The sequence below is a fragment of the Mchenga conophoros genome, linkage group LG17, assembly GCF_057382185.1.
Source record: "Mchenga conophoros isolate Kocher_MC1m ecotype Shallow Benthic linkage group LG17, M_conophoros_male_GT1.1, whole genome shotgun sequence".
NCBI classification, from domain to species: domain Eukaryota; kingdom Metazoa; phylum Chordata; class Actinopteri; order Cichliformes; family Cichlidae; genus Mchenga; species Mchenga conophoros.
In genome coordinates this window covers 14,186,647-14,258,735 of record NC_140542.1, presented here as the reverse complement: position 1 = coordinate 14,258,735, position 72,089 = coordinate 14,186,647, and the positions used below count along the sequence as shown (strand labels likewise).

The 72,089-nt window shown below is 39.6% G+C and overlaps 3 protein-coding genes across 6 annotated transcripts; 1 reads left to right on the top strand and 2 right to left on the bottom strand.

The window, feature by feature from the left end:
• The first annotated feature begins 26,249 nt into the window (after positions 1 to 26,249).
• On the top strand, positions 26,250 to 30,929 carry atpaf1 (ATP synthase mitochondrial F1 complex assembly factor 1). Its single transcript, XM_085251313.1, has 9 exons — positions 26,250 to 26,481; positions 27,102 to 27,210; positions 27,410 to 27,472; positions 27,838 to 27,900; positions 27,995 to 28,045; positions 29,313 to 29,360; positions 29,708 to 29,803; positions 30,120 to 30,227; positions 30,371 to 30,929. Exons 1-9 carry the CDS (start codon positions 26,267 to 26,269, stop codon positions 30,551 to 30,553), a joined length of 936 nt encoding a protein of 311 aa, XP_085107439.1. The 5' UTR covers positions 26,250 to 26,266; the 3' UTR covers positions 30,554 to 30,929.
• Positions 30,930 to 31,554: 625 nt separating this feature from the next.
• On the bottom strand, positions 31,555 to 52,227 carry rhpn1 (rhophilin, Rho GTPase binding protein 1). Of its 3 annotated transcripts, none has more exons than XM_085251312.1 (16): positions 52,163 to 52,227; positions 51,641 to 51,740; positions 48,794 to 48,909; positions 44,093 to 44,221; positions 43,452 to 43,527; positions 43,000 to 43,077; positions 42,703 to 42,827; positions 42,075 to 42,241; positions 39,277 to 39,464; positions 39,038 to 39,194; positions 38,367 to 38,492; positions 38,022 to 38,216; positions 37,862 to 37,938; positions 37,623 to 37,769; positions 37,003 to 37,155; positions 31,555 to 36,525 (listed from the first exon to the last, which is right to left on the bottom strand). In XM_085251312.1, exons 2-16 carry the CDS (start codon positions 51,728 to 51,730, stop codon positions 36,313 to 36,315), a joined length of 2,037 nt encoding a protein of 678 aa, XP_085107438.1. In that variant the 5' UTR covers positions 51,731 to 51,740; positions 52,163 to 52,227; the 3' UTR covers positions 31,555 to 36,312. The 3 variants fall into 3 exon arrangements, with proteins under 3 accessions (XP_085107438.1, XP_085107436.1, XP_085107437.1); XM_085251310.1 differs by lacking the exon at positions 52,163 to 52,227 and adding an exon at positions 51,931 to 52,125; XM_085251311.1 differs by lacking the exon at positions 52,163 to 52,227 and adding an exon at positions 51,931 to 52,125 and having other exon boundaries at positions 31,555 to 36,522.
• Positions 52,228 to 59,035: 6,808 nt separating this feature from the next.
• LOC146555183 (uncharacterized) lies at positions 59,036 to 68,060 on the bottom strand. 2 transcript variants are annotated; one of them, XM_085251847.1, is made up of 4 exons: positions 67,512 to 68,060; positions 64,495 to 64,548; positions 60,265 to 60,425; positions 59,036 to 60,080 (listed from the first exon to the last, which is right to left on the bottom strand). In XM_085251847.1, exons 1-4 carry the CDS (start codon positions 67,924 to 67,926, stop codon positions 60,069 to 60,071), a joined length of 642 nt encoding a protein of 213 aa, XP_085107973.1. In that variant the 5' UTR covers positions 67,927 to 68,060; the 3' UTR covers positions 59,036 to 60,068. The 2 variants fall into 2 exon arrangements, with proteins under 2 accessions (XP_085107973.1, XP_085107972.1); XM_085251846.1 differs by having other exon boundaries at positions 59,036 to 60,425.
• Positions 68,061 to 72,089: the final 4,029 nt, after the last annotated feature.

Genomic DNA, 72,089 nt, shown 5'->3' with positions numbered 1-72,089 from the left:
TTAAACATCATTTAAAAAAGTATTTTGTTCAGTGCTTATTAACTATGTGAAGGTTAGCAACCTAAAAAGGTGGTAAATCTTTTCCAACATCCATAGCTTATCTTTATATGCAAGTTAGCATGCAAACATTATAGCATAGCATTTCATATTTTTCATTTTGTCTTAGAGTGCCTATGATATTTTTTGCCTTATATCAACCAAGAACTACACTCCCAGTCAAAAGACACACCTTCTCATTTAGTCATTTCCCTTTATTTTTACTACTTTCTACATTGTAGATAAATACTAAAGGAAAGGAAGAAAAGGAAGACCAAGAGTCACCTCTGCTGCTGAGGACAAAAGTCATCTGCCTCAGAAATCGCAAGTTAACAGCACCTCAGATTAGAGATATGCCACACAAAGTTCCAGTAGCAGACACATTTCTACATTAACTGTTCAGAGGAGACTGTGCAAATAAGGTCAAATAGCTGCTAAGAAACCACTACTAAGGAAAAGGAACAAGCAGAAAAGATTTTTGGGTGCCAAGAAACACAAGGAATGAACATTAGACCAGTGGAAATCTGTGCTTTGGTCTGATGAGGCCAAATTTGAGATCTTTGGTTCCACTCATCATGTCTTTTTGCGAAGCAAAAAAGGTGAACGGATGGTCTCTACATACATGAAGCATGGAGGAGGAGGTGTGATAGTGTGGGGGTGCTTTGCTGGCAACACTGTTGCAGATTTATTCAAAATTAAAGTCACACTGAACCGGCATGGCTACCACAGCATCCAGCAGCGACATGCAATCCCATCCGGTTTGTGTTTAGTTGGACCATCATTTATTTTTCAACAGGACAATGACCCCAAACACACCTCCAGGCTGTGTAAGGTTTATTTGACCAAGAAGGAGAGTGATGGAGTGCTGCACCAGATGGTCTGGCCTCCACAGTCACCTGACCTAAGCCCAATCGAGATGGTTTGGGATGAGATGGACCGCAGAGTGAAGTCAAAAGGGCCAACAAGTGCTCAGCATCTCTGGGAACTGCTTCAACACTGTATAAAAATAAAACATGTTTTGAGTTATTTCACGCTCTTTTCTTTACTACATAATTCAATATGTGTTCATTCATAGTTTTGTTGCCTTCAGTGAGAATCTACATCATAAACAGTCATGAAAATAAAGAAAAACCATTAAATGAGAAGCTGTCTCCAAACATATGACAGTGGGAAGGAAAGTCGATACTCCTATTGATTAAAACTTGCATAATGAATTTGAGGTCTTCAGAGGTCTGAGAGAGTTCAGCGGTCTTGATTTTGAATTTCATGTAACTGTACTTTCATTTAGTTCCGATTGTATCTGCTTTACATTTATCTTCATTTTTTCTGCACTAGAACGCCCGAGTGTGTCCAGGGTATGCATGATTCCCATAAGAGGGCAATGCGAATGCTGACATGTCTGTTTTTTTATGATCTGAGAGCAATTTGAGCAAAATCCAATTTCTTTGCGTCCAGATATAGTTCATTGTATGAATCCTTATATGACAGAATTTGCACTGAGACAGAGGCTTTAACTGGAACTCAAGAGTATATTGTACGCAAACGTGTATTTGCAACAGAAGCACAGAAACACACATACACACACATACACACACACGTAGATGATACGCTACAGATATTGATGCACTATTCAAACATTTTTAACACCATTAGAATTTTGTGGGGTTTTTTTAAATAAGTTTTACTTATACACACTTACTTAACCAGATGTCTTTTTCTTGATTAGCTAAGAATTTCTACCATTTGTTGTATTGGGACTGAACTACCAGGGCAGTTGCCTCCCTCCTCCTCACCCTGCCTCTCTGGCTGTCTGTCACCTCTGAGCTTTAATACAAAGGGACGTACACGATTGACCTGGTTCCAGAGCAGTAACAGAGTGTCTGGACACTTTACAGCCGGTAAAGAGAGATGCACTATTAACCTCCATCAACCCCGCCTCCCTCACTTTCTCTCTCCTGTCATTCTCCACTCCGCCCCCCTTTCGCCCCCCCATCACTACCTGGAATTGGCTGGGGGTGAGGTGTTGGTGAGAGGGACATCAGAGGGGCAAAAGAGTGGGGTTAAGAGCGGGGTCAGTGGCTTTGTGTGATATGTCACCCTGTTGGTGTTAAAGGCATATCCAACTGTGGTGATGATGATGTTCTGGGAAAACTGACTGCATCAAAACATGGTTTAGTACAGCGTAGTTCAGACATCAGTTGCCTCAAGGAGCTTCATATATTAACGTCGACCCTACAATAATACATACAGAGGAAAACCCAACAATCAGGACAAGAGACATGCTGTGAAGGAGAGAGAGTCAGAGATTAATAACAAGTAATGATTCAATGCAGAGAGGTCTATTAACACATAGTGAGTGAGAAAGCTCAATACATCACATTTTATCACGACTGGTCCTCGGGAGAAAGTCAGGGGATGTTCACATTTTCTTGCTATCACTATTCAATAAGGTTTGGTGACAAAAACTGTTGTATATTGTTAGGGTGAAGGAAAAAAATAGCTGTTTGAGTTTAAATTATAGTCTGTATATAAAACATGGAAGAAGTCACTCATAGATCTCCCACTGGGTTACAGGCTTCTGTGTTTGAAGCCTTGATCTAGATTTGATTGCAAAACCAAATCAATTGCATGCTCGTATCGTAGTGACTTGTCATTCAAGTCAGTGCATAAACGCTTTATCAATCTGGACTGTAATAGGGGAAGTAATTTACAAAATCAAAGACTGAAGCCCAAAAAGGCACCAGGAAAATGTTCTGTACCGTACAGGCTATAGTGAATATATTCTTCTACAACATTAAACTAATTACAAAGCTCTATTCAAGATTTCCAGGGTATAGAGGCTTGCATTTTACATACGAGACTGTGGAGGTTGCTTAAATGTGAAATTTAACGTTTGGTAAGAAAAACAGCTTGCACAACGAAATCTATTGGGTGAACCTATGCGGGTGTTTTCAGAGGAATGACAGGCTGTAAAAATGTGAAACCATCATTAAAAATGTTGTACAACTGCATTTTTTTTTAGTTTGTTGTTTTAATAGCAGTCGAAGTTACATCAGTATCTACTCTCTTAAATTGCTTTGCTCCCATTTCCATGACAAAGTGAGACAAACCTTATCAGCTACAGTCATCTAGTTGTTTAGTTTGACAGACAACTTTCACATCAGCATAACTTAATCAACACAAATGTGGCATCCCTGTGAGGGAATGACCAAATTAATATTATTTGGTGTAAAACTGGTGTTATGGGACAGTTTTCCTTACTATATGTACTCCTTTTCAGTTACTTTAAAAGAATAGAAACCCATAAAAAGGGAGTCATTTTATGTTAGAAAGCAGTGAGGGCGGAACGTTGGTGGTTGCTCCAGGGTTTCAGGGTGCAGTAAGTGGAGCCCACCTTCCGCTGCTTCCTCAGACACGTTCTAGAGGAAAACAAAGATGCATCGTGTCTTCCTTACTCTGCTCTTCACCTGCTTTTACAGGTAACATATTTGTCATCGTGGTCTTCATCCTTGGGACCCGTAACACAAACAAACAGCAAAATTTCCAACAGATAGTTGTCAGACACGGTGGTTTCCTGTATGTTTTCAGACAGGATGAAAAATTGTATTGATTTTCACTAACGTATTTATTTTTTCATTATCATGTGTCAGCTGTTTGTGTGGTGGGAGTAGTGAAGGAAAGGCACAAATCTTGTTTTTGAGACAACCGATGGAAAAATTTTTTTCCCAATTTGCAAATTTATGATCGCGGTCACATTTGTGCCTCATTGTCTCATGTTAAACGTATATTTGAGACTCTCTCTCTGTTTAACTAACTGCTTCCAGTTGAGGGGAGACAAATCACTGCTCATTTGGAGGCAATTCTCAGAATGCATCATTTGCCCTGTTCATGGGACGTTTGCCGGGAGAAACCCTTCACATGCACGCACAGGAAGACAGAAAGAACGTGATCGAGAGGAAAGAGGCAAAGAGGCAAACGGGGATCTCAGACAGCAGTGGAGAGTGGCACAGGAGTCCCCATAAAGCCAAGGTTAATTCCTCAGTCTCTCCATCCATCACTGAGCAGCTGAGAACGGGGGGTGGGTGGTATGGGGGTGACATACCACTTTCAGCCATATATATGTGTGATGAAAGGAAAGAGGGGTGGTAGGGGTGACAAGAGAAATACAGTTCAGAGAGACTGGGGGGGTGAGGGGGAGTCTGTATCGCCCCATTGTCTCCCCAAGCACCCATAAAGGGCGTAGGAGGCAAGGGATCATAAGGCTCGTTTGGCAGGAGTTATGGCTGCCACCAGAAGGCGAGTCAGAGCAGGCAGGCAGACCGGACCAATGACAAGCTCGGGATGTAATTGTCACGGTAACTGGTGGGCACTGATGCCGTCGGGGTCAGGAACAGTCCTGGGTGGACAGCAGCCAGGACATCACAGTGAGTGCGGTAGAGACATCACTGTCACTAATGATCAATGGTCAGCTGAGGCAGAGAGGGCGGTAGCAGTGGTTAGCCACCCAATGAGAGAAACATGGAGAGTGGCAGGTAGATTGTTTTAACTGAGGTAGCAGTGATACAGTCCAGAAAGAAAAAGTGGAAAAAAAAAACCAAATGTGGGAAAGCCAGATTGTTTTAGGACTAGAAGTCTAAAAGATGTCAAAGCAGCTGCTGAGAATAAAACTCTGGGTAATGCATTCATAAACTCCTTTCTAGTGATGCACACAAATACCCTAACACTGCTATCTAGTTACCAATACTTTTAGTTTATGTGGTTAGAGAAATATAGTTGTTCTCAGGGGGGTATTACTGATGCTTCAAACAATTGTAGAGGTAATGTTTAGGTTAAGGTCAGATTTTTGGTTAGGGTTTCTGTAAGTACGCCTAGATGTTGCCATTTTTGTCAATGTGTAGCTACAGAAGTGTGACTGGACACGTTTAGTGTTGATCATATGGCAGCAGAGTCTGAGTTCAGGCAGACCGAGCACAGGGAAGGCAGAAGAGCTCATCTTAATGCCAGCCGCATTATCTGGCGTGCTAATGGTAAATAGACTGGATCTTATATGCCGCATTTCTACTCAATTTGAGCACTAAAATCACTTTACACAATATATCTCATCCACCCATTCAAGTACTTTTTTTATGTCCAAGTAATTTCTTTTTAACATTGAAACAAGCCACTCATGGTTCACTATCTTGCCAAGGATAATTTGGGCATGTAGACTGGAGCAGCCAGGGATCAAACCACCAACCTTCTGATTAGTAGATGACCCGTTTTACTTTCTTAGCCACAGATACCATGGGTATGCTGGTGCTTGCTTGGCACAAACTGATAAAGTTCATATATAGTACCCTATTTAAGCATCTTTAATAATAATAATAATAATAATAATACATTTTATTTAAATAGCGCCTTTCAAAGCACCCAAGGACACTGTACAACAGATAAAATAAAAAGTCCTGAGATTTGTGTCTCTTTTTTTGTTTTTTGAAGGGCTTCTCTGAAGAATAAGAAAATCACCATCATCGAAAATAGTACCCTATTTAAGCATCTTTAGCCTACCCACTGTTGCTGTGTGTTTGCAAGCCACTATACAGCCCACCTCCACATCAGCTCCTCCCGATAATGTATCTGACTTATTAATGGCATATCTGCTGTCACTGATGACCCCAGGTTTATCCTTCAAATCATAGTTCAAACATTTTAAATTTAAATATTGCTTTAATTAAAGAAATATTTGCAATTTTTTCACAAATCCGTACTTTCTTCGAGAGGGACAGACACACTCCCCTCTTAGTTATGTTCCATGTCTTTTTATCCTTCCGACCTGGCTTCTGTCAGGAAGGTGGGTGTTATTTAAACCGGGCTACACTCCAAAAACTAAAACTGACATTTACTTAAAATTTTTGAGGCAACACTTTTACACTTAAAAATATTGAGTAGATTGGAAACCAGTCAAATCTGTTCAATATACTTGATCAATTGAATAACTTAAGCTTAAACATATTAAGTTGAAATTAATAATTGTAGTTGTTACACAAACATGAAAAAATTGAGTAAATAACACTGACATGCTTGGTCAATGTAACTGAATTATAGATGGTCAGTTAATCCAAAATTTTGTTCCATTTACTTAATATTGTAAACTGAATGTAATCAAAATTGTACTTAATATTAAATATGATAAATGGCCTGTATTTGTATAGCGCTTTACTTAGTCCCTATGGACCCCAAAGTGCTTTACACTACATTCAATCATCCTGAATGTGTGTGTGAATCATTCAGTCATTCACACACACATTGGTGATGGCATGCTACATTGCCACAGTGATCAATTGAATAACATTGCCTGGCAGCGTGGCGCACAGACAGAGGCGAGGCTGCCGGACACTGGCGCTACCAGGCCCTCTGACCACCAGTAGGTGGGCAGTAGGCAACCAGTAGGCGACCAAGACTGTCGGAGCTCAAACCAGCAACCTTCCGATTACAAGACAAGCTGCCAACTCTTGAGCCACGATCGCCCCCTAGAATTCAGATATGAATGTTATTGTATTTCACTGGTAGTCTAAGTCTGAAAAACCAAACAAACTAATATGTAGTTGTGTGTTTCATAATACATGTATGAAAAATGACCACATGTTAAACATGAGCAAACACAAAAGCTCAGAGTATTTAAAAAACAAAATGAACAAAACAATGGAAAAGGCTCACGGTAGTCAATTACTCTACGTTATCGTGTTTTACTTACACTTTTCAGTTGTAGTTGCTGACAATAAATAATATTGATGTGGATAATTAATGATAGTACAAGATACTGATGAGTATAGATACCTATTTCTCAAATATTTTGATTCAATTTTAAACAAAAAATATTAAGTACATGCAAAGAAGGTATTCTGTGAACCACATACTGAATTTTTTTTGTCTGAGATAAATGTAAATAAATACCTTAATTTAACACGAACACATACGTTAACATTTTAGACATTTATTTCAACTTATCAAACTCAAATAATTACTAAAAGCATATCCATAGATTTTATCAGGCTCATCTAACTTATATTTATTGTGATATTTACTAAGCCTCTGAATTACTTTTTAGAGTGTATGCTTATATTTTGCTCATTCTCTCTCTCTTACCCTCACACTCTCTTCTTGCCTCTCTCTTGCTCTGTATGTCTCAGAGGGTCATTTGCCTGTTCAGATGAGATTATGAGCTATAATGGAGGAGGTGTGGAGTGCTGAGACAAGGAAAAATGGCCTACCGTGCAGATAGGAGATTTGATGGTTAGTCAATAGCTTTTTTTCTGTCATCAGAGAGAGAGGGGAGGAGAGCATGGAGACGAGCATGCATGGACCTTGATTCTGTATAGGAAATGCATTATTTTCTTGAAGACTACCTGAAACGGTCTCAGAAAATCATTTTAGCATGAACTAACCTTGAACATTCCCATACTTATGTAAATGATCATTGTCAGTGGTAATCAATGAATGGAATAGCCTTGAGGTTCTTAAATGTTATTGAGAACATTTTCAATCTAAACAGCATTTCTTTGTCAGGTTGGTTATAAAAGCCTTGTAGACAAGATGAGAGGTCACATTGTTACTCCATCTTTACCCTCTGTAAAGCTGTCTTGCAGTTTCACAGTCTATGTGCCAGACTGCTAGTTGGCCACACACTTTCATGAAGTCTCTGCTGGCTGTCTAATATTGTCTCAGTGACCATAAAGGTCAAATAACTGGTGGTGACACAACGAGGGTGTGAGCTGAGATTAGCTTCCAGCTTCCAGGAGAGCAATTGAAAATCTACCTGGATCAAAGTCCATTTAAAATGAACATCAGCTCTCAAAAAAGAAAAACAAGTCATGACTTTCTAATGCATTTTTCTGGTATCATTCTTTGAAATATTTATCTGTTAAAAAGGTGTCTAAGACCAGGACTGTGGTAGCGAACTCTTTCTGTCCTCTGGAATATGGACAGGGCATTTTTTAATCAGTCATACTGAGGACACTTGATAATATTGGTGACTGGTTACCTTGGAGGCCTGATCAACTCCTTGGACTTTTTTTCATATTCTTTCAGCATTTGCTGATTTTTTTTTCCTGTCCTGTGGCCACAGGATGCTGCCTTTATGTGTGCCATTGCCATGGACAGGACCATCTGTGGTGTTTAATAATCGATCAAACTTCTAAAGTCAACAATGGAAGTGAAACAAGGACTCTTTCCAACTGTAAAGGCAACAAACTGGAAATGAATTATTGAATTTTTGAATTATTGTCAAACTTTTACAAAAGGCATTTTCTTTGCTGTTCAGTTTAATTATATTCATTCTGATTTATATAGCACCAAATCACAACAACTTTATATTGTAGAATAAAGATCCTACAATAATACCAACAACAAATGAGCATATAAGCAAAGTGAGTTGATGCAACACTCTGCAGACTTTTAAGAGGACTAAGTTGGAAGTTTGGTCCTATTTTAGATGCTAAGAGTGCTGATGAAGAGTAGAATGATAGAAAAGAGTAGCCTCTGTGCCTGCAGAACACGCTGAAAGTAAATCACATCACAACAAACTACCCACTATTCAATATCAAATGAAAGGTAAGTTTGCTTTTAGCTCAGTACATGGTATGAGAACACAAGAGCAGGAAAAATACACTAGGAAGCATTGCTTGCCTGTGAGGTGTCAGTCCACATCTGGACTGGACTGTGTTGTGAGCTTTACCTTATGACTGTCCTGATGACGCTCGTGTCTGAGTGGAAATGGGAGAGTGACATGAAGCACTTGAAGGACGAAGTCCTCAGTCAGTGACAAAAAGCATGAATGACACCTGACACACGGCTGACCTCAGAGTGCTGTCTGCTTCTAACAGCTGCTCAGAAAAAGACGTGTGATTAACCGGACCTGACACAAACACAAGTGAACACACACCCACACACTCGCACCCAGAGCCATGATAATACAGCTGAGGGATAAATGTGGCTCAATCACACGAATTTCTTTCTGATAACCATGATACCACTGCTGCTGCAACTGACTCTTATAGTCACATTGATTTATGATACCTTTATACTTTCAGTTCACTACATGAGTGTATCAAAAGAAACAAACTATATAAATCTGAGGCAGGGCCAAAATGACACATGACACACCTCTTTTGATTCACTAAGCATTAATGCAGTTTTGTATTTAATCTTTATTATTATTAAGCTCTTGCTTCTTAACATGCTTTTTAATGCATGAGTCTAAAATACCCAAATCTGCTCATATTAGAGGAACAGCAACCGCATTGGCTTCATTTCTCAGGAGACTGCTCCTTTAAATATAACTTGCGTGTTTTTTTTTGCTTGTTTGGTTTTTGTTCTTCTTGCATATGTGTTTGACGTGCTTTCTTAACAAACTTGCCTGATGTTTGCAGGCAAACGTATTCTCGCAGCTCTGACATGTACAAAAACTTTTGAGCCGACCTCTAATTTGCCCGGCGACCGCTCTCTCCTGCCCGCTGTGTAGTGCATGCAGAGTTGTTTGTAAAGTCCTGTGTGAGAATGTGTCTAAAATGCATGTGAATGTGTGCAGTGAGCCAAGTGAATATGCATGGCCGCACCCACTTTAATGCATGAAGCCTATCTGCGGCTCATTCATATTTATCTGCGGCACATGCATGCATGCTGGCCCGCAGCTGTTCCACTGCAGGTAATCATACACTCACCGTTTCTAATGTGAAGCAGCACGGGAAGTGCCACCGCATGTTGTGTTTGCAAACAGCTTGCATTCTTACTGTTGACGTTCACTGTGAAGCCACGAGTGTGTGGTGGTTCAGCTGAAAAGTCGAGAGGGAGAAGCAGTAAGACCCTGCCAAAGCTTTCAGAGGTTGCAAACACACACACAGACACACTCAGCTCCTGTCATTGAAGATATTGACTGGGCAATCAAGTGTTATCAAGGATTATCTTAACCTTCGCCCTGCTCCTCCTCTTGACTCCACAAACATACAGGATACTCCATCACAGGGAGAACTATGGGAGATCAAAGCTGGCACTGACATTCTCACACTGTAATATGTAATATTATCTAATCTGAGCTTCATTCCTCAGCTATAAAGACATGGCAGGAGTGGATAAAGTACATCTGCTTATCCATTTATCAGCTTACCCCCCACCCTCCTTATGTCTTACATCCCCCCACCATCTCTTTCTCTCTCACCATGTCTCCCCCGTCCCCCCCTCTATCTCTCTCTGTCTCACTCCGCCTCTGACACCCTGATCAATTCCCCATCAAATCCTAATGCCACGGTTTAACTCAAGTGTGGCATCTTAATTAGAACGATAACTGCACACTGTCAGGGTCATCGACTGGGCCGGCTGCAAACCAATGCTTCTCATCGACAGGCTGCCAGCGCTCAGAGAGGCTCTAAAAGCAGGGGACAGGGGACGTAGAGGGATGGATGGACAGAGAAGACGTACAGGTGGAGATTGGGGGTGAGTAAAAAAGATATAAGAGTCAGTAAGGTATACCTGAGAGCACTCAATGAATGTGAGACTAGAAAAACCTAAAGAACATGTGACTAGAGTTTGGTAACAGTTCAGGAGAGATTAATAATGTTTTAGAAAACATGTTTTTGTAGGAGATAAAAGGACCAGGAACACTTCTATACGGAGCAATGACAAATTGGATTGGCATCTCAGGTGGTTTCTCTCAAAATGTTGTTGTCATATTAATGCAACTATGGGCAGAAGAGGGAAGGAAGAGGTTTGAACCCTTCTCACTGTCAAAACATTGTTTTCTTTTAATGCATTGCTGTACCAATTTGTGCTAATTATACACTCACCTGCCACTTTGATAGGTGCACTGGTTAACTGCTTGTTAACACAAATATGTGATCAGCCAATCACAGAGAGTCTGTGTACTTAGGCATATGGGAATGGTTGAAGTTCAAACCGAGTAGAAAAGAGATAGCGAGATTTTAACTGACTTTGGTTGTTGGTGTCAGAGGGGCTGTTTTGGGTATTTCAAAAACTTGTTGATCTTCTGTGATTTTACTGCACAATCATCTTGGGGGTATACAAAAATGGTTTAAGGAAGAGAAAATGTTCAGTGAGTTCTCTTGACAAAAATGTCTTGTTGATGGCAGAGGATAGAGGAGACTGTTTTAAGCTCAAAGACAGGCAAAAGTAACTTAAATCACACAAACAGCACAACACATCAAGCCTTTAAGCAGACGGGTTACAGCAGGAGACAACCACATCTGGAACCAATTCTGTCAGTGGAGAACTGAGGCCACGATTCACATGGCCTTACCAAACCTGGACACTAGACGGCTGTGAAGTTGTTGTCAGGTAGATGAGTCTCAGTTTCTGCTATGTCTTTTGGATGGTCGAGTTTAGAAATTAGTACAAACTACATAAAAGGATGTATCCATTATGCCTCATAGTGACAGTTTGTGTGAAGGATATGTTTTTACACACTTTGGTCTTAAGCACCTATGCAGACTGCTTCTGCAAACATTTTTGGACGAATGGGTCAACCTCAGGAAGTCAGTGATAGGCCATGTAAAATCACAGATCAGGGTCAGCAGATGCTGAGGTGCACAGTGCACAGAGCTTTCTGAGAATCAATTGCTACAACCCTCCAAACTTCATGTGGCCTTCAGATTAGCTAAAGAACAGTGTGCAGAGAGCTTCATGGAATGGGTTTCCATGGCTGAGCAGCTGCATTCAAGCCTCCAACTGCAATGCAAAGCTTTGCAGTTGGAGATGCGGTGGTGTAAAGCAAGTAGCCACTGAATCTAGAGTAGTGGAGACATGTTCTCTGGAGTGACAAATTATGATTCTCTGACTTGGGCTCTGATGGATGAGTCTGCATTTGGTGGTTGCCAGGAGAACGGTTCTTATCTGACTGCCTTGTGCCAAATTTAAAGTTTGGGGATTATGGTGTGGGCTTGTTTGAGTTACAGTGAGATCAGTTTGGAGATGGTCCCTTCCTCTTCTAATATGACTGCACACCAAGGTTCATAAAGACATGGATTAGTGAGTTTGGTGTGGAAGTTTTATGACCTCCACAGACTCCTAAAATCAAACAGATGACTTTGGGGATGAATTAGAGAGGAGACGGTGAGCCAGAACTTCGTGTCCAACATCAGTGTCTGACCTCACAAAAGCACTTCTGGAAGAATTGTGGAAAATTCCCATAAACACACTCCTAAACCTTGTGGAAAGTCTTCCCAGAAGATTTGAAGCTGTTACAGTTGCAAAGGGTGGGCCAACATCATATTTAACACTATGGATTAAGAATGGAATGTCACTCAAGTTTATATTATGCCTGTGAAGGCAGACGAGTGAATACCTTTGGTAACATAATGGTTACAAAATAAGTTTAAAGTAATTTGATTGAAAAGACTAACTGACGGTATTCAGGAATGTGAGAGAGCTGTGCAAACTGTGAAAAACATAAAATACAAACTGTGTTGATGAGTTATGAGGTTCAGATGAGAAATGCATCAACACAGTAATAAATATCTTCAGTAGAAAAATATGTGTCGAAACTACATTGAAAGTTTACACAAACACAATGAGAAACACCTATGAGGCGGGAATGCACTGGTTATTTGAGAACTTTGTGGTGAGAATGATGTAAAATTATGTCAAAGTGATTGTTAACAGCAGTCACATCAGTAAAATCATTAGAAGTAAATTAAGTGTCTTGAGGTAACTGTTGTAATTTGGAGTTATATAAATACGACTGACTTGAATTTTCAACTATTTTTGATTTGGTTTGGAGAAAATGGAATGAAAGAAAGCAAAAAAAAAGGAAAAAGAAAGAAAAGGACTGAATGAAGGAAGACAAGCTAAAGGAAATTGTTGGATGGAAAGGAAAAACAGGCAGAGAAAAGGAAGCGTGGAAATAAGAGGAAGAGAAAGGAATCCTTGGAAAGAAACTAAAAGGAAACAAAAGGAAAGGAAATTTCAACCAAGGGTCTCATTAAAAACTTCTTTATCAAGTAGGGGAAATGGAGCTACAGGAAGAAGGCATCAAGAAAAAGAAAATAATTAAAAATGAAAGGAAAGAAAGAATAGCACTGAAAAATCAGATCAGGGAAAGGAAAAAGGAGAAGATGAGAAAAGGTTAGAAGACTGAAAAAAGAGGCATGAATGAAGAGCTGTAGAAAAATAAGAACAATTAGAAAAATGGAAAGAAGGCTAAAGCAAGAAAGAAAAAACAGAGGTTGCTGGCAGAAATAAAAAGCAAAAATGAGGGATTGGAAACAGAAAATGTGGGCAAGAAAGAAAGGACATTTAAAGAATGAAAATTAAAGATGACACAGGCATCTCAAGGAAGACAACAACAATTAGGAAAGGAGGGTAAAGGAAGAAAGAATCAAGAAAGGAAATTACAAAGGAAGAAATAGGTAGAGAGGAAAAGAGTGTAAGGAATAAAAGGAAGAAGAATGGAAAGACAAAAGAAAAAAGGCTCGTCTGTATATTTGCTGTCAAGCAGAGAACTGAAGATCCTTGACTACAGACACTGAACTCGCTTTCACATGGCAATTTGCCCTCTCTGTTTGCTTTTCAGACCAGAAATAAGGAAAGAAAAAGAAGAGAGGGGAAAAAGAGAAGGACAAAACACAGAGATGCTAAGTTTGTCATTGTATGTGACAAATGTAGAAATCAATAAATCATTGTGGGCTGTTGACAGGTTGTGGCAAGGAGGGGCCGCTCATTCCTCATCGACTATTTATGAAACTGTCGCTGCTGTCTGTCTCTCCTTCTCTCAGAGCATGTGTTGCCTGGCTGACTGGTTGGCTGCCAAGCGAAAGTACTGTCTGAAATATTTAAATGTTTGCGTGCATTTCACACCGGACCTGTGACGCCCACAGAGGGAGCGTTACGTGCCCATATGAGAGGAGGAGGACTGAGACACAGGTTCTGTGTGTCTATCACAGATTCGACCACCAAAACTCATCCTGGCACAAATAAAACCACCTCTCTGTTGTTCCTTGAACTGTTCAAGTCCATGCATGTCTTACAGTGGATAGGACTGTTGCCTCACAATTCCTGGTTCAAACCCTGGCTGCTGCCTTCCTGTGTGGAGTTTGCTTGTTATCACTGTCCCTGTGTGTCCCTGTGTGGACAGTGATAACATGCCAAACTCCTACAGAGGTCTGGAAGTCACTCGAAAAGGGACTAAACTCAGAAAAACAAAAGTAAATATCTACATTCCATAAACAGCAATGTAAAAAGAGAATATAACAACTCAGGCATTGTACTAATTTAATTCACTGCAGTTTTATTTATATAGCGTTAAATCATCACAAGTCACTTTATACTGTCAGGTAAAGTCTCTATAGTAATACAAAGAAAACCTCAACAATCAGATGACCCCATATGACAGTGGGAAGAAAAAACTCCCTCTTAACTGGATGAAGCCTCCAGCAGAACCATGGTCAGCGAGGGGCAGATGACTGGCCCTGGTTGGGGAGGGTGAGGATGGGGCTAAGGGAATGAGACAGGTCAAACAACACAGTGTGGAAGACAAGAGTGAAGAAGAAACACACAATACATCTGTACACAGCCTAGACCTATTGCAACATCACTAAGGGGAAATTCAGAGTTACCTGATCAAGCCTTAACTCTATTGTTTATCATAAAAGAAAGTTTTAAGCCTAATCTTTAAAGTAGAGAGGGTGTATATCTCCCAAACCCAAATTGGGAGCTTCCACAGAAGAGGGGCCTGGAAACTGAAGGCTCTCCCTTCTATTCTACTTTTAAATACCCTACAAAACATGAGCAGGTAGAACATGTCTACCTGTTTGGTAGGTTTTGTACAGAAGATGTCCTTCCTGCTGTAACCTCAAATGGTTTTGTGTCTTCTCACAAGCTTTCACTTGTAAGGTGGATGTGTAATGTGCAAAAGGAATCGTGCAAATTGTGATAATCTTCAGAGATAAAGAAACCTAATAAATTTATTGCTCGCGTGGCTAGTCATACCATCCTTTCTGTTTCTGGAGACGACTCATTAGAGTCGGCATACATACTTAGCATACATGGTACTGATATAGAGATAGATAGATATTTCTTCTCAGTTAAGCACACAAAGGCCTTTCTAATGCAAGTCTAACTGACCCAATCACACAAACAAAACTTTTATCTATGCCTAACCACTGTCTAACATTCCCCCCCAACCCTCACCCAATTGTGGTTAAGGGAGGGAGACAGACTGTGATTGACAAAAACAATCAAATTCATGAATTTTTCCACATGACTTGATGTTGAGTCCATGTATACTTGAATGGAACTAAATGGCCTACAACTCCTCACATACTTTATGTCCTGCTGGACCAAATACTCCAGAGTAACAAATGTAGATTGATCCTCATATCCTGTGTAAGTAAAATTTGCTAAACAAAACTAGAGAGTAGGAAGGCCAGAAAGCAATGAAAGGTGGGCTAATATTCTTCGATTTTAGTCTAAGAAAATTAAAAGTATAGAGCACCAGCTTTACCATCTGAAATTAACTTCTGGGGATAATAATTATAGAGGGCTGAAGCATCAGTTCTCAGAGCTCTGCTGTGACTGTCTCTAAGCAGGCCATGAATGGGCATTAGTTGATTAATGAATTAGACTTTATATCCAAAGGGGTGCTCTCCCAAAGAGTCCAAACTCCCTAACCTACTGTAATCCACCTATTACAGACAGATTATCCTGACTATTACACCAGTGTAGATTTAACAGACCATGAGCTCAAATTACCCAGAGGGGTTGGATGAAAAATTTGTCAGTTTTTACTTCAGGATTATCCGTATTTGAGAGTGATTGCCCTAAACCTTTACTGTGGATGTGTTAAATACCAAGTTCCTTTTACATGCAGTGCCATCCTTATTTTTTAAGCTGTAGTTGCTTTTATATGATCATCATTTATATCATTTATAAATGATACTAATAAAGGTTTGTTGATTAAATTATTTTCATGTTAGAGCATGCGGATATTTTGCACTTTTTTTTACAATACTTTTTACTTTGTCACCAAATATTCCAACTAAGCCAAAGCTGTCAATCATGCGAGCGATGTGCCATAACCTGGTCGGTAAAGGTTCGAAACCGGTCCGCCGTATGCCTTTGCAGTGTGTGAAAACTGAGGTGAAATCAGGCGCAGTTTTTGAATCTGTTACTGTGTTTTGCACCAAGGAAGCATTGTGTTGGAGATTGTTAAGAATAGATGTGTTATGAGAGGGGCTGTCCAAATTGGTTATTTCACCTGAGTGTGAGGTGTGAAAGTGTTCCAGCATTCCTACTGACAAAGACATTGTCCACAGCCTGTCATACCACGCTGAAGCAAGACGGTTGAGCCAAAGAGCTTTGCCAGCTTTTATTTTGATTTCCAACCATACAGTAATGACAGTAGACTGGCGGAGAAAAAAAATCATTCTGCTGAAATTTCACTGCACATTTTTAAACTAAAAGAAAAAACAATTTTTGTATAGGGCATCATGCAATAGTTTTGCTTGTCTTGCCCACTTGGGAATCAAACTAGCTGAGCTTGACACCCTTGGACTAAACAACCAGATTTTTCTCATTGTCTCAAAAAAAAAAAATACAGTGTCCCAAAGTAAAATTATTCCTTTTTATTTTAGATTTTAATTATTTAAATGGTAAATGGCCTGCATTTGTATAGCGCTTTTCTAGTCCATAGGACCCCAAAGCGCTTTACACTACATTCAGTCATTCACCCATTCACACACACGATAGCAAGCTACATTGTAGCCACAGCTGCCCTGGGGCGCACTGACAGCCTCTAAAGCCTGCTTAATTTTGAACCCAACTATAGGCCATAGTTAAAACGGTAGTTCGGGGACTGTGACTTTTTTCAACAGTTGGTGCATGTCCCATCTAAGATTAACCAGTTTTCTTTGGCCTATAAAACTGCATGCAGCCTTAGCGTGGTCCAGACGCTGAACATAAAGCTCCAAATTGCCTGAAATTATCAATAACCCTTAATAACGTGTGAATAGGAGCAGACGAAAGGCTATATTACTGAAAGTCTGAAATCAGAGGATGATATCTGCATATTGACACCTGTGGTATTGAAACAAGACGTTAGTCCTCAGTTTCACCAGCTTCTCTCACTCTAAGTCTGAGCTGCTTCTAAAAGTAGTTTAAAGCCACACAAAGCTTTTAATAAAACAACATTTTGCTTCATATTTTTGTGATATGTGGTGTAGTCTTGCTTCACAGTAAGTGTGCACCTGTGAAGTCTGATGTGTGCAGAGAGAGAGAGCAAAAAGTAGATGAGGCACTTTGAGAGCTTGCGGCAATGGTGAGATTTAAACTCATTCTGTCTACGGTTCCATCAGATAACGAGCTGAATCAGCACGCACTGTGGATATGCACAGAGTGGAACACGCACACAGACACACACACATCAGACATTTACGGAGATACAGGAGGAAAAGACAAAGTCTGGCACTGGCTGTTCATGAGCAGGAGTCCTCAGAATCAGAAACTGTCACTTTGTCATTCCTCCACCATTTCTCTTTCCTCAAAGTTTCTCTCTCCTGGTGTCTCAAAGGTCACAAAACAATTAAAGGTAACAAAATTGATTTATTTATCCTTGGTATGCAGTGTACACTGCATTTCCTTCCTCACAAAACATTTCCAAAGTCAGATTTAGGAATAAGGTAATCACTGCAGTCTGTATCGTCTTCTTCCTTGCTAGTGGAGGATACAAATGCGGTCGTGTGGAGACAGAGTGGACTGAACTAAAAGCGACCTGTTTATTGACTGTTTGCAGAACTTAAAGGGCAAAAGGGGAAAGTGAAAACTATAAACTTCTGAAACATAAAGCTCTGTGAGGGACTAATGGAAGGGCAGCACTACAGACAGATGCAAAAACAAGACACAGCTGAGCTAAACTACAGAGGATGAGACAACAAAAGGAAAACTAAAAGCAAGACACAAGACACTAAGCATCACGAAGTACTGGGACAAATGACCCGGGGCAATGACAGCAGGATCCCTTGGTTTCTTAATCAGATCAATCACGGTTATTTAGTGTGCTCACATTGATCTACAGAACAGCTAATGGTGGAAAACTTTTACAATGCACCTTTAATAATCTTAGATATGAAAGATTTCTGCCTCAAAATCTATCTGCTCACAATCACTTTTAATAGGATGTTCTTTATTGAGCATTAATTAGTCGTTTTAAAGGTCGTCATCTGCAGGCAATATGCAATTTATTAATGTTTTAAATTAGTTATATATTAGTTAGGAACAGGTCATTTTGTCACATTCAATGATATTTATGCTATTATGATATTTCAGCACACTATTATTATTATTATTATTATTATTATTATTATTATTATTATTATTATTATTATTATTTACACACATTAAGAACGACAGTCTATCACTTTCCGTCTTCCATCTTCCTCTGTCCTCTTCCACCACTGCTCCTGCCTCCTGCTTTTACTTTCTCTTTTCCTCCTTCTCACCCAGGCTTGTTTTAGGCTCTGTGTTGGATCACTTTCATAGCCCTGCTGTCAGTGCTAACCACACCTTGACCCCACTGACCCCTCTTATATCCTCTGCCTTATCTCTCCCAACCTGCCACAGCACCCTGCACCTCAGCCCTCACCACATACTCTGCTGCTACCTTCTCCCTGTGGAGGAGGAGGAGGAGGACGTGGAGGAGGAGGATGAAGGAGGCGGTCAGTGACGCACTCCGCTACAGGCCTGTCCCTGCTCATTTCAGGTTAGCCCATCTGCAGTAGCACCAGCCAAAGTGACAGCTGTCAGCGCCACTAAGCGTACTCCACATGCTCCCCCTCCATCCGTCCTTGGAGCTCGGCCAGAACGAGGAGAGGAGAGGAGAGGAGGAAAAGAAAGATATTTAAGAAAATGAGAGAAAAGGAAAGCAGATATTTTTAATAAGGCAAGAGAACAAACTGAAGAAATAAGTCAAGAAGAAAGAGTAAAATAAATTGGGTAGAATTAGATTTTAATAAAAAGAAAATCTAAAAAGAAGAAAATGAAAGGAAAAAGAGGGGACAAGAGGAGGAAATAGAAACGGGATGAAGGGCGAGGACGTAAAAAATCAAGGAGAGAAAGAAACAAGAAAAACAAAAGAACAGATGAACGGAGGAAAAAAGAGATGAAAGGGGTAGAAGTAAAAGGAAAGGAAAGACTGAGGGCTGAAACAAGGGGAATAAGTGAAACTGGTTTTTTTGGGGGGGTTTTAATAGAAGCTCAGCAGTTTCTCCAGTCACTGGCCTACAATAATAATAATAATAATAATAATAATAATAATAATAATAGAGGTGTAAATTTAAACTGGGCTTCGTCCGTTTCTCATTCACTCTGACCTCTCCAGTCTCGGTTGCTGTTCTTCGGCCTCTTCTGTGGGCTCGCAGCTGCTCCTGTTTAACGTGCGAGCAGCGCCGCCTGCTGGCTGGGAGCGCAGCAGCCTGCAGCAGCTTCTGCTCGGCGCTCCTACGAGCATCAGCGCAGCGCTGTGCTCAGAGCGAGCGCGAAGGTGCGAGAGAAGACAGACTGAACGTCTAGAGGAGACAAACAAAGCCGGACTGTGAGCGTGACTTTTGCTGTTCACGCGTGTGTGTGTGTGTGTGTGTGTGTGTGTGTGTGTGTGTGTGTGTGTGTGTGTGTGTGTGTGTGTGTGTGTGTGTGTGTGTGTGTGTTTTAATCGCAAGGGCTGCAAAACTGCCGCAAAGGAGAGCTGGAAATCAGGGGGAGCGGGAAGAGAAAACAAACTTATCTGCATTTTATGGCTGATGTGAATGAAGGTAATATAAGTTCAACATGTCCACGTGCACAAAAAGTAATATTTGCATCGTTCTTGAAAAAGGAGAGCTTCTGACTTAATCTGTGCTGAAATAATTCAATTTTTTTTATCTTCATTTATACACATAATTATGCATGTTTTCATAATTTTGTGCACATATTATTTCTTATGTTCACTTTACTGGATCATCATTGTATCAAATGTCATGTCAGTGAATATAATTACTTATATGACGTCATGTTTAAACTCACTTTCAGAACCAAATAAATGGACAGTGTGTATCCAGCCTTGGTTAGGTAAGTGAAGGACGACAGCATTACAGGTAGGAACAAGAAACCGAACTAAACCTGACAAAATGTTCTGTTAGAATCTTGGTGGGAAATCTCTTTTTCAGATCTCTTGTTCTTTAAATGTTCCTCCCATGTCTCTGTTTCTGTTACACATTTCACAAAATTACAAAATGTTGCATTTCAGGTTTCGAGGTCAACAAAGCTACAGTCTGACAGCAAAAACCAGTCAGTGCGACAGAAACGCGACATGAAACTCATGCACTAAGCTCCTCACCTCCAAGCGTGAGTATATTGTTTCCTGTCCTGGAACCTGACTTGAAGTTGTGCAGACTGTGCTTGAAGAGGTCGGAGGTCGAGTTAATGATCTTATGAAGACCTGAGACCCAGAGATAAAACAGCTACCTACTCTCCTTTGCTTCATTCTAGATACAACCGGTACGACTGAGTGATGCCTGCCACAAGATGTTCTAATAACCACGTACATGAATAAATAACACACACACACTCACACACACACATACACAGGTACAGAGCTATCGGCTGAGCAGCAGCAGCAGAGCGGGTGTCTTGATTCCTAGACAGACACACTCATGCACTTTTAATGGGATCCCGCTCTAAAACCATGGGATTCCTCTGCCAAGTGCGACCCTTTTTTTCACTGAGAGTGTGTGTGAGTGAGTGCTTAACCGTGCGTGTGTGTGTGTGTGTGCAGGAGGTGTGGATAAGGGTCATCTCCCGGCCCAGGGGTGCGATTTCAGCTTTCCAGAGGGAGGGTAAGTGAGTAGTCCCAAGACCCTGAAAACCCTAAGGTTTGAAATGAAACCTCATCGCACACGTTGTGCACTCAGCCCGCCCGCCAAGAGTGCACGTGAAAATATCACAAATATAACGTGCAGCTGGATCATTTTTAATAATATATGGGGAAAAAATAATCATCCTTTTTGCTGACCTTTCCAGTCTTTCTTTGTTTATTTATTTGCTTGTCTTTTTTGATGCCCATAAATTAAAGTCACACTTCCTTACATAAAGAAAGTCTCAGTGAATAACAAAATCACATGTTCAGTATATGTAGATTTTTTTCAGATGATTCCTTAATATTTCTGCATCATTAAATCAAACAATGATACTTCAGGTTTCACGGGCAACATTTTTAAGCCTGGATTAGCATCTGAGTAAAAAAAGCTAAAAGCAGGAGCTGTACTTCATGCCTGTGATTTAATCCGGGATTAAACGGTTTGATGAATCCCAAATTGATCCCAAATTTGTATAATATCTCCATCTCATCAGCCCCTGACACAGAGGAGTGTTTATCAGGCAACTTCTTCAACACAATTCAATATGCATTAGAGTAGCCTGAAATAAAATTCTCTGAATGAAAGCCTCACAAGTCAAGCATTTTAAGATTTGTTTACCAATTTGTTATTTACAGGAGTGCATGCTTGTTTATGCATTACTGACACTGAGTTGGCAGAAAGCTGGAAAAGCTTTCTATTGGACAACTCTCAAGAGGTCAAGCTTAGGCATTCTGCTCTGTGACATCCTGTTGGTGTCCCTGGCAAAACCATCTTTGTCACCTGTCTCATCAGATGACAGAGATGATAGGATTAGAAAGTATCTTATGTGAATGAGGGGATGAGCAGAATATTTTCTGATATATAAAAATGCTCCCAGTGGTCGAGCGCAGCCTCAGAGGTGGGGTGATAATATGACCTGCAAAGATGCATAAGTTCCCACAGTAAATTATTCTTCTACTGTTTAACCCTGAGTCTGCTGAACTGCTCTTCGTATAATGAGGAGACCCCATCTCATCACGTTTTACACAAAACTACCAGAAAACCCCACGTGAGATGTTTTTGATGTATTTTTGCCTAAAAACCCATGATATAAATGTATCATATAAAAACACTATTATTTAGTTTCTGCAGTGGTGATATTTATTTATTTTCTGACTCACATTTCATGCCTCAGAGTAGTGGCTCATTCCAGGGTATTGGGGAAAATAATCAGTGTCATGTATCATGGACTCCAAGATTCTGCCTGTGAGCTCACTTCAGCGTGTGAATCCAGCCCATGATCACTTTGGACACATTGTCTCAGACTCTTGATCTCACATATCCAGCAAAGGCTCAGTCTCAATGAGGTGCCATATTTGCAAAACTGCTCAAATGAACGTGACACCCAGCAACACGTCAAGCAGCTGATGAAGCAATGCCCCCTTTAACTATTTCTTGTTATATGTAGTTTTTTTTAAGATCCACTTTTTTAAAAAAAGTACATTTGACTTCTGTTATTTATTTATTTTTATTTATTTATTTATTTTTTTGGCTTACTTTTATTTTGTTGATGCATTTAAAAAACATTCAAATGTACTCTTGTTTCTCATATATTGTTTTATTGTAATGAGGAAACAGTCTGTATTATTAAAAAACGAAAAACTCAGTTATTGTGCTTTTGATTTAATGATGTAGCTATCACAGAGCTGCATTTTATTAATAATTAGTTTTATAATGACTGAGCCCCCTCGTGAGCTGCTGGAAATAAGGTTCTTTAAAACACTTACATCAATCATGTCATTTGCATTTTTCAATTAGCCTGTTAATAGGTTCATATATACAAAATGGGACAAAATAAATTACTATTGATGGAAATACTGAAGCAAAAAGTCCAACACCGCATGTCGCATGTTCGTTCGACCAGCCGAAATCCCAACGCTTCACAAATCTTTGTGGTATTAAAAAATGACCATTATTTAAAAGGTATATTTTTGCAAACTGTAGACCTACACATCTGTTTTGTTCCTGTTGCGAGTAAATAAGACTGAATTATCACGTTTGCCTATAATCTCTGTTTCTCAGTGTACCTGTGGTAGTGTCACAGGTTCTGACAGCAGAAACTTGTCTTATATGTCTGTTGCTATATCAAACAACAGATAGTGCCATATCTGACTGAGTGTTTTTGTTTGTTTGTTTTTGCTTTATTATTATTTATATTATTGTCTGGATTTGAAACAAATAATTCCACTTTGGCATCTTTATCCAACCGTTGTTCTGAAGCTCAAAAATGTTGCAACAATGTGTGTGTGTGTGTGTGTTTGTGATTTTCAGAAATACTTCGAGGTTGAATAAAAAATGAAATGATGGAGCAGCTGTTCCATATTTATTACGCAGAAGGCACTTAAAGGTGGAACACCGTGGAGGAAATCTGTGCATGCTGCTGTGTTGAGCACGCAGGAGCAGAGTACCAAATGTTTGTGGTTTTTGCTTTTTCTTTCTTTATTTATTCATTTATTTATTTGTTCTCTGGTGAGCGGGATTACCTCTGAATTATGGAACAGTCCCCTTTCTCTCCTTAAGTAAAAAATAACATCTGTCCGGCAAATGGAGAGCTTAGTGTTTCTCTATAATTAATGGTAAAAGCCTCCAGAGCTGCACATAAAATATACATCTTCCATGCAGGACCCCCATAACAAAGAGAGCAAGAGAGACCAAGAGACGAGGAGGCGGAGGAGAGCAGTAGGTCAGTGAGAAAGGAGGAAGTGCCACTCTCTGTGCATGACAGCACAGTGAGTGACTGTATTTATTCACAGACCTAAAAAATTAAGTCAACACTGCCAAAAACGGCCTTTTCTCCAAGATTTGTTCTTACTTTAAAACCCTTTTATTGTTAAGTCTTTGAATAAAAGCACAGCAGAGAACACTAAAGACTTGCAGGCTGCTTGTTAACGAGGTGAAAATATTCCATGTATAACTCAATATGCAATTTTAGATGGGTTTTTTTATGTGTGTTCCTGACAGTTTGATGCCATCTAGATTGCAGTTTTCATATACAACAGTGCTTGCTCAGTAAAAAAAAATAAAAAAAGTAAAAAATAAAAAAACCTTTTTATTGAAAGAGATCTCATCAATCGCAATGTTACATCTCAAACAATGTTCTGTCACATAAAACATCTCACGTTGCCTCTTTGCAGACTTCCTTCTAGTAACTAATGGCTGCAGTTAGAAGCTAGCTTGACTCTGCTTGACTATGTCGTTTTCATTAGAGGCCAGCAGCATTTTCTGGTTGCTTGTGCGTGCTCTTGTGGATAAACCTCTTGTCGGTTTAGCAAAAGAGCAGCTTGTCCTGATTCTGCTTTCACTGTTCTGAGATCAGCTACAGTTTGCATGTGAGAGACTGCACATTGCATGTGTGTGAAAACAGAGCAGCTAAAAAGTAACCAAGCAAACTTATTCTGTGATTAATCATCTAAATAAATACGTTTTCTGTAATGACCTTGCCCGAAATGTAGAGAGGAATTTTATTACGTTTAGCACAGTTGTTTTGCAAATACACCACCATCAGTTTTCTTTAATATTTTTAATCCCACTGCAGATATTGACAGTTAATGTGTCATTCTGTAGATTTAAAATGTTATTGATATGTTTTAATAATCAATTTGTAGGTTTGTTTATCTGAATTCATTAATTCACCACTTTTATACATAATACAGGTCACCCATACCACAAAAATAACATTTTATAGAATTGAATTCATACTGTAGATAAAACAAATTATATAAAACATTTAAAATAAGACCATCCTTACACATTTGCAACAGTAATATTAACCCGTGTAAGACTAATGGGAAACATTTTTCTGCAGAATAAGTACTTTTACCTTTAATGCTTTAAGTTACATGTGCTGGGGTACATGCTGAGGACTTTACATAGACTTGCAACGCTACTTTTACTAAAGGAAAAAAATTAAATCCACCAACACTCTTCATTGACTAATGAAATAATAATAGTGAAGATTTTAATAACAACTATAGAAATAAGAATATTTTACAATTCTTCAGGCAAAGGAGTCTATGCAGAGTGCATAAAATATTGAGAGATAGCGCAAAGTCATTAAATATTGTGTTTTAATAAGGTATTTAAACAGTAGCAAACATGCATTTTTCTTCTTTTAAAGGAGGTGGTGATCGTTACCTCTGCTTCTTGCCTTTCTGTAAAATCACAACACACCAACAACACATACCAAGTTCACTTCTAGCAGCGCTAAACACATGTGCTGCGTGCATAAACTGTATACATACAGTTTCCCCTAAAGACGTTCAGCAACATTATCTTGGATCAATCAATAAAAACTTTTCCTGCAGACAAAAAAATCTTCAGAATTCATCATCTCTTATTTAAATGAGCTAACCTCCTTAATAGTGTTGTCTCTTATATATGTTATGCAGCATCTGCTACACATGAACACATAACCTCACAACCACGCATGCCATAATCATCTGCTGTGAACTGCTCCCAACTGCTTTGTTTATTGATTAGTGATTGAAAAATGATTGGCTGTGGAAAGTAAACACAGGAGCACTCAGACAGTCACCATGGAAACACACATCTCATTAAATTTACAGCCAGCATAATACACACACACACACACACACAAAGTCAGAGCTGTAAGTGACTCTTCGGAGTTGGAGCAGTTTATTATATAGCTGATAGTCTTCAGTAAGTGAGGGCATTAATATAACAAAGGCTGCTTTGATGTATAGTGAAAACACTGAAGTTTTTATTGAAAGTAAACAGTGACCTCTACAGGTTACAGTGTGTCAGAACAGGTATCAGACTTAAAGCAGTTCATCTTTCACCACTGCTGTTTGATACATTTGGAGATACATAACGAGAATAATCCTCCAGTTTTTAAGGGAATGGCTGTAACATAAGGATGGAAATTGCAGGCGTCCACTTATCTCTGAGATCATCTGCCTAGAGATACAAGCATTGTAAAAATGTACACAAACCCGCATGGATTGCCTTCATCTTATCTTATCTTCCCAATTGTTATACCTATATATATTTGAAGATGAATTTTAAAGGATTACGTGTTGTGAACTATTAATTTTTCATTTAATTTTACTTAGTTTTACTTTATTTACACATTTTATGAACACGAAGTTGTAATTTTCTCTCTCTCCCTCTCTCTGTGTAAAAAGTCATATTTTGCTACTAAAAAACATGACTTTGTTATTGTGGTGTAAATGGGTAGTCCAAGTACAAACATGTTAAAACAAGTCGATACTTTATTTGCGATAACTGTTTGTTGTTTTTTTGTTGTTTTTTTTTTTAGCGGAACCAATATGTAAACCGTTCTCTCCGCCGGAGTATTATAGATGTGGGACGGGAACGATGGAAAGATGGCGGCCGCAATGGTGCAAATGTCATGTTTGTACCGGGGGATGTTAGCGGTCAGGGCCACTGGCATCAGGACGCTGATCCCCGGGCTGGTCCCGGTCCAGTTCCGAGCCTTCTCGGTGCGGAAGGAGTCCGAGCTAGAGGAGAATCCGTACTACAGCAAGTACCAGGACAAGATCCAGAAACTGCGCAGGTCAGCCACCAGCCACACACCACCACAACCCCCTTACAAACGATAGGTTTCCCGTCGTTTACAGTTTCACATTAACGCTGAGGTATACGGAGTATCTCTTCAAAGATTTCACCCACAGTGAAGTTGTCTAATATTATTTATTGATATGTTTTTAATATGAATATCTATTGTTAAACTATAATGGGTCGGCGTGTGAAAATGCAGGAGAAATCCAGCATGTAGTATATATGAAATATATATAAATATTAAAAATATCCATTGAATTCATTTCATAAATGTAATGTGAATCTTTTATCATTTGTTTACTTTGAGAGTTGTTGGAATAGTACCCAGTGGAAGATAGTGAATGAATTTCTGCTTTTAACAGTTTGCTTGTTTCATTATGTTATCATTATAAAGCCACGAAAATGGATTATAGTATAACTACAACCACTCTCCACTGTTACCGTTGACTTATTGGTTGTTTTAATGTTTTTATCAAAAGTTCCTGAAGATAATAATAACTGTGATCAGATGATAATGATGTGTACAGTTACAGTCATGATAGAATAGTGATATTAAACACAGATAGTTAGTTAGTTAATTTGTTTTTACACTGACTTTGTCTGAATCCTCTGTAGTGCCAAACCGCAGGAGTACAAGACCCGACTGGAGAAAAGGCATGAAGCCAATAAGGAAGTGCTGGGACACTCGAAGCAGGCAGAGTTTGTCCGATTTATGGAGCAGGAGGTGGAGTATCAGCGGGGCTCACAACTGAACAACATGATGAGACAATGGACTAGTTAGAAACTGTTTCGTTTCTAACAACCACTTGTTAACAATTGTGTTGTTGCGTAGACAATTTTATTCAGATGTGTGTAACTGGTTTGCATTAGGATGGTCTGGTTGTAGTCAGTGAATTTCCTTTTTGCTGTGGAAATCTTTGCAGCTGGAAAAAAGGGACAAGATGGCAGCTGGTGACGCAACATCAGGAGGTTTTACAAAGAATAAGGTGAGCTAAAGATAGAAGAGGTTTAGGCCTCAGTTGGCAGCAGTGGATCTTGAATAGGACACAAATGGAATACTGAGACAGTTCGCCTTCAATTTAAGAGTTATGTCTAACTGCTCTAACAGCATTTTAAAAGCTGCAGCTTTTATTTTGAAGGTGAATTGTCTCTGTTTCTGGTTTACATCGCACTTTCCACTGTTTTACATCACTTGGCATGTAGCGCACAAGTGTCTGCAGGCACATTAGCATCTTCCTTGCAAGCTGTGAGTGACTGCAGTAGCTGGTTAGCAACTTAAGTGATTACAGTGAGGTTCTCAAGTCACTTTCCCCTTCTGCTGTTGTCTCAGACTGTGATGTGTTTTCTTTAGACTTTGGGCTCCATCCTCAACTTGGAGATGATCAAGGACAAGACAGGCGAGGAGATTGCAGAGGTGATTGTGTGGGATTGGCCTGTGCACATCAGCCTCAGACTCTCTGTACAGAAACCTTTTGAAACTGTTTTCACCTTTCCTGTTTTTCTCTCAGCTTTGGATGAAGTATTATTCTACCAAGGATACAGTCAGCGCCATCATCCCAGTGAGCTTTATGTTTTTATCTCCTTTATTTTTTGCTTGGATTTAAATGTGAAAATAATATTCATATTTGGTGGCTTTCTGATTGTTTGTTTTTGTCTATTAGTCTTTAGAGTAAATCTGATGGTTCAATGAGCTTTGATGAAAAGATGTGCTTTTAAACACCGGATGTGACAGAGAAATCAAGTGACACAACATGCTCATTGGCTAAACAGTTGTGATTAACTAATTGGCCAATGAACGTAGCGTAATTTTTCTGTCTTTCTGATTCTAATAATGAGCTCAATTTCCAAAATGAACTTTGTGCTTTATTTAGCATAACTTATAAATAGGAGCTGAGACCACAGACTGACCAAAAAAGTGTTTACTTAGGTCACAGAGTGACAAAGCTGAGGGCCATGTTCTTCCTCACAACCAAACCAAGTAGGAGGAATCACCCCCTGCTGTCCATGCAAGAGAATGCAGGTTTTTGTAAATTTAGCATCGGGTTTAATTTTTATGATGTGATATTTTATACAAATACTTAAAAAAAAAAAAAAAAAAATTCGATGGTACTGCATGAGGTGGTCAGCAGTGATAGAGAAGTATGTGAGTTGTGGTGCAGGACTGGGTGGAGACGAGCGCCAGGGGTGATTTGTGACAGAAGGACATGAGCAAGGGAAGGTTTACAAGATGGGAGTGAGACCAGCTGTGATGGTCGAACTAAAGACAGGAGGCAGAGATTCACTTGGAGTGACCAGGATGGACAAGATTGGAAACAAGTGCATAAGAGGCACAGATCATGTTTGGAAACAAAGCTGAGATGGTTTGGACGTGTGCAGAGCAGGAAGAAAAGAGAGAAGAGTCATGGATGTAATGAAGGATGTTTGGTGAGATGGAGGAAGATGATCTGCTGTCTGACAGGGCAAGATGATATGTTATATACAGTCTGTGGTCTCATTGCTAATTAGGTAATGCTAACTCATATATGATGTACAAGCAAAAGGACAAGCTGTGCAGTGATGCAGAGAGTTCCTTTGACATGGTGTCAGTAATAACACAGGAAAAAAATAAAGTGCTTGCTTTCATAGAATGTTTGTTTTTGACTCATCTACACATTTAAATTGCAGATTTTTTTTTCTTTGGGGCTTTTCTGTGCAGTTTGGTATTGACTGATAATAACACTCTAACACTGCAACGATGCCATTAAGATAATATTTATAGTTGCAGATTAAATTGTGATAAGCACTGTTCATAATGATCTAATATTCTCTCCTCTCTTGTATTTGCAGACACAGATCTATGAGATGATTTTCAGCAGATCACAGTCCTGCCCAATGGTAAGATCAATGCAGCAAGCTATGGAAGCTAAGCCAACGTTATTTCTGAACACTTTAATAACAGCAACACTGACCAAAGTTCGGAGTGAAGGAATAACAATACTGAAGATAAGAAAAAAAAAAGCTGCAGAAAGTGATTGATGGGTATTTCAAAAGCAGCAACAAAGTGTGGCTGAATAGCTGCAAAGTACTAAACTTTAAATTGTCATACCTGTGATTATTCATTAACCATCTGATCATCAAGACTTTCATGATGCTGTTATTCTGTTTTCAGGCAGCCCAATTTTTTTCCCTCTTTTTCTAAGTCGTCACCTCGGTGACTTTTCTCTGTTTCTCCTTCATCTCAGTTCCTTTACGCTTTGCCTCAGAAAGAGGGTTACGAGTTCTTTGTGGGTCAGTGGTCCCGACACGAGCTCCACTTCACCTCCCTCATCAACGTCCAGGTAAAGTGCTTCAGACTTACAACACCTTGACATGCTTCTGGGAAAGGTCATTACTCTCTGGATTCCGGAGCTTGTGAAACTAGGCTTTACAGAGTCATTCCTTCTGGCACCTTTCCTTTGGTATTTTTAACCATAAAAGATGGAAAGAGAGTCTTTATTTTGTTTTTTTACATTTTTGAAATTAGCAATTACGTTTTTTGGAAATGAGTTGATCTGTTCATGCTTGGCTATTTACAGTAACAGCAACTTTGCCCAAACTCTCGTAATTCTACTTTGAGTTTATCACGGTAAATTACCTGATGGTGTCTGTGTGCAGACGCTGGGTGAGAATGCTCCCAGTCAGCTGATCCTATACCACTACCCAGACCTGAAGGAGGAGAAGGGCATCGTGCTCATGACAGCAGAGATGGATCCCAAGTTCATAGTAAGTCCACATACGAGCCTATATGAATAGACTTCAGAGGTTTTATGTTCTTGAGAGATTCACAAATACAGCGATGCAGCGGATGTAGTGTGTCACACCTGATGTGTATTTAAGGCCTCAACATCTGTCCCTCATCTCCACAGACCGTCCAGCAGGCTCAGTGTTTGGCTAACCAGGTGCAGCTCTTCTACGGCACCCAGAGACAGGAGACTTACCGATTGGTGGAGATGTTTAACCACCACCCTGCAGAATTCAAGCACATGTCAGTCATAGCAGAGCTGGAGCAGAGCGGTTTGGGGCCTGCAAACCCTTCCACGGGTTCCTGAGATGGACTGAAGTTGCCACCAGACAGCCTGCTGAGGAACTGTTGGTCTCCGTGTACAGTCGCAAAGATATCCAAGCTTCTTTGCTCAGCACGCTCCAGTGGGATATAGCTGCTTCTTGCTCTGTGTGTGCAGTCTCCAGCAGCAGCTGTGAATTACAGAAAAAAGAACTTAAAGAAGCACAAACAGCTTCTCTCAATATTTACTACACATCTTGTGTGTTGTCAGTTAGCCTCAATGGGAAAATAATGTTGAAGTGAGCACTTCTATAATAAATAGTTCTCACTTTGTCTTGTTTTTCATATCAGACTGTGATGTAAGCAGAAGAACATTGTTCATAGGAATCCAATTAAGTAATAAATCATCTTCAAAACTGTAACCTGTTTATATAGTCAGCGTTCTAACCAGAAGAAAAACTTTAAACACAATACTGAGGCAAACAGGAAAGTCTTCACAGCCTGGATTGTGACTGACCACTTATTAATGATCAGTGTGGTATCATTCCATACAACTGTTACTGTACGTTAGAGTTCACATTAACCAAATATTTATGACAGATTTTATTTATTTTTTTAACAGTGATGGAAACATTTCACGTGTGTCCTTCCTTTTGACACATAACACTGATGGATTTATCAGAAACTTCCATAATAACACCCTTAACAACAGTGCAGCAGAGGTGGGCAGTCTCTGCATAAAATGACATAAACATATATTCTGGGCCTAAAGTGGAACTTTGCAAGTGAGGCACCAAAGGCTCTGGTGCAGAATTTAGAAATAACTGAAAGTAGAAACGAGTCATGTACAAAATTGTTTTAGCTTTACTAGATTTACTTTCTTTACATGTAAGCTGTGGGCAGGTAACCTGTGCTGCTGCTTCTGAGGTTTGGTATGCTTTGTGGATGTACTCAACTTTACCCTGTAGTATAAGAGCAGATATTACATAAGCCTTTGTGGCTGGTTTCAAACCCTCCAGCCAGAATACAGCTGTGTAAAGGTGGAGTTTGATAAGTGATACTAAAGAGAATACTCAGCAGACTGCGCTACACTGCATAGGAGCACTTTGTATTTGCTGATATTTATTGAGTTGTATGAAACAATGCAATTGAATGTACAGATTAATTTTAATCGATACAGCTTCAATTCACAACAGTAACTTTAAGGTGCTTTATATTTTAAGGGAAAGACCACCAATCACACGACCCCCTATGAGACTGAAAACAGCTGAATTCAAAGATTAAAAGCTGTGGCTCAATGCATCATGGTTCTATGATGCGTGCTACTGCATGTGTTACAGTAAATGCAACAGTAAGAATGGCAGCAGGTCATTATTCACTTTTATTGTATTTATTTAAGGAAAAAAGTACTGTGCAAATCCCCAAATGCAGTATTAGGGATGGTCACATATTCAGGCAAAAACACAAATTCATTTCTCTTAAAAACAGTCAATTCCAAGCATTTACTCAAATGTACACACACACACACACACGGAAAGCCAGAGAGGACATAACAAAAAAAAGTATTTGGGTCTAATCACAATAAAAAGATTTAAAAAGTATTTTCAAAGAGTTCAAATCTATTTTTCTAATGCCATAAACAAAGTTTTTGTAGTGATAGAAACACATAGTCAACAGACATAAATCTATGTCATTGCAAAATAATGCAGTGCATCTGCAGGTTGCAACACCTTAAATTTAAGCTGGGAGCTGTAAATACAATTATAAAGCCAATTTAAGACTTACTTAATAATCACACAAAAAAGTACAGACAAGGAAAAAAATGAATTTCTATTAACTTAATCTCAACTTTTACTAACTCCAAACGAAACAAGTTAGGCCAGCGTCTCTTCAACAGTCAGCAGTGGCTTCTGGCCCTGGCAGATCCCCAAAGAAAGCAGAATGGATTTGCACGGGGTGGCTGTGATTGTATACCGACTAAATGCTAATGACGTGTTAGGATCGGGGATCGGAAGTTAAATGTAGACAGTGAGAGAAATGAATCTAATGTTGAAGGCTTGTAATGAGTAGTGACACTTTGATGGTACACATTTTAATTCACATAATAGGGAGTGACTGAAAATTCAGAAAAGCAGGTTTGGGATGAAATGAACCAAATTTCTAAATCTAGTCATGTTAAGTCAAAGACAGCAGTTGCTTCTGTCTAAGATGGTTATGTCAAACAAGGTTGGGTTGTCTACGTGAATGAAAATGGATCTCTTGATGATTTATGCCTGTGGAAAAGAGCCACTATTACTACCGAACAAATTTGAAAACAGCTGATGTTGGCTAGAAGAAACTTTTCTGACTGAACTTGGGTCGTTTGGTGTAGAACCGCATTCTGCCATAAAACTGGCTGGATTGGTATTTGTGCAGTGCTAAGTGTTTTGCTGAAAGTGCAGCTGGCCCTAAAAACTGCCATTGAAGCTGGCAAAGGGTGTCAACGTAATTGTGCTGTTGGGCAACTGTGGAGATGTGTGTGGTCACGTTTCTCAGTGGTTTCTGTCTGAAATGGCTTGATCCCTAAGAAACAGGGTGTTATGGATTTGAAAGCATCAGAAGTTTAACTTATCAACATTGGGTGCAAGTAAACCAAAGCCGTGCAGCAGCAGTTCATCAACAATAGGTAGACTGCTTGAGGAGCAATCTGCATTTCCTGCATATAAATGTGTAATCTGAAGGAAAGGAACAAGATCTCATACTGCAGAAAATCCCATCTGGTTTCCATTTGTAGTCAGAGCACTACTGATCAAACACATCTGACCACATAACTGCATGCAACAATGCTTGCAGAGAACGGAAATGCAATGATAAGACCACTGAGTAATACTTTCTGACAAAGATTTAGCTTTCGAGTGAAGGAAGATGGAAGAAAATCATGGCCTAGATGTACACTGGCCTTACTTAAGCTGTGAAAACAGAGAGCTGAAATCAGGTGCTGGATTGTAGCAACGTTCTTTCATTTGAACCAGTTTCCTACAGCACCTGAACTGATAAGGGGTGTGAGTATATTTCCCATACATCCATCCATCCATTCACTTCCGCTTATCCTTTTCAGGGTCACGGGGGGGTGCTGGAGCCTATCCCAGCTGTCATAGGGCGAGAGGCGGGGTACACCCTGGACAGGTCGCCAGTCTGTCGCAGGGCCAACACACAGGGACAGACAACCATTCGCACTCACATTCACTCGCACATTCACACCTAGTGGCAATTTGGATTATCCAATTAACCTATCCCCACAAGCTGCATGTCTCAGAAGACAGACATGCTATATTTCATAACATGTAATTGCTAAATTTTATTGGGGCTAAACACAGTACAGGAGAATGCTCAACAAATACAAATTAAGCAGACAAATATAACAAGTAGAATAGGGAAAGTGTATCTGGAAACCTGCTGACAATGTGAACTGAAATGTAATGGAAAAAATAGGATGTAGAGAAGCATATTTGGTAACTCAGTGTCTCAACAGGGAATTAAAAAATGTTTCAAAAGCAGGATGGAGGAAAGATTATCTGGCAGCCTCGGGTCAAAAACGGGTTATCAAGAATGTTCAAACACAGGATGGAGAAAATGAAACTGTTATCTCAGTTCCAGAAACTGGAGTAGTTGATGTTAGTGAACAGAGGAAAGAAATTAGCATCTCTGTGCTAACACAAGTGGAGAAAAGTAAATGTTAAATGGACTGGTTGTTATATAGTGCTTTTCTACTATAGCTGAGCAATCAAAGTGCTTTATACAACGTACCTCGTTCATGTCTATTCATACAAGCAATTTTTTCTATGCTTAAGTGTTTTTCTTTCTATCTAACATTCATACTCTGGTGGATGCACGAATCATGGTATCGCATCGCAATAGTCTTCTTACTGTCAAAAGTGGCACAAAAGTTGCTAATTTCCAAAGGAATGTGAATATCATCATTGTGAAAGAAGTTGTCAGACCTTTTAAAACTATATTTAAGATTTTCTAGACGAAACAAGACTCAGATAAACACTAATTTTTGCTCTTGTCCCCTCATGCTTTCCACACTCATGACTATGGACCGTCATGTCACAGTGAACACGACAAACTCAAATAACATTCATTTTAAGCTGGAACAAAATGCTACTTCAAGTTGTATCAACATTTTACAAAAAGTTCAAACAGCATTGATTTAAAGAAAGAAACATTTTCTCAATACAGCTCTTACAACTACAGATGCAACATTGGCTGTTTCTAACATACAGTACAGTGGCTGGACATTGTTAAACACAGTGGACTTTGATGTAATCACACCTCATGTCATGCTTTTCCTACATGATCGCTCTCTATCACATTTGACATCCAAACACACATCCTCTCAATGTGAGTACATCATAGGCATTATTGTAAAACCTGAAACTACATTTACAAAATATTTGTCACAGTGCATTCAAAATACTAAAACTACATTAGAAAACAGAGCAAAGTTCAAGTGCTTTAGTCACCTAGAAATGATAAAACTAAACATAAAAAAATGATCTAAGGATTAATTCCAACATGACACTTTTAGTAATAAATCCAGGTTGAACTGACTGTCTGAATTAATCCTAATCTATTAAAAACTGAATGTGCTTTCTGTCAGAAGTGAACAGATTAACCGTTGGAGGCCTTCAGTGGTTAATCACAGGTGACTGCTGGTCTATTCGGTCCCATCAAGAATACAGTACAAGAAATTTTGTGCTTCCTTGCTAATTCTGCTCTATCTTCTTCAACGATTATTAACATTTAGAGAAGCTACTTTCAGCTGTATTTACAAGGGATCATCACAGTGGGTAGCACCACATTGGCAGGTTTTTACACCAGATATCTCTTCTGACGCAACCCCAAAGTAATTTGTGTAAACCACTACACTCTGACAGAAGCTGTTTTTTTTTTTCTTTATTCTTACCAAATAACTTTGCCAGCTGTATCAGGCAGAATTGTACAGTGCTTGAACACTTAAAGTGTGTCCATAAAGAAGGGTACTGTACAGCTGTCAGCTTCAACACAGCAAGCATGTATGTTTGTAAAGCCTTGAAATTAATTAAGAAGAAGCCTCAGTTCTGTTATTTTGCTCCCTTTATACTTTTGTGCTTTTATTTTTGTAGCTACTGCACTTATATGACATAAAGCTCATTGAAATTCTACAAATGTAACTTTGCTAGGCCCTGTGGAAAATTTGCATCTATTTACTCACACACTTACTGACTTTATATACATTGCCACCACATTCTTCCTAAACATGCAATTTAAATTCAAAGTCAGGTTACCCCAGTGTAGGAACTGGGGACACTGTTCAAGGCCTGTACAATGTAGACAGTCCCAAAAAGTGAAGCCATGGTATCTTGGATGTGGGCAGTGCCATATTGTGCTGCTCATTTGCAAACAGATCCTTCATAGTAGTGACTTCAGGTGAGAAATTACAGACATATTTCCACTATCGACTTCCCTACTGCGCAGTCTCTGTTAGAAAGATGCCAGGACACAATTCTGTGATACTTCAAATTCACTTTTGTACAATGGGTAAAAGTAATAAACATCACATTTCAATGATTAACTGACGAAGATGTCAGATATGCTGGAGTGTGCAAGAAGAACCTGGCACAGCACGTGTTCCTTGACTATACATGTTTTTTCTTTTCCTTTGTCCCAGCTTTGCATCATCACCTACCTCCTCAACTCAGGAGAGGCTGTTTCTTTGTGTCTGCTGTACTTGTACCGTGTGCTCCGCTGCTATTCCCTGAGTGATTCTTCTGAAGTCGTCTCTTAGTACATGGCCTCAGTGTCTCGGATGCTTCCGAACGACAAACTGAAAGCGCTTCCAAGTCTTTTTGTGATCGTGCTGCCTTCCCTCTTTTTCTTCCTGTTCCAGTTCAGCAAAGAGGCGGAGCTCTGGCCTTTAGCCCCAGACAGCAGACGATGCCGAGTGTTTTCTTTGTCGCTGCACAGCGACAGCATAACTGCCCTCCTCTCCACCTGCTAAGAAACAAAAAAGCATACACACAGGTACACAACCACTGAAACAGCAGCCAAACCCCACAGATATTTCCACAATTTAAGGAATCAAAGAAGAGACTTTCAGTTTTGATTCAAAGGTTTGAAAATAAAGTATTGCATTGACCTGAGCCTTCAGGCTAATACTAGGTTAGTATAAAGATGGCTCAAATGTAATCAAATGACAAACACTCATATTCCCTTGTTTCAGCATTTTACAGGTGAGGGGTAAAAAGCATCCATCAGAGAGACAGAAGGGTAAATTCTGAAAAAAGGTCACTGAGCACGGCCTTTTCATGCTGCTTATGCTGGAAAAGGGCTAGACATCCATGGAAAACAACAAAAAATAAATGCCACCAAAAAGCTTTGCAACAATTTATTGTTCTCTACGTCTCTACGAAGGAAGTTTATCTGAAATCTACATGCTTATGAATACCCTACATAGCTCATACACATATTTACCTGTGTATCATGTGAGTGTAATGTGACCACACTGATCTCCACCCCTCTGTCACTGCAGCTCTTCAGCATGTGGACCACCTCACCATGTTTGGCCCACTTACAGTCCTTTCCATCTACTGCTACTATGTAGTCTCCTTCCCTCAGTCCAGCCTCCTGAACACATCATGTAACATCATTAGTTCATCTTAATTACATGTTTTGACCTCATTTTTTTCATGCAAGTATGCAGGCCCGCAATATATTCCCACAATGAAGAAGGAGACAAAAGAAGGAAGTGTATTGCATTTTGTCTCCTTCATGTCCATCACAACTCTTTTCTAAATAACAAATGAATGGCTCTTTTTTGCAGTTAACTACTTAATCAAGTTCAATTCAACTGTATTTATGCAGCGCCAAATCACAACAGTCACCTCAAGGCACTTTATATTGTAAGGTAGACCCCATAATAATACAATAAGTAGACAGGAAAGCAGGTCTTAAAATATTTAAATCTTAGAATCAAACTGCAAATCAATTCCTTTTGAGAGGATAAAAATAGAATAGAAATAAGACTACAAGAATACAAGAGAAGATCTTTTCTTCTCACAGAATCTTCTCTAGATGTGCAGGGTATATCTCACCTCTGCCCAGCCTCCAGGCACCACTCCAGCCACCAGGACAGGAGAGTCTCCTCTGAGCGTGAGCCCCAGTCCTCCTTCTCTCTTATTCAGGCAGATCACACGCATCGGGCCCCAGCGAGCCCTCGCACAGAACACTGACAGTGGACCCTAGAGCATAAGAACAGGAAACAATTTTAATGGTTACCTAACCTGGGTAGGTATCTGCCAAGTGTGTATTATTTCTTCCCTGTGGGACTTACCAGTCTTTGGAAGATATCAGTAACCTTGACTGTGGAGAAGTTGGGTGGAATGACGTCTGGTTTCTGGTGGGTATGAGCTGGTAAAGAAGCCAGTTAGTCACTATGATTTAATCAAACAGAAAATGTAATCACTGACTTTACGATTATACGTGACACTCACACTGTATCTCTGGGGCCTCTGCAATTTCATCAAAGTCGTCCTCTCGGTCGAGCTCTGAGTATTTGTCCAGGGAACGTTTGTGTGTGACAGAGAGCACATCCTGCAGGATATCCATCTTTCTCAGGATCTTGCACAGACTGTGGACACGCATGGCCTCCTCATGTCTGATTACAGCACGCCGCAGGTGGGCCTTACCTTCATGTAAGCAGAAATTATTATTAAAAAAATAAAGGTTTCAAAGAATGGGAATATAACTATTCAAGTTATAACATGAGCATTTTGGTTCATTTTCAAGATGCTTGCACAACGCAGCTCATAGCAGCTACGTGATGAATACAAACTCACCAAGTTTTCGTCTTTTTTCAGGATCTTGAAGAACCTGGCTGAGTTGTGGCCCAGCAGGAACACTGGCATGGCACTGAAGGAAGGCCTTCTCAGCTTCCTCCTCCTCTTCCTCCCCTCCTGCCAACACTATGGAAAAATATATACAGCTAAGATCTGTTTAGAAATGCTAATTAGGTGAGCATTATCTCTGGAAAAGAATACAATAGTTAGGTTTATTGGGTAAATCACTAGAAATGTCAGTTTTCTTCTTCAAAACACAGTGCTTTTGATGCTGCATAGGTGATACACAGGACAGAGGTGTACTCCATAGGTGACAGAGGAAAACAGCTTTGTTGATGAATTTGCCTCATTAGGCATTAACAGACTGCTGACAAGATGACAAGCACAGACAAGATAACGTCGCACACTGCCCGCTGGATCAGTCTGACACCACTCTCACACCACCAAGAATGTCAGTCTTTGATAAAAAATATTACATTACAGTCTGTTTATAAATTAGCAGCAAAAAGTGTCTTACGTATGTAACAAGCTTCAACTTGATTTTAAGACTTTTTAAAGACACAAGTGTACTGCTTTAATTCAAAATTAAATATAGCCAAGGCAGAAGGTTATCTACAAAACAAGAAGTATGAACTCTCCCTAATGAACATGTGAGTAAATTTTGTACTTACACATGTGGTCGCAGAGTGCAACAGCAGCGTAGTAGTGGGAGAGAGCGCGGAAGTGTTCAGATTTTACCTGAACCATGGACACCCATGAAAATGGCACGTAGTCCTTCATCAAAGGCTGTGTCATAGTCTGCTGCACTAACAAGTAAACATCTGACACCTACAAAAAACACACATGCATACAGTTAAACATAGGGCATTAAGGGTAATAACACAAACAAAGCACATATGTATTTACTCACCCGTGCAGCCTCCTGTGCCAGCCGGAGCTGGGAGGTAAAGTGCGTGTCCTGTGTGGTCAGGGTGATGCGCTCAAACACACACTCCTGTACCTGGGCAAGCATGAGCCGCACCAACATGCAGAGTGATGGACTACTCATGTCCAGACTTGGAGCGTTGGAAAAATTCTCTTTAAGATAATTAAATGCACCTACACATTAAAAAATAAATAAATTACCAATTAGCCATGTGAATTCAAACATCCTGATATCAATGTTTATTATATCAAAAGTATATAATAAAAACAACTGAACAAAAGCTTTAAATTTACAGGATTGGGTACCTCAAAATCATCAATAGCTGATTATAAACAACAACAAAATCTGTTATATTAATGGCAATCTTCTTGTTTTGGCTGCTCCTTTTAGGGATTGCCACAGTGAATCATCTGCCTCTATCTCGCCCTATCCCTAGCATTGTCTTCTGTCACAGCAACCCTCTGCACGTCCTCCTTTGCTCCTCTGAGGTCTTCTTCTTTTCCTTCTGCCTGGAAGCTTCATCTTCAACATCCTTTACACAATATATCCACTATCCCTCCTCTTTACATGTTGCATTCTTCTCTGTCACTCCTGACTTACTCATGCAATATCAATATTTCCTATTCTTGGTACCCTAACACATGCGTTCTCTAGATTCAAAAAGACAACAGTGAAGCTCTTTCTGACCTCCATCAATACTCTCAAAGCAAACATTGCATGTGTAGTTCTTGCCACGAAGCCAGACTGCTGCTCGCTGATCAAACCTCTTCTTAACCTAGCTTCCACAACTCTTTCCCTTAGCTTCATGTACAGTGGGGCAAAAAAGTATTTAGTCAGCCACCGATTGTGCAAGTTCCCCCACCTAAAATGATGACAGAGGTCAGTAATTTGCACCAGAGGTACACTTCAACTGTGAGAGACAGAATGTGAAAAAAAATAATCCATGAATTCACATGGTAGGATTTGTAAAGAATTTATTCGTAAATCAGGGTGGAAAATAAGTATTTGGTCAATAACAAAAATACAACTCAATACTTTGTAACATAACCTTTGTTGGCAATAACAGAGGTCAAACGTTTACTATAGGTCTTTACCAGGTTTGCACACACAGTAGCTGGTATTTTGGCCCATTCCTCCATCCAGATCTTCTCGAGAGCAGTGATGTTTTGGGGCTGTTGCCGAGCAACACGGACTTTCAACTCCCGCCACAGATTTTCTATGGGGTTGAGGTCTGGAGACTGGCTAGGCCACTCCAGGACTTTCAAATGCTTCTTACGGAGCCACTCCTTTGTTGCCCGGGCGGTGTGTTTTGGATCATTGTCACGTTGGAAGACCCAGCCTCGTTTCATCTTCAAAGTTCTCACTGATGGAAGGAGGTTTTGGCTCAAAATCTCACGATACATGGCCCCATTCATTCTGTCCTTAACACGGATCAGTCGTCCTGTCCCCTTGGCAGAAAAACAGCCCCATAGCATGATGTTTCCACCCCCATGCTTCACAGTAGGTATGGTGTTCTTGGGATGCAACTCGGTATTCTTCTTCCTCCAAACACGACGAGTTGAGTTTATACCAAAAAGATATACTTTGGTTTCATCTGACCACATGACATTCTCCCAATCCTCTGCTGTATCATCCATGTGCTCTCTGGCAAACTTCAGACGGGCCTGGACATGCACTGGCTTCAGCAGCGGAACACGTCTGGCACTGCGGGATTTGATTCCCTGCCGTTGTAGTGTGTTACTGATGGTGACCTTTGTTACTTTGGTCCCAGCTCTCTGCAGGTCATTCACCAGGTCCCCCCGTGTGGTTCTGGGATCTTTGCTCACCGTTCTCATGATCATTTTGACCCCACGGGATGAGATCTTGCGTGGAGCCCCAGATCGAGGGAGATTATCAGTGGTCTTGTATGTCTTCCATTTTCTGATGATTGCTCCCACAGTTGATTTTTTCACACCAAGCTGCTTGCCTATTGTAGATTCACTCTTCCCAGTCTGGTGCAGGTCTACAATACTTTTCCTGGTGTCCTTCGAGAGCTCTTTGGTCTTGGCCATGGCGGAGTTTGGAGTCTGACTGTTTGAGGCTGTGGACAGGTGTCTTTTATACAGATGATGAGTTCAAACAGGTGCCATTCATACAGGTAACGAGTGGGGGACAGAAAAGCTTCTTACAGAAGACGTTACAGGTCTGTGAGAGCCAGAGATTTTCCTTGTTTGAGGTGACCAAATACTTATTTTCCACCCTAATTTACGAATAAATTCTTTACAAATCCTACCATGTGAATTCATGGATTTTTTTTTTCACACTCTGTCTCTCACAGTTGAAGTGTACCTCTGGTGCAAATTACTGACCTCTGTCATCATTTTAAGTGGGGGAACTTGCACAATCGGTGGCTGACTAAATACTTTTTTGCCCTACTGTATGGCTCACCACCTTTATCCCTCTCTGCTCATGCTTAGCTACAATCTACAGAACACTGCCTTGCAGTCTCCTTTATCTTGCAGTTTGCACATGCGGCATAAGGGTTAGTATGCAGTCATTGTTAACCCAGACCCGACAAATTCAGAATGAAAAATTCATTTTTTATGATCTGCATCTTTGATCTGGTCAAGATTTTACATCAGCTGCACTTCCTGATGCAACCCTCCCTATTTATCTGGACTTGGGACCAGCACTAGGACTATATTGCCTTGTGCTGTTTTGTGTAAAAAACAAGCCCCTCGTATTTGAAGGCTCACAAAACGAGAAATCAAGTATTTTGATGTATGATTTTGCCATTGTGCTACCTGCAGCACGCTGAAAAGCATCTATAGCTCGGTCTATGCCAGCTGTTGCAGAGCGGTCCTGTCGTGCTCCGATCTGCGTGTACAGGGCTCCGATGTTGAACAACACACTTCCCTTCTCGAAGGCCAGCGCACGCTGACACGATGGAACGCCAGTCAAAGAGTCATACCTGAATGACAAACGAAAAGGGAACCACCAATGAGCAAAGCCCCTCCAGAGTTTAAGCTGCTGGAACAAAAGTTTCTATTAAGCTTAAGTTTTTTTTTTTTACAGTCATGGAATGAGACACTGCCATCCATGCTCTGCTTCATAATTATCACCTTCAAGCTCAACTAAAATTTGTAGCCAACCACTTAGAAACATAAATGAGATTTTAATTCTGGAAAAATGGTTTTATAGTCACATTACATAAATCTGTCCCTGGAAAACAACTATTGAATGCTTCGATTTTCTCCTGAAAGAGAGAGCAGCAGTAAGGCACCAGGATGTAGTAACAACACGGCTAAAGTGCACATTTAAAAAACTGTTCCTTTGCCCATTTTTATTTTACTGCATATTGCACATACTGTAAAATGCATGTTAATGATTATGATAACCCTTCAGTATTTAAATTATGCTATCATATAATACCAGTGGAAATGAACACCCAGATTCTTCTGAGCAGAGAAGAAGCGTTGATCCAGGTAGTACAGCTGATTGTAGTACTCCATTAGCAGCTCCAGACCGGCCTGGTTTCGACTGGGTGTACGCATGGCCTGATTGAATAATCAATAAACTAAATGTTAACACTCATTTAATGTCAGCTACAGACAGCCTAAAAGAGACATCAACTTTAAATAAATCAATACTTTTCATTCCACTTGTTTTTCTACCCATGATGAGCAGAATGTTTACTCTGGATCAAACTGTATGGGTGAATTTATTAACCTGTCTAAGTTCCATAAGCTCTTTGATTTCCTTGTCATAGAGAAAGCTGTCCTCCCCGTAGTGCTCACATATGAAGTCCTGTGAAGGCAGACAGAGACACGGTGACAAAAGAATTATCTTCACGTGTCCACATGAAGATGATTTTGGTTATTCTTCCATACTATCTGGAAAAAGGAAAGCAAATAAGCACAAAAATATGATATTTCATCAAACTACCCATCTGTGTCAAATGTTTAGTAATGAACAAGTAATGAAAAGAAGTCAGGCCAACTAATGTAAATTAGCATAAAAATATAAACACTGCTTGTAAAATAAGCTTAAAAACATTGATTCAGTAACTTTTATTAGGATACATTTATTGCAATAATCTTTTACTCAAACACAAGTTTTTCTTGAAAAGAACAACAAACTGGATAAATAAAGAGAAGGAGGTAGATAGATGCTGACTTCACCTTGATAGCAACAGTGACATCCACCTCTTTGGTTTCTTTTAAGCCAAGTGGGATCATTGGAACATTGACAGCCTCACTACAAAAAGAAATTAACAGAGGTAGTGTAGGTTTCGGCAATGACTGCTGCTGCCATCTGCTTGTTTTCAAAACCAGCGAGCACTATTCTCAGTGCTTCATCCTGCTAATCAGAAAAGCTAAAGCCAAGCAGTAAGCCTGTCACCCCCCACAGTTACCTACTGCCATTCACAATAACAACAAATGTGCACACTGCCACCACAGGGTTATTGACTATACTCTAATCAGGGGATTTTTCCCTCACACGATACGGAGCCGTGGAGGCAAAAATCTTATGGCTGTGACAGAATGCATGACACACATGTGGATGCTTTTTTCCTTTAGTCTGTTTAAATAAATGTGACTGAAACCCAACTTTGACTTAAACCCCATCCTATTATTAAAAAACAAAGATAACATTTCTAAGGACTGGTCATCACAAATATCCAAGTACAAGGAGGTTATACACCCAGTGCCAGCGTCACTACAAAAATATAATGGATGCTTGTTTTCCCCAATTATAATGATCATTAGTCTAATAAGCACGGCCTGGAATTAATGGGACAAATACGCATGCATTTGTGCACCTGTCTGTCTGGTAGACGTCCATGCTGCTGTTAAGTTCCTCCAGCTCCTCTTTGAGCAGCTGCAGGTTGGAGTTGACAAAGCTGAGCTCTAGAGCCACCGTCTCCTTCACCTTGTTGTTGGTTGTCGCCCTGCAGAATAAAACACAAAGACGTCCAGGTGTTTTGTTTTGTTTTTCAGTTCTCAATACTTCTTTGTGGGCTTTCTAAAAACAGTACTTGGGCTGATTCCTAATCTGCTTTGTCGTAGAGCCCAGTATCACAATTAGAACAACACAGCTAAAAACTGACTTGCTACTTTCATTCAGTATTAGTGGATGCAGCAAACTTTTCTGAGAACATAAATTCAGGATGGGGTGAAGGCAAAAAAAAGCCTCTCTTTAATTTATGCAGCTCTCTCCACCTTCTCCTCCCTCTGTCAACCACTTTCTCCGGTTCACCCCCCAAAAACAATGAGAGGGTCGATGACTAATGCCAGCTCATACTTCTATGGGGTACACAATGTTCCCAGAAATCTGAAGCATCTCTAGTTTACAATGTTGTTGTTTAGAAAAGTGGTAGAGAATTCCTCCATTATTGGTCCTAAACAGTGCACAAAATTATTGGGACTTTGCAGTCATAAAGACATTCTATCCATGAAGGAGAGAAATGCATCAAAATGGGCACTGTGTCAAATTCACAGAAATGTAGAAGAAATGGTTGAGTTTAGATGAACTGAAAAAATAAAGGCCTGCAACATCAAATTTACTTACATTTCCTCTGGCCCATCTATCCACCCCATCTATTCTGTATCTTGTTTTAGCGGGAAATCTGGTGTCAGTTTTGGAGATGTTTCTACAAACTCCACGTCGCCTTGTTTTCAAGTTATCGATTTCACAAGACTTTCAGAAAACTTACTCTGACTTTGAGAGTGAGGTCACTGAGATTCGAACTCATCCAAGATTTTCAGTAGATGCACCTGTGGTATGAATATGAATACACTGTCGCATTCTGGAGTTATCATATTCAAAAAAAATTCAGAAAACTAAACCTCTGACCTCGACTTTGAGGATTCAAAATCCTCAGATATTTCTAGGAGATACATCGATGATATCAATTTGTAGCTCCTACGTCGCCTTGCTGTTGAGTTATCACATTCACAAGCTTTTCAGAAAACTACCCCTCACCTTTGACCTTTAGGTTGAGGTCACTAAGACTCAAACTCATCCGAGGTTTTTGGTAGATGCACCTATGGCATTTGAAAATCCTAGGTGACTTCCTTCTTGAGTTATCACAAACTTAGGTGTCCAGCCTGCCCAGCTGCCCATCTGGAGGGATGACTACAACACCCCATCAGCCTTTTATGGCTGAGCGGTAAAGAGCTAAAAAAAAAAACATATGTTTGAGTGTTTATCTTGAAATAGCACTTCAGCTTCAGTTGCATATACCTGTTACCAGAACACTCACATCACTTTGAATTTGAAAAATTTGTGGCATTTTTTCCATGTTATCCTTTAACACATGACCAATCTCAGTTCAAACACACAACTGAAGCTCACTTTTGAGGACTTTTTAAATCAGGTTAAGCTTTCCAGTTAGACCACTTCAGCTTCACCTCTCTCCTCATCTGTCACTGCCTCTCCCAGTCTCACACACACAAACGCCGATATGTAGGATCAAGCCCGGGCCAATCTGATTAGTCAGCATTAAAAAGGCTGCCAAATATCCCCTTCACACACATCCACTTACACACACAACATGCTGCAGCTCCGGAAGGGTAACACAAGTATTTCTTGCTTATGAGATGAAGAATCAGAGAAGTTTAAATGTTAGAAGTTTTTTTTCCTGTCGCCATAACACATTTTAATTATTTTAAAAGCACTAACCAAAGCAGAAACAGAAAACAATGTTTTGATATCATTAAGAACAAACTGATCGACAAAGTCATTAAAAAACTGAGCAATAGTCCTTGTCACATGACCTGTAAATAGTGTCTCTGTATGTTTTTACTAACTTGTGTTTAACACCAACCTGCCAGAGGGTCTGCAGATGGAAATTAGCACAAGGCTATAATCTGGCATATTTACATTTGTTTAAATGTTCATTAATATCTATTGCCCCTCTTTCTAAATAAATAAATGAAATAAATTATATAAAGCACCTGTGAGATAAGAAAAATATCTCACATGCAGAGATATTTTGCAGACCTCTGGGGTCTGCATGGACCCCTGTCACTGGGATGATGTTTAAACAACATTACAGCTCCTCAGCTGAGCTCCTACATGCAGCACAAAACATGACGTCTTCATTAGCCAATCACAAACCCTGATTAGTGACACCCCCTCCCCTGTATTTAATTAGCATCCCAAACCCCCCTACATACAAACACACACAAACATCGACTCCCACACACCAGCACTAATACCATGACACAGTTCCACAACAGTTTCACAACAAGTGAAGTGCAAGTGAAAGCTACATGTTTTTGTGTATGTGTGTGTTCATGTGTCTATGTGTTCCACTTGACTGGAAAAAGAAGGACAGAAAAAAAAAGGTCTGACAGCACCAGACAAATAAGTGGGGGATGAGCTTGCCAGAGCACCGCTGGGAATCTCTGCATGGGAACAGGACGGGGGCAGACACAAAGCTAGCTGATTACAGGCTGACGGGTTGTGTGGGGGTCTTTGTCTATGTGACCGGGCGTCCCAATAGAACGGGAGAGAGTGCTTGTTTTATATCCAGTAAACTGAGTCATCACCTTTCGGGATAAGAGCCTAAATAGGTCAAATGTGGAGCTAGGGAAACATTGAAAAGACAAATAAAAATAAATTAACACCCTGTTACACAGTAATTACTTTAAGGACTGTTTCATCATTTGAAACATTTAGAAAACAAAACAGCAACAGCCACTGCAGTCAGGCCACTCAAACTGGCTTGACTATGAAATAAGAATTTGCAAATAGAACGACAGATAGGGCATCAAAAGAGTAATTTATTAATCTCATACCAGCTGTGGTTTTCTACACTAACTAAACTTATGGGAGCATTTTGAAGCATCGTAATAATACAATAAAATAATACAGAGTACAGAGTAAATAAAAAAGAAAGAAGAAAGCTTTTTTTCAACTTTACCAGTTGTTGCAAAAACAAGTCCTGAGACAACAGTGTCTGTCTTAAATTAAAAACATGGTTATTTTGATTAGATTAGATTTTAATGCGGCACCACTGAGGAAGCAGAAAGGAGCTCTTTGCTTTAATTAAGTGGCTCCTCCTACTCCTCCTCCCGAATAGTCCTGGAGCAGCAGCATGTCCCATGTCTTTCCAGAGACTTTTGCACAGCGGTCTGCTCATACTTTAAACATTCTAAAACTGCCACGGCAGAGGTTTAGAGCAAATGTATCCACATACTTCATGCATATACTCTGAGGCTCTGTACTAATTTACCTCTGAGTGGGCAATAAACATGGACGTGTTGAGAATGAGTTGAGGAGACAGAATATAGAGGAGAGCCATGGAGAGACACTGGACAAAGATGATGCCAATGTCCTCGGAGACAAGACCTTGATGCTATGTGAACATTTCATTTTTAACTTCGTTCACTTTCCTCACCAGTAAAACTCTCTGGTTTGTGTGAATGACAACTGGCTGCTTCAAGACACAGGGCCAGCAGTTCAGAGAGTTGGGAGATTAGCTTCAGTGGTGCTCATGCTGCCAAAGTATGCAGTGTTCACTCACTGTTTTGTTTGAAAAAAGCATTAATACAAAAAAAGCAAATATTTGCACAACAGGGAGGAGATAAACCAGCACAAGCACATAAACAGCCATATTCACACACAGTGAACACAAACAGAGCTGTAAAACTGGGTGGTGCTGGTGTGTGTGTTTCTTTAGGATGGGAGTGATCTCTGACCTTTTCCCATCAACCGACTGAACCAAAAATGTGAGGCAACTAACAAAGACGACAACACAGATGGCACCTGAATGGCATTTCTCACAAAATCAAACAGAAAAAGTTGCTGTGTGATGAGTGAATATACATTATATTTAAAGCAACTGTGATACAGCTGACAAACACAAAGCTTCACTATTTTTTACCCATGGGATTGGAAAAGCAGCTCAACACTACAGCACTGCATCACTTATTTCCAAGAAGATTCGTGTCCATTTTTGCCTCTCCAAACTGTGAAACAGACACGCATGCAGATGTTGCATTACTAGAAGGAGGAAATAATCTATTTAAAGCCACGAATTCGGTAGTGAGAAAAATGTATGAAGTACATTCCAGGGTCCTTAATCATCAAAATTGATTAAGCTAGGCAGCTAATATGTATATACATATAACTGTTAATGTTAATAATGTCTGTTAAAATGCTTTTCCACGATTATGTTCATGTTGGCTTGAAATAAAATATCTTCCTCTGCCGTTACTGCAACGTCTGTGCGCATGTACGTGAAATGGACACCGTGGACTGCTGTGTCTATTTCAAGTTCTATTGTGATATCAGGTTGCAACCACCCTACCTATGGGAGTAAGCTAAAGTTCCTGGAGAGAACATCCAAACTCCACACACACGATAGATTCAAACTCAGGTCCTTCTTGCTGTGAGGCAGCAGTGCTAACCACTGCACCACCGTGCTGCCCTCGTGTAACATTACAACAGAAAAGTAATTAAAAATAAAATAAAAATTGTGCGTGCAATGTTCTGATCCGTCGCAATGTCTCACCTGAACAGGTTCTCCGCTCCAGTTCTCATACGCATCTCCTTGTTGATCTGCTGGTTGATGCGAGCCCGTCGATGCTGCAGCTTACTGCGCTGAGTCTGAGCCAAAGGATCACAGCCCTGCAGATGAAATAAAGAAATGGAGGAGGTAAAAGAATTACTGAATTACTGAATGACCAACTACAAAAGTTGCATTTCCCACAGAATTAGACTATCTTAATTAATCTACTCACCGGCAAGAAAGCAAACCCTTTTCCAAGCAATAGCGTAAATGATGCTGTATGTTATAAGGGTGTAAAGGTTATGGGGTTATCGTTTTTATCGGTAACTCGGTTTCCCTGGGTCTTTAAATTATGTTTTATGATTAAATCTTCTATTTTTTTGGTACCAGTACTGGTTTTATTTTTGTTATATTTATCCGCGACACCTTAAAGGCCGGTCCATGAAAATATTGTCGGACATAAACTGGTCCGTGGCGCAAAAAAGTTGGGGACTGCTGCTCTAAGAACAACACAGATACTTCCAGACACCAGTTTAAAACCATCCAGTTGACTACAGGATGAGAAACTCAAGCAGCTGACTAATATCAAAGATAGCAACAAAAGAAACTGGCAAGTGGACCAGACTGTAAAGAAACACGATGGTAAGGGCATGTGAACTTCCACTTATATCGTTATCAAGTCCCTGTATGAGAAACACTGGAGTCTGGAGAGGAAGCTGAATGATATCGAGCCTTAGAGAAACACAAAGTGGAAGGGTCAGGGCTGGTTGAGTTAATGAATTTGCAAAACCGGAGCAAACTGATGTAGTACCAGTAAATCCATCATGGAAGCTGCTGAAAAACCTAAAACTTAAAAAAAAGACAGCTACACTAGACTACCAAATATACTTGGTGGCTGTTAATATATTTTGGCAGTCTGCCCAAGAAAACACAGAACAGCTGTGCAAATGTGACAACATTACTTCATGCTGTATGATCTGAGTAAGAAGTACTGGAAGCAGCATGGCAGACTTACAACCAGCTAACTAATGTTTTCCCCGATGGAAATTATCCTGTCCAAAAAAAAAAAAAAACCGTAAGAGACACAGCCACAGTGGGGATAAGATTTGATATATCGAAAATAAATCTCAAACAGACTGCGGCGCAGTGAGAAATTACTTTTTTTAAGCCTTCCTGTTTTCACATGACACTAACCCCAGTTTTACCATGGCACCATGGCATGTCATTACTGCCAGTGGAGAGCAGTCTGAAAGAATTACTTCGCACTACAAACCCAGTATAGCATAGAGATGATGGACGTGACAACACGTGAAGGTCATTGTGACTGCTTAACATGATAATACTGTGCCACAACAAAGCAGAGGACATACATTCTCTCAGAAGATAAAAAACTTTAACAGGATCTGTACATGTGTTTGAAGATTTAACAGCTTTTTAAAATCTTGCTTCAACAGAGGCAATTTGCTCACAATACTTTAAGAACTGCCTCACAGCTGGTAATTTGTGTGCTCACTAAAACCAGACATGTGTCATACAGTACAGCACACTTTCACACTCTGAGGTAAACAAATGTACAGTTACATGACAGATGGCGGAGCTGTACTGTAAACAAGCTGAATACTCCCTTTTTCTTATGCCCTACTGCTCCTTCCATCTTCTTCTCTATCCCTCTTCCAGGAATCTCAACAGTATATAGTTGTTATGTTTGTCTCTCTCTTTTTCTTCATATATCTCTTTACCTCCCAGTAAAGGAGTTTGTTTAACATGCGCACATCAAGTAACCCTCCAGTGAACTGAACTGATCTCCCACGACAGGGCAGGTTACAAAGACTGAAAATCGTACTTCTGATTGCTTTGGTCACTAACAGACTGGTGCACGGAAGATGCTGACTGTCTGTAAACACTTGCTGTTTACTCTCCAAGCGTTAGAGAAACTTGTGAAAATGTGAAAAACTGCCAACAGGAGGCAAAGAACATTCGCCTTCAACAGTGAAACTTCTGCCTGACTGCTGAAAGAAACACATTTTTAAAAATTGCAAATTTTTTGGAAGGCAAATGCTCACTCATTTTGCTTCTTGCTTTTCACAGACAACTTGGCAAGTAGTTTGGAATTGTTTGCAGACATGTCACAATCCTCCAGGTACACTACTTGCAACCGTGGCACCCAGCTAATGACTAAAGCAACCACCAAGAGGTTTTTGGTACAACACACTATTATATACATACAGTAAGCAAAGTAACTACACACTGCTGTTAATACAGCATGCATAGATTATATATAATCTATTATTTTTTTATTGGTAAAAGTGATAACTAACAGTTTGGTAAATGTATATTCTGTGATTTACTTATTTGTTACATTTTATTTAACAATGTCAGGAAAGCAATGTTTCAGGGGATCCTGATGTCACACAGTCTCATAAAAATAAATAAATTACAGACTAATAATTTAACAGTGGTATACGATCAGCACTCTGTGAACATCTACACGAAACCAAGGTATATGTAAATATAGAGCTAGATCAGTTCAGCCCTTCTCTGATGTATTGGGATGGTCACTATGTCAAAACTCAGAAAATGTGGTCAGCGAAAACATGTGCTCTTTTTCCCAATAATGTGGGTATTATCCCTGCTGCTAACTTTCTTTGTTCCCTAAGTTAAAGTTTACATTTGCCAATTTACATGATTATCGATGACATTCAGGTTTCATGTTCTTTAGTTTTAATTACAGGTCCAATAAGATCCCCATGTGAAGCCACACAGCATCATCTCGTGGACTGTATTCTAATTTTACTTATCCAGTATTTTTTTTTTTTATTTGAAATGAATGTAAGAGTGTGGGTGTCTGACCTTGCGGATGCTCCCACTGTGGCTGCCATCTGTGGGTAAAGTCGACGGGAATTCGTCGTCGTCGTCAGAGGGACCGTCTGACAGGGACATCTCAAACTCTCTGCAAAGATTCATGTCAGCATTTTTATTACACTCAGGCACGTTTAGACGCACTTCTCATACACCACCGCACTCTTGGAACAAGACTCTTAGCTTAACTCGCCATTTTAAAACGTAAGTTTTATCCCAACGTAAACAAAACAAAAATATCCTCCCCAAAAAGCGTTAATTTGGCTAACATTAATCCTTGCCTTATCGCTGGCTCCTCCATCGTCAAGCTACAATACCGGCGATCAAAAAGTCTCTACATGTCTCCCAACTTTCCCACCACTTTGTGAATTTCCAAGTAAGCGTACTACTCCAAAAACAGTCAACCGCAGATTAACTTTTTTACTCCTGAAAACAACTAAGCTTTCGCTTTAATGTACAACGTCGTCCGCACGACTCTTCCCGACGTGTGTGCAGCTGGGAGCGCTTACTCACAGAGGCGGGCCGCGAATGTAGAAGGTAGCCAATCATGTTGCAGCTTCTAAGACGGGCAATACATGAAACAAATCATAGGGGAGGTTGGGACGGAACAACGATCCGAGGTGACCAATTGCGAGTCGCTCGTGGCATCTCCCATACTCCGCGAGTCGTTTCTATGGTAACGGCAGGGCTTTGGCTTCTGTGTGTGGGCCTCGGAAAGATTACAGAAGCTCCGCCTCAACCTAGGACTGAAAACAATTTTCCACATTAGATCACTTATTCTGTTATTCATTGTCTCCGTGCTCTGTTCTGCTGTTGTCATATGGCAGCGTTTTTTGCCTTTTTAAAAACTTTTTAACTTAGAATGTATGTAAAGTTCATCAACAGGAAACACTAATAAACAGGTTACAACATAGGTTACAACAAGGTTACAAATAAAAAAAATATTGAATATGATGTAATAAGTTGGGTTTCATTCTGTAAATGGTGATAGAGTTTTTGTTTTATATGCTAAGTCTATATCTGAAGAAGCCACGGCAGAGAAGAAGTGGGTAAAAAGCTCAATACTTGCATGTAACAAAACATGCAGGAAGGAAGGTAAGCCAGTGCTAAGGTGGCTTAAACATGCATCCCTCCTAATAGTCAGCAGGGGGCAAATCCTCTCGATGGGTAGTAGTCTACGGGAAACCGAGGCTTTTCAGCACTTTCCTGGTGGGTTTATGGCCTTGAGGGGTCTTTACCCTTCACAGATTTGCCGTAAGGCAAAATAAATTTTTCTTAAAACCATCGTCCACCGGATGTCTTTTTAAAAGATTGTTACCAACCAAAGTGTATCAGTGAAATAGGCTTTTTAAATATAACTGTTCTGTCTGTTATTGGTTTATACAAAAATGAAAGAACAAACATAATTTTAATAATAATGCTTAATAATAATAATGGTAATAATAGTAATAGTAATAATCGTAATAATAATGCTTTTAATAAGCAGTAACACATGAAAGGCAATCTTGTTTGTTTATTAGTCACGAGAGGATGTCACATAAAAACAGATGAAAGGGGCAAAATTGTGTGCCATAGTCAGAGGTTAAAGTGGGCATGTTTTTATTTATTTGTTTTGTTTGTTTGTTTTGCTACTACATTGGAATGACTGTGGGTGTCCATAAGTTGTGGTACTTCAGCATCTAGCTAGCCATGCAGAAGAAGAGTGAGCATAAGTGTGTAATTTTTTTGTGTCAGGACATGTATTTCACAGGGAGAGAAAAGAAATAGAGTTAAATTTACTTAGACATGGAGCAAGGTAAGAAAGCCAGAACTAGAAAGGAAGAAGAGAGGTTAGACTTAAAGGTAAGGACTGCTCAGTGGTGTTTGATAAACTGGAAATGTAAAGCTTATATTTAAGTACTCATGTATTTAAATACTGGGTCTGTATATGTGCGATTGTGTTTTTCAAGTTGTGAAACATGCTGCAAAAAAACAAACAAAAACAGCATGGATTTAAACCAAAGAACAGTGTGTGACTAGCGCACAGTGGCTGTAGTCATGGTCAGAGTTTGTTACATAAAGGGTAGCAGAGATGAATTTGAAGTTAAGCTGATGATGTTCAAATTCATTCACTGAATTCCACATTCATACCAGCTGTATAGTGCACAAATGAAATGCAGAATCAGGGACAGTACCTACAACACAAAGGCAAAAAAAAAACAAAAAAACAAAAACACACACACATAAGCAAAACAATGACATGCTAGATGCATTTTATTTATTTATTTTAGCTATAACACTGGTCAGCAGATAACTTTTTATATGAGTATATAAGACATTAAGACATTCTTCCTGAACCAAGAGAGCTCCAGCTCCAGTAATATTTACATCAACCTCCAGTGGTGCTGTAAAATCTGTAGCTGAGAGCATTGGGGCAACAGAATAGAGCTTTTACACAGTGTGAAAAGACTATGCACACTTTGCTTCTCAAATCCAACCCTCTGGCTTTTTGTGGGACAATGTGAAAGAGCTATAGTGGTTATATTGCCATTTACTGGATATACTTTACCCCAATCAAATTGTTTGCCTTGACAGGTGATGGTAGTCTCCATAGCTCATATTTAAAAGGCTCTTGTAAACAGTAGACAATATATGCACATGAGAATTCAAGAAAGTATAGAGAACTACCACTTCATCGATGGATATGATGCAGCTTTAAGAAACTTTTTAACAAAAAGGGGAAAATGATTGGTGTGAGGAAGAAGCTACGTATATACAACAAACTCCAATAAATAACCAAAAAAAACAACAGATTTTCCATTAATTGTGGTGAATTGTTATTACATGGAATGAAATAAAAACCTAAATAAATATAAATAAAAATAAATAATCTAAATCAAAAGCTCTAATACAATAGTTGGTTACTTTTTTAAAGTATTCCACTGTCTGTCTTTGATTTTTTTGATTGATCAGATTTTCCCTTCTCCTTGCTTTGTACCACTTTGGTCACTTGGGGGCAGTTTTTTCCCCTTTTAGCCAGTAAAATACTATCCTGCAAACACTTCTCTTTTCTGTGCGCTCTGTGATTATTTGTATGGAGGTATCTATGGTTCAAACTATGTACATTTTTACAGTTACTACACTGTGGTGGGGTTGGGGGCTGGTGATGTTGTTGCATTCAGTAAATCCAAATGCCAACACATAAAGGTAGTAATTTCTGTCCACCTGTGGATCCAGAACACAACCTGCCATCTGTAGATTTGACCTTTTGTGCTCAGTTTGCACCTTTTTACTCTTTGAATAGCTGCCAATTCAAATTTAGAAATGCTTCAAACGACTGTGATGAAGCTCATTCATGTACACTGTTCTTTACAAAGTTTGTAGAAATAAAATTTTTTCTGCTCACAATGGCCAAGTATTATAGGAACGTCTGTGACATTTTCACACTGTCAATAATTTAGTGTTGTTCTCTCCTTCACAGCAAACAATGAGTCGATGCTGTCGATGTGAAAAATGTCTTCGTCCTCACATGCAGGGGGGAAATGGACATTCTGTGCAGGCCGAAATGGATTAGGGCAGAACAACTGTCATTTCAGACACCACCTTGAGGTGGCTGTCGTTGTGAATAAGAGGTATATGAATAAAGCTAAATGGAATTGAGCTGAAAAGAAAATAAGGTACTGTGCAAATGTTCCACCAGACTTTTTGGACATTTTTAAGTGGTCTTGAGCAGTAGTTCAACAGGCTTCCTGAAGGTCTTTTTGTGGACTTTAGCTGCTTTTTCATTCACTATTAGTCGGGTCCTTGTACCTTATTATTTTTGTTTGTATGTTTGTTTGTTCTCTGCATCACTCAAGCATAAAAAGATACCTAACTTAAGTGATGGACCAGTGATGTGTCCACACATAACAGACAACTTAGAAAAGAACATTTTAAATTGTAGCTTTAAGCAATTTGTTAGCAGTGACCTGCTGCAAAAATAAACTTTTTGTTCTCATTTCTTTAGTTAAATGCCACCAATAACACAGACCGGCATAAAATAGTAATTTTGCACCAGCAACATGTTTCCAAAAGAGCTATGAACCAAAAACTTGGCATATATTTGGTTGGTGTGCAGGGTGTCACTGAGGAAACTGGAAAAGTGGAGGGCAAAAGAAAAAGCGGCAACCCTTAAAAATAATCTACAGCAGATGAACAGTATCAGAAGACATGTCCTTAAGCAATAGGGAAAAATCCGGAAAAGACCTGAGACAGGACCTGAGAAATGCTTTTGACAATTCAGCCAATCCATCTACAGTACTGTTCGTCAAAGCCTCACCAGAAGTGGTCTTAATGGAAGGATGGTTGAATATAAGAATCAGTCCATTATCTGTAAAAAAAAAAAAAAAAAAAAAGAATGGTGGTGGCTCTGTCATTGTTTGGTGCTGCATTTTAGCCAGTGGTGTTGAGGAGCTTAATGGAGTTACGAATGCAGAAAAGTACCATCAGATTAGGATCCACCATGTATTGCCAACTAGAAAGGCTTCCCTTTTCAGTGTGACAGTGATTCAAAACACAGTGCCAATGAGGTACAAAACATGCCTGGATGGAATAATATACACTGTGAGTTGTGGACTGCTCTCCCCACAGCCCTGGACATAAGCATTAGTGAAGCAGTGTGGGATCACCTTGACAAAGAACAGAACAAACAAGCAGCCAATATCCAAAGTAGAGCTGTGAATTTCATTCAAAAAGCCCAGAGCACTGTTCTTGATGATGCCTTAAAGAAATTACAAGAAAGCTTACCTGAAAGAGTTCCTGTTGTGTTGAAGTATAAAGGTGGTCATACCAGATATTGACTTTCTAGGCCATTAGAATCTGACAAACTCTGGTTTTGCCAGTTATACTGTATTTCCATTCTTCTTTGCACATAAATTACTGCACCTATTTACCATTTTTATGGCAAAATTTAAACCACTGAGGGGTGACTCAAGAATTGTACAAGGTACTGCATACAAACTTTAGTCTTCTCTAAGGAAAGGGACACTAAAGGTAGCACATTCAGGGGTGCTGGTTGTGAGGTTGAAAGCACTTCACTGGGAAGTGGTACTAATGAAGCAAGGTGACAGCTCTTAAGACAAAGCCACTGAGGTGACAGGAGGTCCCACAGAGCAAGCTAGGGGGCAGTTTTTTGTAACAGAAGGTTACCTGAGCGGGCAGGGTGCCTGGCAGGCCTTGCTGCCCTTTCATTAGCTTGCGTGTCATCCAGTCTTTTAATGGGGGTGGCCCCTGACAACAGCTACACTCAGCAGCATTATGAGTACAAAGCTGGATTGTCCTCTGCACACATGAAGACTGTAATACTTCAAACTTAGAAGGTGCTTTGGGGTGATGAAAAATTCAGACCGGGGTAGTCTGTGATGTGTGAGCTGTCAAATCAGATCAAATAATTAGCTTCTTTTAGAAGAAGATTTTTTTTAATCTTGTCTAGCAATAAATGTGTGAATTTAAATAATACAATAAAGAGACACTGATTTTCTATCAGGTGTTTATTTATTTCAGGTATAACATGAGCAACAGAATATGTAGCAGCAATTAGCAGGCTGCTGATATAAGCAGCACGGTCAGCTGCTTATATAAACTCCACACGCATGTATATGTATGTAGATAGATAGATTGTGCAAGTTCCCCCACCTAAAATGATGACAGAGGTCAGTAATTTGCACCAGAGGTACACTTCAACTGTGAGAGACAGAATGTGAAAAAAAAATCCATGAATTCACATGGTAGGATTTGTAAAGAATTTATTCGTAAATCAGCCTGGAAAATAAGTATTTGGTCAATAACAAAAATACAACTCAATACTTTGTAACATAACCTTTGTTGGCAATAACAGAGGTCAAACGTTTACTATAGGTCTTTACCAGGTTTGCACACACAGTAGCTGGTATTTTGGCCCATTCCTCCATGCAGATCTTCTCGAGAGCAGTGATGTTTTGGGGCTGTCGCCGAGCAACACGGACTTTCAACTCCCGCCACAGATTTTCTATGGGGTTGAGGTCTGGAGACTGGCTAGGCCACTCCAGGACTTTCAAATGCTTCTTACGGAGCCACTCCTTTGTTGCCCAGGCGGTGTGTTTTGGATCATTGTCATGTTGGAAGACCCAGCCTCGTTTCATCTTCAAAGTTCTCACTGATGGAAGGAGGTTTTGGCTCAAAATCTCACGATACATGGCCCCATTCATTCTGTCCTTAACACGGATCAGTCGTCCTGTCCCCTTGGCAGACAAACAGCCCCATAGCATGATGTTTCCACCCCCATGCTTCACAGTAGGTATGGTGTTCTTGGGATGCAACTCAGTATTCTTCTTCCTCCAAACACGACGAGTTGAGTTTATACCAAAAAGTTCTACTTTGGTTTCATCTGACCACATGACATTCTCCCAATCCTCTGCTGTATCATCCATGTGCTCTCTGGCAAACTTCAGACGGGCCTGGACATGCACTGGCTTCAGCAGCGGAACACGTCTGGCACTGTGGGATTTGATTCCCTGCCGTTGTAGTGTGTTACTGATGGTGACCTTTGTTACTTTGGTCCCAGCTCTCTGCAGGTCATTCACCAGGTCCCCCCGTGTGGTTCTGGGATCTTTGCTCACCGTTCTCATGATCATTTTGACCCCACGGGATGAGATCTTGCGTGGAGCCCCAGATCGAGGGAGATTATCAGTGCTCTTGTATGTCTTCCATTTTCTGATGATTGCTCCCACAGTTGATTTTTTCACACCAAGCTGCTTGCCTATTGTAGATTCACTCTTCCCAGTCTGGTGCAGGTCTACAATACTTTTCCTGGTGTCCTTCGAAAGCTCTTTGGTCTTGGCCATGGCGGAGTTTGGAGTCTGATTGTTTGAGGCTGTGAACAGGTGTCTTTTATACAGATGATGAGTTCAAACAGGTGCCATTCATACAGGTAACGAGTGGGGGACAGAAAAGCTTCTTACAGAAGACGTTACAGGTCTGTGAGAGCCAGAGATTTTCCTTGTTTGAGGTGACCAAATACTTATTTTCCACCCTAATTTACAAATAAATTCTTTACAAATCCTACCATGTGAATTCATGGATTTTTCTTTCACATTCTGTCTCTCACAGTTGAAGTGTACCTCTGGTGCAAATTACTGACCTCTGTCATCATTTTAAGTGGGGGAACTTGCACAATCGGTGGCTGACTAAATACTTTTTTGCCCCACTGTATGAGTGCATGTATATGGATGTTCACTCATAATATGATACTTGTCTTTGTTATATAACAAAAAGATTTTTTTATTATCTTAAATATTAAATATTAAAGAAGCACAAAACCCAAAACAAATACTTTTACCAATGAGTATTTATTCAATGATCCGAAAGGAATACAGCGATTAACAGCATGGTAAAAAATGAAAGAGCATGGGTTTTTATTTGTTTGTTTGCTTTATTGCTTTTTTTTTGCAGACTGTTTTCCACTTTTACACTCACAGATCAGTGTGATTAACATATTTGAGGAACAAGACTCTTAAAAAAAAAAGTCTTGCAGATTGGGGAAGGGACAAACTAAGATCTTGTTGATGTGAACCAGACGCCTGTTCCTCGAACCTTTTATTCAAACCTATTATAAATGAGAGAGAAAATTGGAGTTCTAACATCAGTACTTTCAGGTAGAACAGACCCTTCAAAGATACTGTTTATAGTAGATCCATGTGTGCAGAGGATAAGGACCACATGCAAAGGAGAAATAAGCCCCATTATTTGTGTCTGTGAGCAGTGTCATCAGCAGCAGTATGTAGCCCTTAACAGTGAGGTAATAAAGGTAAATAAAGGCTTTGACAAAAGCCATTCCATGTGACATGTAACCAATAATGACATTAAAAGCAATGCACATTTTTTGAGAGTTGACAGCAGGTATAATCAGAGCTCTTGAAGGTGACTTAGCACTTGTTTCCTCTTACATCAAGCTAATACCATGATGCTACCAAATGATTTTATTTAATCTTTAGGGATAGACTTGCCTTTGGTAATTACAGTATCATCATATAGAAAGAGATACAAATTTATATAGATTATGCAAAACCTCATCTCGCAGCCTCAGCGAAAATGACAAAAGTGTTAATCTAACTGTTCTCATGAGGGTGAAGTTTTTCACTTTGCTATCAGAAATGTTACAATAAGCACTGACCACCATGTGTTGTATATCTAGAGCGATTAAATATTGTTTGCATTGGTGTTTTCATTTTAAATGGATGAGGGGTAACTTAGAGAAATAAAAGGGTTGGCACGATGAGGACTAAGCATGAAAAAATAACAGTTGTCTCTCCGGCTGCTTGTCCAAACAAGCTGTAGCTGCCCTCATCTGTCATTTCAGCCAAAAAGAATCAAGTCACATACAAACATCAGCATCTCATGCCTCCAAGTACCTTCTGGCCCAACATTACACAGCCACCTGCAGGTGAAGAAACAGTGGATAAAGCTTCCATTTGTGTCAGACTTGTAAATCCACTTTAACACAAAAAGCAAGCAAAGATGCTGCTTGATTTCTCTCAGTGAAGATCAGAAGGTTGCAGTTAAGTCCCAGAGGGAGTGTTTGGAGGTTGCTGCTGTAGTGTCTCATCTATGGTGACCACTACCTCCTCCTGTCTGTTGGAGCTCAGATGGTTGGTGTGGTTCAGGGATATGTAGCTCATTTCCACCAGCGGGGGCCTCTCACTCATCTCATTCATGGTGTTGGTGATTGAGTTAACCTCGGTCTTGTTGCGGTTGGCAGCACGGCGAGAGCCAAACACCCAGTCTGAAATAGAGACAGTCATAGTGTTGCTTTGATAGGCATCAGTTCAAAGCAGATACCTGTACTACAAGGAAGGATTAGGGATCTTACTGATCTAACTTCAGGTAATATTTTCAGCATTTTTCAAATTGGCTCACTTGTACTTGTTAGTACGTCATACTGTCACTTAGGCTACTGACCTAACATTCCCCGAAGAAGATAATGTTCACATGCAAAACCACCGCCTACTGAACAATCCCTTCAATCACCACTATTCCTGGAAGATCCATGAATTAATTGAGCACACAGTAAGAGAATCTAAAAAATATACCCAGTTCCCGAATATAATCTCTTTGCAAGCCAAAAAAAAGCTCAGAATTGCAATTAACTAAATACAAATAAAAGATAAATACTCAGTTAAAAAATGTATACTAACCTTTCAATATAAACATATTCTCTGTTTTTTTCTTTGTTTGTTTTAATAAACCTCTTATGTCTGGCAGTTTTAGCAAGCAGAATCATGGTCTTAATGGCCTGCTGTGGCATACACATTTGCTTTGCCAAGAGGAGGTCTATAGGCTCTCTACAGGCTTCTCTTCTAAGTCTTTTCCCTTTTCTCTTTCTTTTATTATTCACATTAGTATCTGTGGCGTCATACAAGGTTGGAGCAAATGGGGAGAAGTGACAGGTTAGAAAAAGAAAGGGGAGGCAAAAAAGAGAAGGAATAAGAGGAAAAGATAAAGAAAAGGGACAGAAAGAGGTGGGACCTCAAGAGAGTCGTGTAAAAACAAGCTCAACGAAGTGAAGCAACGCTGTGAAGAAGAGCAGACCAAAATTCCCCTACAATGATGTGAGAGATGGAAGTTAATATTGCTAAAGGTGGTTCTACAAGCCACAGATGCATCGGGTATACTTTATATCAATGGTTGTTTTTTACAGACCCTTACACAAACTTTCTTGGATGTAATTAGAATATATTAATCAACATAATATCATAATAATTTTCCTAAGCTAAGTGTTAAATAATTCCCACTCTTATGCCTAACCACCTACCATTCCTTAAGTCCTTTACCCTTCAAGGTGAGTTTATTCAATCTGACACTTCAATGTTAACAATAAAAACTCACAAGGTCTTTCATTTTCATTTTTTAGGTAGTTTATTTCCTCGACCCATCCCCAAATTCCAACCTCAAATTGCTATCCCCTCCCCACGGCTTGCTGTATGTCATCCCACTTAAATAATCCTGGAAATACAGCTGTGTTTATTATTGTAATTTCAAAACCCAATTTCAGGAATTTCACAGGAAGAGGTGTGAAACTTGAACTCTCCATGTAAGTGAAGCTAATAAGCACTTTTCATGCCATGGTTAGTTTATGATAAACCATCACAGATGATGCTTTGTGGAAGGGAAGCATAAACTGCAGACCCATACATTCTGCAACGGGGCAAAAACAAGCATGCTGAGCATTTATAATGTGCACTGAACAAGGCTGTAAACTTCATCTAACAAAAAGTCGTGATGGGTTCAGCCTCTGTAATTCCATTAGAGGCAAAGCACCATAAAATTGTTTCTGGGGGTAGATGTCTACTGCACAGCAGCCCCATCATGTGTGGTGGAGCCTTTTTGAATTGGAACCCATCAATCATTGTTCTGTCAGATTAGGATCTGAGATTATAGCTGACAGTCGTGAGTGTGAGGAACAGAAAGAAGGCAGGGCGGGATTCCTCAGACCCATAGATTCCCCTGTTAAATCATGCATTTCAGACTCTGCTGCAAAGTGACAGAGAAAAACTGAAAGTGAGCCAACAGCATGCTACACTAAAAATTCACATTTAGATTCATCTGATCTGATCATCAATAAATTCTAAGCCTATTTTTGAACTGATGCAGTTTAGGTGTTATTTGGAAGCCCTGCATTTTTAGCAGCCAGCAGGGTAGCTGTGGACCAGGTGGTAGAGTGGGTCATCTACCAATCAGGTCAGTGGATCTATCCCCAGCTCCTCCTATTCATATGTCAAAGAATTTGCACAAATGATACTGAAACCTCCATCCTGCATCCATCGCAATATGTGGTTAGATAAAAGTGTTTTAGCATGATATACATCATCACTTTAAATCCCAGCTGAGCAGAGATGTGGAACTGTAGAAAGGAGACTTCAGAGTGTCATGAACCTGAGAAGAGGAATACAGATACTGTAAAGTATGTTTCTTTGAGTCAAATCTCGACTGATGGAGCTCTAGAGACAAGTTTTATCACAGGAGAGGAAATATTTATTTCATATTTTTAAGACATTTCCCTCTCTTTATTGAGTTGTCGTGTTCAAGCTTGTGAATCAAGTTGTGTGAGACTTGTAGAAAAAAAAAAGACCTTTTGGCCTTGTAAATATTATCTTGATTATATATTGAAATTCAACAAGACCTTTACTATTTTGATGCATTTTCCATTAAAAAGTCTTTTATTGGAAAACTTTTATTTAATGGGTTACTTTTGTTTGTAATTTGAAAATGCAAATTTAACCCATCATACTATGTACTATTAACTGCTGAAATGTCAGACAACTAAAACCTGACAAAGTAAGTGAAATGTATTTGAATTCTCAAAAGTGAACCAGAGACGGTATAAAATATGGACGTAGCTTCCAGGTCAGAAAAATAAAGTCACAAGCAGGAGTGCTTTAAACCTTCATTTTATCCTAAAACCACCACATGGTGAATTTTGGGGCATTCTGAATAAAACATTAAATATGTTTTGTAAATCTTGGTCATACCATGGAGAAATATCTGTAGCTCATTGACTAACCTGGTATCAATCACAAGTCACTAGTCAGTAAGAATGTGACTTCACAATCAAAATTTGTGTGCAGCATGTCTTTAAGCAAAGATTGAATAAAAACCCATAGTGTACACTACAGCTCATAGCATAACAGCAAATATTTGAACACTTCAGAAAAGAGTCTGTCAGCTTGACTAAGATTTTAGTGTAGTCATTAAACTAAGGATTAAATCTTTTTCATAGTGAGTAATCCAAACCCCACAGCATCTTAAATGTTCTCTTGATTAAATTCTAGTGTGTTTTTGTAGGCTTCTTAATGCTTATCTTATATGATGGTGTTTATCTCTGCTCATGACCCTCAATATGCACTTTTTTTGAGAGCAATTTAACGCTCATCCTAAATGTTCCCGTTAAATTTGAATTTTCAATTCAATTTTTCAATTCAATTCCTGAATTGTTTTTATGCTCTGTAGCTGTTTTTATGTTCTTTAGCTAGCCACCAGGTAGCACACATTTTATATTAGCTAGCCCAATATCACTAACCCACCATTTTTTTTTTTTTTTTGGTGCTGGTGTGCTTGCTAGCACCAAAAGATGTCATATTAAAAAAAGTAAGACTGATGCACAACGACGAGTTTTTAACAAGAGATTGACAGCTAAGTACTTATTTACTGAAGTCAGGGGTAAAGCCATGTGCTTAATGAAGAACACATTTAACAATTTACAATTTGAAACACCATTCTGAAACTAAATACGCAGAGTAATACATGAACTTTACCGATGGAGAGCAGGTATCACTGCCTCTGCTAGCTACAAAAGCATAAAAGACTCTTCTTCTTTTTTTTTACCAAGCTGGACTCTACCATACTAATATGAAAAAGCATTTAAAATGTGCGCTTCTCCAGGCAAATTTGCAAATCTGGAGCTTTAGTTAAAAAAAAAAAGAGAACAAATTTGACATTCCTCCTTGACTCTGGACAAGAGCTGTGCTGTCCGTGGAACAGGTAATTGCATGCTATGATGGGCTTGATGTGAAATGGGACAAATTTGAGAGCATCTGTGAGGCTTTGTAGTCTTTTTAACCTTCCCGTGGTGAGAAGGAAAATGTCTGCACAACACAGATTCTCCACATTTACACCTCAGCAAAATACCCAGGAGGCCAAACACTCTGTTTGTGTTAGTGCACGTGTGTCAGTTTGAATGTTCATGTGAAGGTGAACAGTTCAGGTGAGGTGAAGGAGACAGAGAGGAGGGGCAGCGTGTCTCTGTGGCAAATCTAAGTGCTGCAGCGTGTGACCCATGTGGACATTTTTTTTACCTGGTTCACTGGTGTCTGTACCGTCACCTTCCCCAACAATCGACCTGCCTCCACCTGCAAACAGTGAGCAACAGAACAAATGTGTAAGATTTGGCGCACACTACCTTCTGAGTGTTATGAAATGATAAAGACAGAAATCATATGAACACAACAGGTATAATAAAAGGTAATGAAAACACACCAACATGGCCACTGTGGTGCTGAAGACCAGTACAGTTCTGCTGTACTACTGAGTATAATTCGTGACACTTAAAATGCATACAAAGGATGCAAAGAAAAAAGTGATAAATGTTGAATAATACCTGTTTTATTTGTGATGGGAAATACCAGAACAAAAAGTACATAAAAATAGTAATATATGGTGATGCATGTTTTGTGTTGTGACAAAAGAAAGTGATAGCTATAGTGTATAGATATGAATTTAATATACATTTGCAAACTATTTTCCTTACAGCAAGACAAATTATCACAAGAAAAGAGTAGTTGTGCTCATTTTTCTAGAAGAAATATTACCATATTAATGAAAGAAATTAAGCATACACGCTTAACCCAAAAGTCAAAGGTTTTCGATACATATTATTGTTAATATTATAATTATGTTAGCATTCAGATTATGAAAGAAATAATATCCAGATTATATCATAAATAATTTTTATATGCTGTTTTTAAATTATGACTTCATTAGTTAATGGAAATAAAGCTACCCAAACTATCTGGCCCTAGGAACTGTACACAGACATTAAATCATGAATTAACTGTGATTATTCAGATTTTTTTGGAAGCTGAGTTCAGCTTCACTAGCCATACATACCCAGGCCAATATATATATATATATATATATATATATATATATATATATATATATATATATATATATATATATATGTGTGTGTTTTATACTCCCCTTAGGGCCCCCTATTGCTGCTTGATTAATATCCTCCTCTGTCCTGATCACTTAGTTACTAAGTGCATTTTTCTTTAAACAATTTAATGGAAGAAGCTGACTATCAGATCAAGACAGCACTGAGTGTCTGTGCCCTAAAAATAGACTCATTGTTTCATTCTTTCATATATTATGTATCAGTCACAGGAAGCTCCTCAAAAATAGAAAAAAAAAACAAAAACACAGCAGCTTTGAGTTGTCAGACAGTGGTTTGTCCTCCACAAGGTCAATGGCTAGGAGAGCAGAGCTACTGTACATCTGCATTACAATCATTTAGGATTTTTTGTTTTTGGGGGGTTGGGGTGTGTGTGTGTGTGTGTGTGTGTGTGTGTGTGTGTGTGTGTGTGTGTGTGTGTGTGTGTGTGTGTGTGTGTCGGGGGGTGCTCTCACTAAAGCTCCTGTAGATATTCCTTTAATAAACAATGTTACTTTTGCTATTTCAGGTAGTCCCCAAGTCACTTCCTTCATGCATTCCTTAAGATATTTTGATTCTTCTGCGCTGCTGTGTCACTTTCAAGCAGCAGTTCTTCTAGAATAAGGAAAAGTGACTCTCAAAGGGGGCTCAAGGGACAGTTCTTTAAGGCTTCTAGTGGTCTTACTGACATTTAGAGATAATTTAGTCTCACTTATTTATTTATTTACTTATTTATTTTTACAAATTCATGTAGGGGAGACCGGGGATAGTTGTAACGTGGGTCAGTTGTAACACTTCCAATTTCTCCAATCAGGGCTAAGTTTCAAATGATGTGACTCATCCTGTGCATGCCCAATTCAGTTCTGCTATCACATGTGAAAAATCAGCACATTTCGTCAAACACAGACAATTTAACACGAAAAAAAGTAATTTGTATGCCAAAGAGTAAGTTTTTCTACTTTATTTCAATTTCTAATAGCATTATCTGCTTTGCAGCTAAACTCATCAAACTCAAATTATGTTATTTGTATGTCTATGGGGATATATTCTATGTAAGTCTTTAGTGCTAGTGTTTTAGCCGTTGGCTGTAATGTTAGCTAGTTCATGGCTATCAGAGTCTGGGTCAGTTGTAACAATAATGCAGATGTTACCACACTATTACTTTAACTTATATTAAACAAGTTGGGGCAACGACATCAGCAGAGAGAGGTTCACTGGTCGCATTTGTATATGCGGTTAATGCCATTGGCAACACAATTACTTCACTGTTTGTGTTCCCACACATACATTATGCAGACCTCTGTGTCAGAGATGGACCAGTAGGAAGTACTGGTAGTGGAAATAAATCAGGATGGGTGCAAGAAACAGATTTCCTCATCTTTCTGAAGCACTCTGCAAACCTCACCAAGGTAAGCCATGATAAAAAGTAATGGAATTGCGATGCTGGTGAACAACTACATTTTTTCAGCTTCATTGTTATGTTCAAAATTGGTGCAAGAGTTGTAGGTTATAATGCCCACTGATCCAATGAGGCCAAACTCGAGGAAGACCAACCAAAATTAATGAAATATTCAGTTTCAGAAAATTTTATAATTTGTCTTTTTTGGGGGGTTGGAATATGTTCAAAGTTAGATTTCTGCATTCTGTCACACACACACACACACACACACACACACACACACACACACACACACACACACACACACACACAGCTACATAAATGGATGTAAGTGCATTCATGTGTTGAATAAACAAAGATTACATGTTAATGTTTTGTTAGTACCCTTATTTCATTGTGTTACATTTCACCCCAGGATATGTTACAACTAACCCAGACTATGGGGTTAATTGTAACATTTCACTCTTTGTGTTTGAGGCCATACCAGGCAATGGGTAATTGTGCTGCAGAGAAAATAGCTGCACTATTTAATAGCAGAGACATGTAAATACTTTGCATTACATTTTGAATCCACTACCTTAAAAGAGCTCCAATTTACAGACAGAAATGTGAAAAATGTTACAACTATTCCCGGTCTCCCCTAATGATATTACACATGAACGTTTTTACCACCTTTCCATGCTTTACGCTCTTTATAGTAAACCCATTGGCACTGAATGTACACTCAACACACACATATAAGCACAGTAGGTGCCACATACCGACGAAGTCATTCACCACATCTTTGACCAGGTGTCCAACTATCGCATACGCCACTGCCACTACTACCAGCGCTGCCATGACCAGATAGAGCACCGCTTTGGGAAGAGGCATGGGATCTCTCTCCGGTGTCCGATAGTCCGTGTACAGCAGGTCACTCTCCGAGTACGAGTACTGAAAGACGTGCTCCATGCCCGAGGTATGGTTGGAGTCGATAGGGGGATTACTCGCGCTCATGGCGCCGTCCGGCTGCAAGGATGTCACCACAGTGGTCGTCACAGCCTCCGCCTTGTCGATGTTGACCATCGACAAAGCGGAGGCTGTAGTTTTATTCATCAAAGGCAATATCTGAGACAGAAAGTAGCTCCAGTCCTTTATGGCACTCGTATTGCATGAAAACATCGTTTCCACCGTCATACCACACCACAAGAGGGTCACCAAGGCGCAAAAAAATCCACTGAACACGGACCGATCCAGTTTCCCTTTAAAGTAACGTTTGTATATATATATATTTTAATTCCAACAGGTACCCTCAGATGCCAAAGTCTCACTCCGACAGTAGCTCATCGGTGCCTTTGAAAACTTGCCCCGCTCTCAATGATGAAAGGCAAAACGCGTCACCGTAGCCTTACCGCGCGGCTATTACGCACGAAAGAAGGAATTTAGTGCATTCGATCTTTGGTTTGTTTGCTAAAGTAAAACAAAAAGAGTGCAGTAGCAGAGCGCACCAGCCTGCAGAGTCATCGTCAAGTAAAGAAACAGAGAGTGTCCGCAGTCAGCAATCCACGTCCCTGTGCCTCTCACGTGCGCAGATGGTGACAGTTACACACTAAAAGCCCGTCCTGCACCTGCGTTATGTACGGCAAGGACGACTGCACGGTGCCAGCAGGACACTTCTTCACCTCTCTCGGATCTGAAATAAACAGTAGCCCTACGGCTGGTGTCAGAGCACTTGTCCGTTCTTCCTCCAGACTCCGGATGGAGCGATTCTCTACAGAAGCCACAACTAGAAGTAAGTTCATACCAGTTTCCTTATTCTTCCTCAATCTGGCGTTTCAGATCTTTGTTCACTACTAGGTTTAACTCAGTATTCAACAAATCCAGTGATAACTGCTGATGTTAGTAAGATGTGAGAACTATTCCTTCATGTATTTCTTATTTCAGAAAGAAGAAAAGGGGCTTGTATAGCCCCTGGGCAAGTGGATGATTAACTATCATTGTACCGGTATTACCATTCACGGTAGATAGCAACCAGAAACAATGAACATGGTCTATCTTTGCTTTGAGGATGAAGGATTTGTTGTCAAATTAGTTTAAGTCATATTAATTTACATGAGATGGAAGTGGGAGACAGGAATTATGTTCACCATCTATATTTAGCTTGTTAGCATATTAATATTTACTGATTAAAGACAGGAGAGTTAGGGCAAATGAAAATATACTTGATCTGCTTATACCCTAAATGAAAGCATTTAACAATACTTCCGATTGATATGGGGTTGATTACAAGTCATTGTGATAGCAAAATGCAAATCTGGACTAAATTTGATTGCAGTCTATTCAAAAAAGTAGGAAACATTTCACACAAAATTAAAACATGGTGGCACAGGGAAAGTTAGGGTGTCATTAAAGCCTTTGTAAATCGTATTAAAGTTTATTTAGGACAGATAGCATGTAAGTCTATAACAATATACTGCCTATGACCAGTAGCAAATGTAGAGAAGTTCAAGAATGATAACACTCCAGTGATGCAGATACTGTCATTCCCATTCAGGAAGAGAGAAATACATTCCCAGAAATAATGCACTATTTTCAGAGTGAGTGGAGGATGCGCTATAATACAAACTAAAAAACATAATCATTCACTAGAGGAACTGAAGTAGATTCATTGAACATTACTGAAGTTACTATTTCTTCACTTAGTATCCAAATTTAATCCAACTATGTGCCCCGCTGCTCCCCCAAATTGTGTCACATCAGTGCAACAGAAATTTACATGGTGGGACCTTCTCCTGTACCCCTGACAACTTGCTGGTTTATAAAGGCACTATGGCATCATAGCCTATATCACACCATGATTTGTTTGCTGCAAAGTTCTTCCTCACACAGAGACAGTGAAAAGTCAGCACTGGCACCCTGAGCTGGTATAATGCAAAAATTTTTTTTAAAAAAAGGACACTAACTGCATCTGTAACTTGAACACTGTCTTCCGCTTTAAACACTATGGACTCTAGCACTGAAAACTCCTGTTCTCATGTTTGGCATTCACCAGTGTTCATTCTGGACATGAAGGCAGGGTTGACCTGACATACATAGAGGTTGATGTTTTGCTCTCTACTCATGTGTAAGGCCTGTGATGAAACTGTACATGTGGAAATTCTGTGAAGTGATCTAAAAAAAAAAAAGCAGATGTGCTGAAAGCGGTCCAGGGGTGTACAGGAAAACTACTTTATTAAAAAGATCTGGCATATTTAAACCACGAAAGGTTTTTCTATGAACAGAGTTGCAGAACCTTGTTATCATACCTCTGTATCTGTTCTAGACCAAGCTGATGACTTTGTGTACCTGTAATTATATAATATATTGTGTATCACAATAGTTACATACATACATACAGGTATCAAATACATCAGTTGTCATGCTACTGCAACATTTTAACAAATTGGATATAGTCAAACAACAGTGCTGTTGTTTGGAACCAGAAGGGAACAATGTAATACTGTGAGCATCAATTATCTCTGTGATGTTCCTTATACCTCTGAGGCCTGTGTATTTGTCCCTTCCTTCTCTTTTCCTGGGAAGATGTAACAGACTCAATTAAGATCACATCAGTTCTTCAGAGATCAGCTCAGATGAAATGTATTGGACTCACTGACCCTTAAATCAATCATGATGTCCAGTGAGGCACTGACGAAGCCACTGTGGCCTTCAAAGGTTCAGCTGTCACAAATGAGCGTGACATTTCCTTTAAGATTTTTAACATCAAGCATCATCAGTCTCAGAAAGTAGGTCATTTTCTTTTAACTTTGCCTGTAGTGAAGCTTTTAAATGTGATGTGTGCAATGTAGAATCAAGCAAGTCAATATAATAACAAAATAATAGAAAACTAGAGCAAAGATGCATTTTAAAATACCATGAACCAAGATCACACAAGATAAAAATTTTTTTATCTTAGATTCCTGCTGTTATTGGCCATCTCCAGGGCTCAATGAACAATGTGGAAGTGACAAAAACTGCATTTTCTCATCCACTTAAGAGTGTAACTGCTTTGACTAACAAGTGTCCCAACACAAGCAATCACTAGCTACTTTTAAGTGCAGTGCACACATTTTCAATGGGGTTTGAGTTGGGGCTTCGAGAAGGCCATTCCAGAGGTTTAGTGTTAGACTGCTTCATCCATTCCAAAACTAGCTATTTGTGTTTGGGATCATTTTCCTGGTGGAACACACAAATGTGTCCAGGTTTTAACTATTTAGCTGTTGATTTGAGGTGAAGTTGAACATTTCTTTCCTCATTAAATTCTATTCACAATCTCTCAGTATCATATCAGCAAGACAGCCACAGAGCATTAAAGTACCACCACCATACTTGATAGCTGACATTAACAAGATCTTTGCCAAATCAAACTTGCGGATAATTAAGAATGAGATTTCCAAACTGGACCCTATTGACCAACAGGATATGGTGGAAAGTGTGATACTGTTGACTGAAAGTGAAAGAAGAGGTAAGGGGGAAGGTGGTTTAGGAGGCAGCGAGTGAGAAGAAAAAGCAAGAATGTCAATGTAAGAGTAGGGACTGTACATAGGGACTATGACTGGTAAAGAGAGAGAGAGAGATATTGTGCACAGAGGAGTCCGGGTGGAAGGGAAACAAAGCCAACAGCAAATTGTTCTACCACTGGTACAGTGGTACACTGTCTTAGTAAAGTAAAACTCCCTGTGGACAGTGACACTGGGTTTCCAACAGTTTCCAATTCATGCCAGGCTCGAGCATTGATGGTTCCTGGGTGGTTCCGAGATGTCTTAACTAATTTACTCTCATCTGAGGGTGACAGTTTGGGTCTTCTTTCAGACCTTTTAAATGTACGCATCAGAATAACTTATATTTATGAACAGTTGTTTAAACTAATGACCTTTGAATCTGCTGTTGTTTTGCTACAAGAGAACTTCTCAACTTCTGTAAATCCAAGATGCTCACTGATGACAAATTAAAGTCATTGGTAAAAGATACTGTAGAACCAATTATTAAAATTACTTATTAAAAGATTTAAGTGCATGTATGTATTATTTTGACCCTGTACAGATTAGCAAAAATCCAAAAATAAATTCAGACTTGACCACCCAGTCTGTGCTTTTTAAAGTCAGTAAAGGTGTATGCTTTACAATGACTATCCTGAAATAAACAAAACAACAACAATTAAACAAAACAAAACAAAAAAAAGATTAAAAGTCCAAATTCTTTATGATATTCATGCCCTTGATCTGTGTATGCAACTTTTGATCATAACTGTATGCATCTCCGTGCATTCAGCTTATCTGCCAAATATGGTCACTAACTGGTTGCAAAATCTTGCATGGACA

Bases quoted from the DNA above. Each gene is read 5' to 3' on its own strand.
- atpaf1 (XM_085251313.1), top strand. From the start codon at position 26,267: ATGTGGGACGGGAACGATGGAAAGATGGCGGCCGCAATGGTGCAAATG. The intron at 27,473-27,837 runs GTGAGCTAAAGA...TGTTTTCTTTAG, and splicing joins GAGGTTTTACAAAGAATAAG to ACTTTGGGCTCCATCCTCAA. The intron at 29,804-30,119 runs GTAAAGTGCTTC...GTCTGTGTGCAG, and splicing joins CCTCCCTCATCAACGTCCAG to ACGCTGGGTGAGAATGCTCC.
- rhpn1 (XM_085251310.1), bottom strand. From the start codon at position 51,950: ATGGAGGAGCCAGCGATAAG. The intron at 43,528-44,092 runs GTGCACAAATGC...TTCTTTTTGTAG, and splicing joins GACGTCTACCAGACAGACAG to TGAGGCTGTCAATGTTCCAA. The intron at 38,493-39,037 runs GTAAGTACAAAA...ATTTTTCCATAG, and splicing joins TGCACTCTGCGACCACATGT to TGTTGGCAGGAGGGGAGGAA.
- LOC146555183 (XM_085251846.1), bottom strand. From the start codon at position 67,926: ATGACGGTGGAAACGATGTTTTCATGCAATACGAGTGCCATAAAGGAC. The intron at 64,549-67,511 runs GTATGTGGCACC...CACTGTTTGCAG, and splicing joins TGTGGTGAATGACTTCGTCG to GTGGAGGCAGGTCGATTGTT. The intron at 60,426-64,494 runs GTAAAAAAAATG...TCTCTATTTCAG, and splicing joins TACAGACACCAGTGAACCAG to ACTGGGTGTTTGGCTCTCGC.